A 72,089-nucleotide genomic window follows, 5' to 3' on the forward strand; every position below is an offset into this window, starting at 1 on the left:
AGAAAAGGTTTTGACGCGTATCACATGGACACTTGTAAAACCGATCTGTTCAGATCTAGCTCGTTTTGGTCTAAAACAGCTTGTTTCGTTGTATTAAGCACGAATACATGCTTTTCGCGCAGTTATAAGAGAAAAAGTTTTGACGCGTATCACATGGACACTTGTTAAACCGATGTGTTCAGATCTAGCTCGTTTTGGTCTAAAACAGCTTGTTTCGTTGTATTAAGCACGAATACATGCTTTTCGCGCAGTTATAAGAGAAAAAGTTTTGACGCGTGTCACAGGGACACTTGTAAAACCGATGTGTTCAGACTTACCTTGTTTCGTTGTATTAAGCACGAATACAAGCTTTTCGCGCAGTTATAAGAGAAAAAGTTTTGACGCCTGTCACAGAGACACTTGTAGAACCGATGTGTTCAGATTTAACTCGTTTCGGTCTAAAACAGCTTGTTTCGTTGTATTAAGCACGAATACATGCTTTTCGCGCAGTTATAGGAGAAAAAAGTTTTGACGCGTATCACATGGACACTTGTAAAACCGATGTGTTCAGATCTAGCTCGTTTTGGTCTAAAACAGCTTGTTTGTGACTTAGCTCGTTTCGGTCTAAACAGCTTGTTTCGTTGTATTAGGCAAGAATACATGCTTTTCGCGCAGTCACAAGAGAAAAAGTTTTGACCCGTGTCACAGGAACACTTGTAAAACCGATGTGTTCAGATTTACCTCGTTTCGGTCTAAAACAGCTTTTTTCGTTGGATTAAGCAAGAATACATGCTTTTCGCGCAGTTATAAGAGAAGAAATTTTGACGCGTATCACATGGGCACTTGTAAAACCGATGTGTTCAGATCTAGCTCTTTTTGGTCTAAAACAGCTTGTTTCGTTGTATTAAGTACGAATACAATCTTTTCGCGCAGTTATAAGAGAAAAAGTTTTGACGCGTATCACATGGACACTTTTAAAACCGATGTGTTCAGATTTAGCTCGTTTCGGTCTAAAACAGCTTGTTTCGTTGTATTAAGCAAGAATACATGCTTTTCGCGCAGTTATAAAAGAAATAGTTTTGACGCCTGTCACAGGGACACTTGTAAAACCGATGTGTTCAGATTTAGCTCGTTTCGGTCTAAAACAGCTTGTTTCGTTGTATTAAGCACGAATACGTGCGTTTTCGCGCAGTTATAAGAGAAAAAGTCTTGACGCGTATCAGAGGGACACTTGTAAAACCGATGTGTTGTGATTTAGCTCGTTTCGGTCTAAAACAGCTTGTTTCGTTGTATTAAGCAAGAATACATGCTTTTCGCGCAGTTATTAGAGAAAAAGTTTTGACGCGTGTCACAGAGACACTTGTAGAACCGATGTGTTCAGATTTACCTCGTTTCGGTCTAAAACAGCTTGTTTCGTTGTATTAAGCAAGAATACATGCTTTTCGCGCAGTTATAAGAGAAAAAGTTTTGACGCGTGTCACAGGGACACTTGTAAAACCGATGTGTTCAGATATAGCTCGTTTTGGTATAAAACAACTTGTTTCGTTGTTTTAAGAACGAATACATGCTTTTCGCGCATTTATAGAAGAAAACGTTTTGACGCGTATTAGAGGGACACTTGTAAAACCGATGAGTTCAGATTTAGCTCATCTGGGTCTAAACAGCTTGGTTCGTTGTATTAAGCACGAATACATGCTTTTCGCGCAGTTATAAGAGAAGAAGTTTTGACGCCTGTCACAGAGACACTTGTAGAACCGATGTGTTCAGATTTAACTCGTTTCGGTCTAAAACAGCTTGTTTCGTTGGATTAAGCACGAATACATGCTTTTCGCGCAGTTATAGGAGAAAAAAGTTTTGACGCGTATCACATGGACACTTGTAAAACCGATGTGTTCAGATCTAGCTCGTTTTGGTCTAAAACAGCTTGTTTGTGATTTAGCTCGTTTCGGTCTAAACAGCTTGTTTCGTTGTATTAAGCAAGAATACATGCTTTTCGCGCAGTCACAAGAGAAAAAGTTTTGACGCGTGTCACAGGAACACTTGTAAAACCGATGTGTTCAGATTTACCTCGTTTCGGTCTAAAACAGCTTTTTTCGTTGGATTAAGCAAGAATACATGCTTTTCGCGCAGTTATAAGAGAAGAAATTTTGACGCGCATCACATGGACACTTGTAAAACCGATGTGTTCAGATCTGGCTCTTTTTGGTCTAAAACAGCTTGTTTCGTTGTAGTAAGTACGAATACAATCTTTTCGCGCAGTTATAAGAGAAAAAGTTTTGACGCGTATCACATGGACACTTTTAAAACCGATGTGTTCAGATTTAGCTCGTTTCGGTCTAAAACAGCGATGGGCCTGGAACGAGAACGCGAAGATGGCGAAACAATAAGAAGCGAGAAACAGCCGGAGCTAGCGCCCTGTCGGCGTTGGCCTTCGTAATTAGGCCTAGCCACTAGGGCCGAAATCGGCATCGTATCCGGTGATATGCGCTATGCGGTGGCTTGCGTAAATGAGAGGCGTCTTGTCTGTCATCAAAACGCCAGTTGTTTACGGTGTTACGATAGAATAGTCAGGGTTGCGGTGCGTTTTGCCGCGGGTACGCTGACCTCGCTTTGAAATGCACCACCATCTCCTCCCGCGCTGACCGTTCCCGTGGAGCCGTACGCCTCCCACGCGCTTCGCTGCTACCTCTTTCTGTATCCATGACGAAAGACACAGATGAGTCCCGCGAACTCTTACTACTGTTCAAGTTCGTGCAGCGGAAGAGACATTCAAAAACAGTACGGATTCAAAATCATGCGGGCGCAATGTACCGACTCACTCGCGCAGAATTTCAGCATCTGAAGTTAAAAGGCTTCCTTTAAGCTTGAATTTAGTTTTGTTTGATCAAGTTTTCGATCTCACCCGCAGTTTGAATTAATGAGGTTCCACTGTACGCATTACCGTATTTACTCGCGTAATGGGCCCACTCGCATAATGACCCCCCCCCCCACACACACACACACACTTTTGTCGGTCAGAATTTACTTTTTCTTTTCAGCCTTCAGCTTTTTGTAGCTGGTTCCTCAGTTTTCGCGCCATCCACAGTGCAGACCTTTGCAGCGCGCCAAGATGCTCCCGGATGCCGATACCATCACTTGTTTATCTTCTTTTCACAGCTCCTGCCAGAGGGGTGGCGGGAGGGGAGGGCGCGGCGCGCTCGGCGAACTTCGCAGCGCGCCAAGACGTTGTATGCTGTAAGATAAGGCATAGTCATTCGCATTACGAATTCTACGCGCGCGTGACCTTCAGGGCCGGTGTTCAGCATGTTCGCCTTGTCTCGACGCAAATGGCCGGCGCCGCCGGCTGCCACAAAATTGCGGGATCGCGTCAGTGAACGATGCTGACAGCAGCGGCGCGAACACAAACCGGTCTGACCGCTTACGTTTGTTGATGACTGGAGGGAGGGAGGGTGATATGTGAAATCTTGACCCTTCCAAAAAAAAACCTGTTCGAAACTTTTTTTTCCCGTGTAATGAACCCTTCTCCAAACTGATGTCAACTTTTCTGGAAGTGGGTTCATTCCGCGAATAAATACGGTATATATGGCGGCTTGGGTATTGACGGCGAGTGCGAACAAGGTCCGAAAAATCGAGCAGCCAGTTCCCGTGCCTCCGAAATTTCAAGCGCTCTTATACATTGGCTCTATGGGCCATGCCGCGGTGCCGCGAAAAGGTCCGAATAATCAAGCATGTCCCAAAAATAAGGTGTCCAAATTTTTGTTCGTCGACTGTATATGAAAGAGGCTCAGTTTGTGAATTTTCCGTCATATCTCAACGTAAGCCATGTTGGCTTTAGATTTCATGCAGGGACAACTAGAATGGTAAAAGTAATTTGAGTGCACGACTCAGAACTGTGTGGTTTTTCACTAATTCAAGTGTTTTAGTCACATAAGAAATATCAGGTTCCCATGCAGCACATTCATATTACAGCTTCGAACGAACAAGCTAACTAGTTTGCTAGAAGATAAAGCTGATGGTAAATTATATTGCAAGACAGGGCATGATTAGCTTCGTTAGTAATCGCTGTAGTGTGGGCAGACCAAGAAAGAGCATATGGTATTTTTTTAAATTTTGGGTGGAACAGCACAAATGGACGAAAGACAAAAAGGAACTGATAGACGAGCGCTGTTTCACAACTACATTTTATATTCAAAACAGCCACATAGCTACAATTCACGAGATCCAACAGTTTTCGCATGCCTGCTCAGAGCACAGCTAAAAAAAGCACGTCATAAGTGAGTTGGGCAAGTTGGTTCATCTCTGGTAAGGCATGTAGAGGACAAAAATGAAGAAACACGTATGATGTGTTCAGCGCGCAACTTCTAACTGGTTTAATTTCAAGAAGCCAGCTATATATATACCAGTGAGGGCAATCACGAAGATGAAAAGATTCAAACACGTGCACACTTTGTGTCAGTAATGCATCACCAAGAAGGCTTCCAGAATCATCACATCTAAATCTGATAGACATCGACCCCCTTAGAGCAGCAGGCAAAAGTGATGAATCATGAGGTAAACAATGAAAGTATGTGCATTATAACATATCTTATAACTGTCGTTATATATAACTGTTGTAGCAAAAGTAGTGTCGAAAACATGTCTTAGCAATGGCAGTGCTTAAACCCGTCGTACCAAAAGCAGTGTCAAGAAACCTAAAAACACAAAAAAACTCACTGAAACTTGTCACTCTCCTCATTGTACCAAAAGCAATCTCAAGAGAAGCAAATTGTTCATAAACCAAAATGGCCAGTCAAGAGGGTGAACAAGCGGAGTAAGGACACTTGAGGCGAATGCCACTCCCACCAAAAATGACAAATTTACACGTGTCCATCTAGGAGTCTTCCCTCAACAGTAGAACTGAAGCTGTGCTGTCTCCAGTGTTGGAAATATGAAAGGCGTCAATTATTTCTCTCTCAAGTTTGGTTCTTCCACTTCTAAACAAAGGCTGACTGACGGTATGCTCTTGTCTTTCTTTGTTTTCTATAGTTCTCTCGTGTTCCCCAAGTCTTTTGTTGTCAAATGTAAATGCTACCACAGGATAAATAAATGCTGTACACTATTCTGTAGGAAAAACAGCGCAATAAACACAGGACTAAGAAAGACATATATTAGTGTGGGCATATAAAAAAGAAATAAAAATAATGTTGCCCAGCCCGCACCGTCAATGCTGATAAATACAGACAGGCTTGAGCGCTGACTAACAACCAAGTGTATTTAGTGCGAGACCGAATAAAAAAAAATACGCGGAAAAAAGACTGATGCACAGGCGCAGAAAAGGAAAAAGCAACGACGTCAAGGCAAGGGTGCCAAGCTCGTCAGTCTGAGTTAAGATAGTTCAGCTTGTGGCATGATAATGAAACGGAAGGTTTGCTGGCACATGAAGATCCCTTGCGCGCAATGACAAGGACCTCATAGATTTCCCTCGTGCGTTGCTCGGTGTAGCATCTGAGAATTTTGCACTGTTGAAAAAGGGGGACGCAGTTCTCGCACAATCTGTAGTGTAAGACCAGGTCGCTTTTGGGAACAATGTCCTCCAAGGATGAGGCGGTGCTCCCTGGGGCGATCATTTGTACGGCGCCCCGTCTGACCAACGTACGAGGTTCCGCAAGAAAAGGGCACCTCATAAGCCACCAGGGTACAGCAATCAACAAAATGCTTCTCATGCCTTTTGCTGCATGCAACCCTTCGGGGGCCCGAAGAGTTCACCTTTTTGCACAGATGCGGCAGCTTGCATGGGGCACTAAGCATCACATGTACTCCCACTCTGCGTGCAACGTGCTTGAGTTTGTGTGAGAACGAATGTACGGGATGACTGCGACTTACTGTCCATTCCTTTGCTCAAATTTTTTGCGGTTCGTAGGATTTCGGCAGCCGTTCAATAATTCTTCAGCAACACTGTACAAGACAGATTTTGGAAATCCATCTAACTCCAGCCGTTCAATCCGCGCTAGGAAACTTTCCTGCAATTGGTGCTTGCACGACCTGGTGATGGCATTCTTGATGTTTCCTGAGACGACCTGCCTTTTGACGATCTTGTAGTGCGCGGAGGTGTATGGCAGAAAACTTTCGCGAGCTCGAGGCTCATAGTGCCAGCAGAGGTGCTCGCCACGAGTGATGATTGTCATGTCCAGGAAACGTAACTGCCCTTCATTCAGTAGTTCCTTGGTCAGTCGAAAAGGGGAAAGGTGGGTTTCGAAAATTGCAAAAAGATACAGGTGATCTTGGTTTCGATCCGTATGGGGGATCTGGGTTTTGAAGATGTTTTTTTTTATGAACTGCGGATAGCTCTTGTTGAGCGCCGCTCGAAGAAGTGGTGCTATAATTCCACGCTTTATCAGTTTGGAGTGAGCGCTTTCGTATGGAAGACCTTTTTTTTGTGTGCTGGTTGTACTTGTTTTCGTGTGCGGGTTGCACAGATTGCGACTGGATTGACCAAAGGTGATGATCTGAAGATCCAGGAACTGGATGCTGTTACCCTGAGGGAGTTCCCATGTAAACTTCAGGCCGTTAGACTCTGCGGTGAACATATTGACAATCTCGGGCACGAAGCCTTCAATATTGCTTTCTGAGGAAGCATCTAATATGATGAGGTAGTCGTCCACATACCTTAGAATTTTGAGTATTGCCTTTTCTGTCAGGTTTTCCTTTATGCGGCTTTCCCTCGAAGGATATCGCTGACGATTTCAGGTAGAATTCAAGCAAGGTAATAAAGTTCTCTATGCTGATCTCAGAGGAATTCTGTAAGCTTATCTTGTCTGTGCCAGCAATTTCGTCTCGGACATCTTGGAGAAGGTTTCCATGCGGGATAGAGTAATATAAATCTTGGACATTTATGAAAAACGCTCAGGTGGCGGATTTGAGATGCTGAAAAGCAGTGATTGTCCAGAAAAGGATCTTTGAGAGGCAGCCGCAAATACGTGCTGTCAGTAGCTTGCCAGGTGCCTCTGAAGCATTTGCCAAACAAGTCAGGAACTCTGGAAAAAAGCTCCAAATTCCCAGTAAAGAAGACAAGAGCACTCGGGTGGCCAGGCTGAAAGACAGCAATATCTTAAAAAGGAGTAATGATAAGATCCAGGCTTTCCTTATCAGAGAAAAGGCTAGTGCTGAAAAGGGAACAGCGCGAACACAGGACGAAGAGAGGAACGTACGACACAGGCGCTGCCTACGTTCCTCTCTTCGTCCTGTGTTCGCGCTGCTCCCTTTTCAGCTATGTTATACCAACTAGCCCGCAACCACACCCTTGTGAAAAGGCTAGTGATTGTGTAAGCACCCCTTCAATCATCATGTATAAGAATGAAAGTGTTTTCTTAGAAAGAATGAGGTGAGACATGTGTGGGCTGCTGTTTCTTCCTGAAACGCATTTCCTTGTGCGCATGGGTGGGTTCTCCTTACCCTCTTGATGTACACCTGCTTATAGGCACTCGCTCACGCTGCAAAAAATAAACAGTTGAAAGTTGCGCCTGTAAAGTCTCTCTTGCTGTCTGATTTGGCACCTGTTAGTTCTCTTGATATGCACCAACTAGCCCCCCAACATGTTCTACTTAAGTGAGCACAGTAATTTCCATTGCAGTGATCATTGGAGGAAGGCACATGCACTCCTTCTAACACTGTCATCCCCGGCAAACTTAAAGACCAGCTAGAACATGAAATTTTAGAAGCCTTTCATATTCATGATAACATAAGTGATCCATCAGTAACACTGAGATGACCTGTTTATGCACCACGGCAAGGAGGTGTGCGCTTGTCTGTTGTTTTCCTGGAAATTATAAGGATTCCTCGCATCCTTAGTTAATTGTGGTCACTGCAGACCATGGAAGCTGCTCTCAGGGCCGTGCTCTGCAGGCACCCGTGAATGGTCTTCTGTGGGGTTTGGCGCAGACATGACGGAAGGCTGTTGTGAGGGAATGTGGCATGACTGGAAGGAAAGGCTTTGCTTGTGGCGTGCTGTTGCTGGGTGGGCTTGGCAGCAGCAGCAGCTGTTTGGGCGATCTTATCCCACTAGGTGTCTTGTCTCGCTTCGTCCCCGTCTTTATTCGCGCTGTATCGCATTAAGGGATCCAGTCGTCTGGTGTGGGGCCGAAAAACATGGAATCGACTGTAGCACTGTTGTCAAGGGAATGCCTTGTCATATGTGCCAAGCATAAGTTTTTGGAAGAAATAAAAAGGTGCTGAGACTGCATCAGCCGGGCCAAGGTGCTCTTGAAGGCACAGATGTGGGCATGTCTGTGGAAGCGTGCCCCCTCACCAGACTGGGGTTTCCAGCTGCCTCTTCTCATGCTCACAAGTGTAGGCTTAGCTCAGTTGCACTGGCCAATGAAACGGACTATTTGGTGGCCATTTGTTGGGAGGTGGTGCGTTTGTGTTGCGGCGCCTTCATTGTCTCGAGGCCATGGACCAAGTGTAGAATGCGACATGGACTCCTCTGCTTTCAGACCATGGTAACAGTGGCCGCTGCAACACCGCGTCGACGCCAGAGCACCACGGCAGCAGACGGAAGCTTGTTTGCGACTCCCCACCTGCGTGCCGATCGAGCTAGCAACCACTAGGGCCCCTTTCTGTTGTTCACTTTTGGTTTGTTTTTGTGCATGTGATTTTACTCAGTGCTGAATTCAGGAAGTGTGTCATCTGAGGACTTGAACATGCATTGGCAGTGCAGGTATTTGTAACCCCATTTTCTAAACAACAAGAGGGGGGTGAAGTTGTAACAACCCAGATGATGCAAGCCCACCAGGATTTTTGAAAAATGGGCCTCAAGACAGAGACATTTATTGGCACTCGCTTCTTGTACTTGTTGACAGGAGGTGTGAACTGCTTTCTGTCAGCATCTGCTTTGTCTTCAGCACGGAGGAAACTGCACTGCGGAGGATTTGCCCTGGCTGACCCTCTTCAGTCATTGTCGCATGTGATGAGTGTTTGGCAAAATTACAAGCGTAGTTACCACATTATCCAGGAATAAGAGTATCTTTTACTCTGCTGCCTGTGTAGGCAACAGTGGTTAGACAACAAGCATTAGCAAACAAAAATCACTTGCAGCCAGTATCACTTGCAGCTGTGCAGAATGAATGAAGAAGCAAGAAATGCTGGTCTCCTGTGAGGAACAGAAATAATCCTTAAAAGGAGAACGTTGTAGTTGTGGTGGCTTGTGAGCCAGCTAGGTAAGCCAAATGCATCTCTCATCCCGTTTTGGTGCACGAGGAGGTTTGTAGCAAATGCAGGCCAAGTCACCGTTGCAAAGTGGTTGATCCCCCTGAGGCTGGCACAGCTCACTGCTCATTCACAAAGGCTAACTTTCAAAAGGGGCTATTTCAAGCATGGCAGAGCATTGCTGTTTTTCTTGCCCCAACCCTTCCTTCCATCTTAAACAAATAATTTCCCCCTATGTTAATTAATTTGTTACTTTTCCAGCCCAAAGTACCAGTGGTTAATTTTTTACAGGGGTGTGTAAAATTTCGTACAAAGTGTCACATTTGATGAAAATAGCGAGATCAAAATGCCAGGACTTGTGAAGCAAACCTGCGAAAGATTATGGAGTCAATTTCTATTGGGAAGAGGCATATTACGCTTGAACTTGTGGCGGAAAAACAATGTTTGCACCATTCAGAAAATCTGTTTGCTGAGAAATGGTGGACACATGCTATTAGACTCACTGTCTCGTGAAATATTATTTACTGCGATTACTATGTGGCATACCAAAGTGTTTACGACATGAGTGATGCTAAATTCGCCTGAGACAAAGGAATCTCTGCTAGGTGCAATGCGCTCAGTTTGCTTTTGCACGGTTGAATGGTGTCAAAGGACTGGACTCCCAGGGAGGCCTATCGTAGCAGGGGGCTGATGATGATGATGATGATGGTGTGTCCTTTACTTCCAGTAAAAATCCAGTCTGCTAGCATTCAGTAAATTTTTTTCTTTTCCCATTTCATTTGCCTTCTTTCTGTTTAATTTTACACTGACAGTATGTGCCCTTAGTTCAGGCACGTCCCGGTTTATTGGGCTGCATGCGTTGTCAGGCTGCCGATTTTGGCAGTATGATTTTGAGGTTGTCTCAGTGATGTCTCATCACCCAGTGTGATTATAATATTAAATATTTTAGGTAGTGGCTATGCTGCCAGATGCCAGCTAACCCAATAGAAAACAGTGACAGTAAGAGCTGGGTGATTCGACCCCGTCAATTCCGATAATTCCAACTGCTGGCTCAAGCCAAGCCAGTGCCGATGCAAGCCCGCTGATTCGGTCGCTGCGGGTCTCACACCGGTTTATTCAGGAGGCTGCATCCAGGTATGACTGATGTGCCTAGAGATGGTCGAAATGGTTGCAGCGATGGCGGCTACCCAGCTAATGTTCTCTTCCCATTCCTTTGATCTCTTGTGCCAAAACTTGTCACATGTGGCGCTGTTGATTGGTTTGACGCAGTGGTGCTCCACCATATCTATCGCTTCGTGACTCTTGCGAGGCAGTCCTGACAGTATAAAGCAGTCAATGCTGCTCTCGTTATCAGCCATTGCCCAATCTGTGACCAAATAAATTCACTGTCAGGCTAGCAGTTCTTGACTGGGCCATTGCAGCCTTCGGGTAATTCCAAGGTGGATTTATTGGGACAGGATCATCGTCCACTGCAGCAGGACATAACTTGTGAAAAATAATGCTGCTTGTCTCTTGGCTGCGCATGTGCTGAGGAGGCAGTGGAAAAGAGAAAGCGCAGTCAACAAACAAGGTTAACTAGGCTTCCCCTGCATGTGTGCCCAATATCATTGCTGTGCAATCCAGTCTGTTTACCTGCTTGTATTTCAAATGTTCTCACTTGCATATGCCAATTTCTATCATTCTTTTTCACTTTGGTCTCTGAATTGCATTCATTTGGATCACCATAATCGGCAGGGGGAAAAAAAATGTCAGAGTGCCCCTTTATGGTGCAGAGCTTGGTAACATGCCACATACTGGCATGCTACTGCTTTCCTAATTGGCAAAGACCTTGTAGCGCTTGTTGTGCATCTTTTTTTTTGTGAGCACTGCGATAACATTAATTGGTAAACTAGCCAGTGCAGCAAATATTTGTAGTTTGCACATGAGGTATTAACACGTAGTAATAATATTAAAAGGCATCTTGAGCTGGTCAGATGGTACCAACAAGGTGGTGCTCATTTGCTGCAGCCTTGCATGCCCATCCTAGCCCAGTATCGTCATTCTACTGTGTCACAACAACTGTTGGTCACACTAGCCTGTCTTGGGGGGCAGCTCACAAATGGATTTCCTATAAAGAAAAGGCTGCTTTCTGATTAGCATCTGTTTGCAAAGTACCCATGCCACAAGTTTGTAACTGATGCTACATGTCCAGATTTAATGTTATCATGCATACATTGTAGTGCAGATGGTGCCTGAAAAGCAATAAACAATTTTCACCCGATTATGACCAGTTGAGCACAAAATCTCGCCAGAATTGCTCAGAGGTAATCTCAGAAATGTCTTGCAGAATATCCCACTTTTTTGGTTGGAAAAATAGATATAAACCCACATGGCAGCACACGAGCCAAGAATGTCATTCTCAGGTATTGGTTTGCAGCTTCATGGGAGGTTCTTGACGGGCAAATGGTCCTCCTTGATTCATGAGTGTTTATGAATGACACAGCAAAAAATGCTGTATGTGCTATGTTTGTAGCCATTGTATATGGACAGTGCTTGCATGCTTCTGTTTCTGTTTCTGCCACCCCTCTAGACACTGTTCTGTTTGAAGCAAAAACGAAGTCGCTAGCGAAATCCGTAAGCAACACCTGCTATGCCTTCCCTCTGTCTTAGTACTTTTGTTCGTTTTGCTGTTTTCCCACCAAAGATTGCTGCTGCTGCATTGGCACCTTCTCTCTTGTACCACTACTCAGGTGCTGATTAAAAGTGGTCTTTTTTTTTCCGTTGTACCTTTGTTTACTTGAGGTGTCTGCACTGAAGGTGCTGAACGGCTAGCTGGCATTGAGTTGAGGTTCTCTTCTCGGGTGGACTTGACATAAATCACCAGTGGCACCATCTGTAGTGTGTCTAAGTTTTTTCAGCAGTGCAGAGCAACTGACTCTCAACACCATGGTACATGCAGCAACCTATTGTGATGAGGGTCTTAAGTGCCATGCTGCAGTTAAACTGTTTACTGTCTAGCCAGTTTGCTGCCCCTTTCAGGTTTACTCAAGCGCTCTTCCACAGTACCAAGATGTGATGCACTGCAAAGCCCTCTGGTGGACTGTAAACAACAGGGGGGTTCATGCTTTTAATTACCTTTTTGTACAGTGCAAAGAAAAGCAACTTCTGAGCCGATGTGTGCCAGACAGGACTGAGACATCATTTCTGGCAGCTGTAGCCTAGGGGCATGTTCCTGGCATTGCACCAGCCAGATGGAAGAGTTCAGAGCCAGAGACCAGGGACCAAGAATGAGTAGACACTGTGTTGTCTACTCCTTCTTGGTCCCTTGTCCTGTTTGTCCTATTGCTCCGTAGTATGAACCAACAAGCCCGAATTTCAACAAATGGAGGAGGTTAGCCTTGTGCAGTACCCCATTGTTCTCAGTAAGTTGCTGCCAGTGTGTGTGTGTGGGGGGGGCGGCGGATTCGTTTTGTGTGTGGCTTTTAATGGCACCTCGTGCTGTGGTGTAAATATCCACTTTCCATGGTGCCCAGGCAAAAAGCTTCCACAGCCGGTGTTGTCATTTCTGGCCACACTTAAAGGGGCCACTTGGTATGTGCTGCGGCTGTAGCTCTTATTACTTAAGTGTTGTATGCCTGTCTCAGCACACACACTGACTGCAGCGTGGCTTCCAAAAGTGCATCTCATAGTTTGATGCAACTTGATCAAATGGTGTCAGCCGACTATCATGGCTGATTGGTAGGCACCATTGGCTTTGTTGGAGACTCTGGCATGTGAGTGTGTGCATGCCCATCGTGTCACCCTGTGGAAACCAACAGTGGCCTGGGTGCTCTCTTCCCCCCACATGGGTGTCTGTCTCCTCCCCTCCACCCTCCCCCCACCCCCACCCCGCCTTCCCTCCTGGCAGACCCTGGAGTCCAAGCTGGCATCGTGCCGCAACTTTGTCAAGAGCCCCCAGAGGGAGGAAGCCGAAGACGCTGCAGTGGGTGTCACCGCACTCGGGTGAGTCATCAAGCTGGCCTGCACATGCAGTGGTTAACCTGTGCATGTGATCCTGAGTCATTTGTTTGATGCCTGTCATGTGCACCCTACTATTAAACAGTGTGCGCTAATAGGACGTACACAGGAAACTTGGAGACAGAGGAAAGAACCGCTTCTTTCCTCTGTCTCCAAGTTTCCTGTGTACATCCTATTAGCGCATGCTGTTTAATAGAGATGTACCAACTAGCCCGTCAGAAAGTTCTACTGCACCCCACTGTGCTGCACTCAAAGGAGTGGCCCCTTTTGTAATTGAGATGGTTTGTGCCAGAAAGTAAGGCTGCCACATTTTCTACAAGTCCACAAGTAAACATTGAAGCCATACGCACAAAAAAAAATCAAGTTTCAAAATGTACCCTGGGGGAACATTGCTTTCATAGAGCAGAAAAAAAAAACAGAAAATTGGATTTTTTAATATCACCATATCCACCAGTGCATCTCGTTTTTTTTTATGCAGCCCCAAAGTTTCATTGCTCAAATCAACGGGGAAGCACTCTGAAAAAATTGTTTCATGACGAGCAGTGGCACTGTGCATCGAGGAACTGCTTGGAAAACCAGCGTTTTTCTCCTTTCCAATTTTCTAATAGATTTGCTCACCTTGCGGAGTAGGTCTCCATTCCACGTAGCACGCATTCAGAAATGCAGTGAATGCTGAACCAGTCTTCTACCATTTTGTCGAGCCTGCAGGCTTTCCACAAGGTCTAGGAGAGAAAAAATTTGTAGAAAAAAACTTGCTGATATAATGCTGTATATTTGTGCACTTAAGTTTGCGAGCGTTACTAAAGCTCAAATTTTCATCAGAATCCATCATGAAATAAGAATGGTGGTGTTGAAGCTTGGTGTTGGTGTTTTATTAGAGTAAGCAGGTGCAGCTATAAAAGTATGATCCTTTTTTAAAAAATTATAATGATGATTACGATTCTCCCTAATGCGAAATTTGAGTGCAGCTCTGTTGGTGTCTCAGGCTGTGTAGGCTCATTGTTTTGCTTTGCTGGGTCATCCGCACGTCAGGTGGCGATATTAGTTGGATAGTAGTATCAGTTGATGGAGACGACGATGTGCAATGCGCAGCACGTGAGAATGTGTATATTAGTTGCGCTAAGTCAGGTTCATCACAACTTCTATTAAACTTGGTCACGGCTCCAGCTGCGCCAGAGGTAAAGGTCGCACTGAGCAAGGCAGCCCAAAATGGGTCTACTTGCTCATTGTTGCCAGTCTTGCACACCACTTGATTGGGAACACAACGTCCCTTGGACTCTGCTGTCGGCCAGAGTCCCTCAGGTGGGCCCTCTGAGCTTGCTGTGAGCGATCAGCAGGCCCATTGGCACAATTTGTGGTGTGGCTGTATCATCTGCTCCCTTTTGTCTAGTGGTGTCCCTTGCATGGGATAAACTTCCGGTGACTGTCTGGCTGTGGTTCTGTGGGCACTGGTCCCCCACATGGGCCGGCGATGGAGCTGGACAACGCGCAACACTCGACTATCTAGAAGAGTAGAGTAACTTCATAGGAGATTGGGCCTGTGGCTTGCGCTATCCCAGGGGCGAGCCATGGAGGACCCTGACCATAGTTGTGTGCAAAAACAGGGTCTTAAGGCTGGAATGAACTTTGCATCGGCAGCTGTCCTGTATGCTGGGAGGACTTGTGTGGGGCCCTGTCTGGATGCGGTCGGTCCAGTATGGCCCCTCAAAAGTTTGGCTGGTGAATGTCCTGTGCCTCTGTTTGGGGTTGCATGTTGCATTATGAAATCTGCTAGTCCAACCTCCCTGCCTCCTTGGTGGTTTGCACCTTCCTTTCAGCTTGGCCATTTGTAGAAAGATGAAAAGGTCACGTGGCGCATTAGGTTGGCATTGAGGAAACCCCAGAACCAGGCAGACATAAGCTGAGGCCCATTGTCAGACTGTGTGTTGCTCTGGGCATCTCTGGCCGTGTCTCCTGACACGGAGAGCATTGTCGCACCCATTCCTCAATAGCTGCACTGATTCCCGGCCACCATACATAACTGCGGGCCAGTGCCTTCATCCGAACAATGCCCGGCATGCAAGGCTTCAAGGAGTAGCTTCTGGGGAATCACCACGTGGTCACCCCACAGCAAACAGCTTTTGTGGGCCGACAGTTGATGTTGCCTGGCCGGAAATGGTGTGAACTCAGAACTCATGTTGGGCCTTGGTGGCCACCCCTTCCATGCCCAGTTGATTACATAGGATATGAAATGGTCCTTGCCAGAGTATGTCAGCCGCATGGACTGGAGGTTCTGGAAGAGTGTCCAAGAGCATCATCAGGGTGCTGGTTTGTTCTGCGGCATGGTTTTCCAGGCTGGTGGAGGAGAGAGTACCCTTTCAGAAAAATGGGCCAGTTCGAGTTGATAACGCCTGTGGCGTCTGGCATGAACAACCCAAGAAGTGGCTTGTGGTCTGTGTGGATCTGGAATGGGCGGAAAATACGTAGACATGGAACTTTTTTACACCTGCAACTACTGCAAGTGCCTCTTTATCAATCTGAGCATAATTCCACCCAGTAGTAGACAGCATCCTTGAATAGAACGTGTTTGGTGCTTCCCTGCCATCAGGCATTTTGTGGCTCAGCATAGCCCATATGAAGAGGCGTCACAAGCCAGGATAAGTGTTTTCTTTTCATCAAGTGCGTTAAGACCTGGTTGGATGACAGTAGTCGCTTCACATTATCAAATGCTCTCTGCTGTGTATGATCCGAGACCCCAGGTTGCTTTCTTGTTCAAGATTCGGGGCAGTGGTTCTGCAACAGCTGCCTTGTGGGGAAGAAACGCATGGTACAAGTTGAGGAGCCCCAGGAAGGCGTGTAGCCCAGTCTTACCTACTGGGCATGGTGCACTCATGATCACTTGAGCCTTTTCAGGCGTCTGATGAATTCCCTCGGCATCGACTCAAAACCCTAAAGAATCTACTTGAGCGACCTCGAGTTGGCATTTTTCTTTCTTGACCTTGAGCCCCACAGCTTGGAATCGTCCGAGACCTTCTTGAAGGCGACCGAGCAGCTCTTCTTGTGAAGCCCCATCATCGGAGTACGCATTGACCCTACGTACTCCCCGCAGAAGGTTTTCTATGAGACACTGAGGAATGCCGGGTGCAATTGCTGACCCCAAATTGAAGTCTATGGAAATGGAAAGCTCCCCGATGAGTCACTGTAGCAAAAACGGTTCCACCAGGGAGGGATGCCAGCAGATGGCTGACCACCGGTACTGGATATGCATGTTGCTGCTATGCTTTGTTTATTGTGCACTTGTAGTCTGAAGAGATACGGACGTCCCCATTAGCCTTCAAGGGGTTGATGATGTTAGGGGCTCCAGGATCCCTTGCTGTATGAGCTTGTCCATCTCTGCATCAGTTTTTGGACAAAATGCGAAAGCTATTCTTGATGCCTAAATTGGGGCAACCTCAGGATTGAGTGCAAACTGCTCAGGTGGCCCTTTGTAACACCCCATCAAACACTGAACCTAACTATGTCAGCAATCGAGTGGAATGGCTGTTTGATGTTGATACCAAGCTCGGGGAACCAGTCCTGTCCAAGCAGGCTTGGACAATGATAAGACGTAATAGGCCGTAAAAGTCTGAATGTGCCATATCCGTACACAGCTATGCGATTGGCTACATCATATCAAGCAGTTTCAGCGTTGGTAAACGGGCATTTGGGAACATCCGCTTGGCATCAGAGATGAGTGAAAAGGTTGACCACCTGCATTCGACATGGCTTGCCTTCAATTTTCACCGTCACATGTATCTTCCTTCGGGCAGGTGCAGGCACATCGTGGATAGCGGTCGACGTTTGGTCGTTGCAGTACGAAATGCTCATGCAAGGCGTCCTGCCGTAAGTTTCGCAGTCCTGACAGTAGCCCTGTGGCCTTTGAGGACGGCAGACTCTCAACATGTGACCAGTGTCTCCACATTCCCTACGCTTGGCATCACAGAAATGGCATAGACGTCATTCATGGGGACCCCCTGTTCCTGCAGAGTCTGTTCGCTGGACAGGAATGTTCGGCAACTGTAGGACACCTTCGGTGGTGTCTTGCTCGTTGTTGACATCCGTGCTGATTCCCTGATGCAGCACTAGCGGAGGTCACTTCTTTCTTGGCCAAAAGTTGTCGCATCACCCTGTCATTCCACAACCCGAACACAAAGTGGTCTCGAAGCGCGATGTCGTGGGCGGTGATATGGCAATGCTGCGCCGTGGTTCGAAGGGCAGCAAGGTGTGTGGCTGCGGGCTCTCCGCATGCCTGGTCGTGGCGGCGGAACTCGTATTGCCTCGTGGCTTCAGGGCTAGGTGCTCCCATTGTTACAAACAGCGTATCCTTGAGTTGGGCAGACACAACAAGCCCTGTCACCAGCTGGAGCATGACTAAGGAATGTGTACCACTTCTTACCATCGTCTGTACTAATACCCAGAAGATCGGAGACGAGTTGGTTGAAATGCATAGCTGAAAAAAGCACGAAGGTAATATATGGATGAAGAAAAGATACACAAGGTGAGGCGCTAACTTGCAACTCAAGTTTATTCAAGATAAGTACACGTATGTATAGGAACACAGATAGCACAAAAAAACACAAACCCACCAACCTTCGTAGTTGACACCACACATAGAAATCAAACCACTGAGACCATCATTTGCAACCCAGGTGGTGAGGCCAAAAATGCAAATTCCCTATCAGTCAGTCCTGCAGAAGTTTGACTGATACAATTAGCACTATTCAAGCACATGTGAAGGGCTTCCGTGAGTTCACGAACCAATTGGTCATTGTGCCTGCCAAAGACCAGTGTGCATTTGTTTCATGATACCCTGAGCATGTGATCATGCAAGCGTACGGCAGGTTATTAAAGTTGATCAAGGCTGCACCAGGACCAAAACCCTTGGTCACAGAGCGTAAAAGAGTTGCAGCGCTACCATACGTGCACCGAATTGCGCATGTGCTTAAAAATGTAGCAGGGTGCTACAACGCCTCGGTGGTCTTTTCTGCACCTGGGAAGCTGGGTGCAGTCTATTCTCAGGTGCGCTGGAGGGAGAGTGGTGGAAAAAGAAAAAAGAAATGAGTGCATCATTAAGCACACAGCCCCGTTCGTTCCAAGGGGCGTCGGGATTCTCTACAAGTTGCCACTCTCCTGTGCTGCTTTATACATACGCAAGACCGGGCGTTGTATTCATGAAAGATTAGGAGAGCACACGAGGTTACTTTGGGGAGATTCCCTGAATAACCTGCTGCAGCATTGCCTCACATGCGGTACTAATGACAAAAAGGAAAAGAAACAGTGCACACCGCTCTTTGGCAGCGCAACCATCCTTTTTAGGCACAATGACCAGTTGGTTCGTGAACTCACAGAAGCCCTTCACATGCGCTTGAATAGCGCTATGGTATCTGTCAAACTTCTGTAGGACTGACTGATAGGAAATTTGCTTTTTTGGCCTCAGCACCTGGGTTGCAATGATGATCTTAGTGATTTGATTTCAATGCATAGTGTGAAATATGAAGATTGGTGTGTTTTTTTGTGCTGTTTGTGTTCCTATTTATACGTGTACTTATCTTGAATAAACTTGAGTTGCGAGTTAGCTCCTCTCCTTGTGTATCTTTTCTTCATCCATATGTTACCTTCGCACTTTGTTCAGTTATGTTTGTAAACCATGCGCCTCCAGGAAAAGCTCGAACCGCTGTGTGTAATCTTCCCAGTCCTCGGGGTGGGGGAAGTCAAAAGCTTCAATGTACGCCTCGGTGGGGGTGGCGGCCATGCTGTGCAGGTGGGCACCAGTGATGTCTCAGCTTCCCTTGGCGGCTGCAGTGTTGACATCGAATGAGGGTCCCACCCTTATCGCCAGTGTTAAGACAGGTTTATTTATTTATTTATTTCACAGTACTGCAGGCCAAAATTATCCCAGGCAGGAGGGGCATCAAAAACACAAATCAGAACACCGTGTGGAAAAAAAACATACATTGCATGTGACACTTAACGAAATAAAATCTAAAAGATACCCACCCTAGCAAAGACGAATACAGTCAAGTCCACTTATAACAATGTTCAAATGCCACGAAAATTTCATTGTTATAACCGATAATTGTTATAAACGGGTTGCACGAAAAAAAGCGTAACAACTGCAAAGAGGGGTCATGGACGGCAAGTGACATGCGAGCTCCGCCGAGGCATCGTTTTGGTGGCACCGAAAGGGGCATTGTAAAAAATACGAGAAGGTTGCTGCGGCTGCCTCTCAGCTTGAAAAATCCCTTAGTGCCCGAAAAAAAAAGAAAACATGAAAACTTGAAAGCATTTAAATAGGGCAAAATAGCTTGCACTTCTCACTTCTTTGCTGAAACAAACCCGCAATCGCTGAGTTTCCACTGCTTCGCGGCAATCTTGCTGACATCGTTCTGGAGGGCATCCAAATGTTGGACATGTCCGAGTGAAAGGTTTTTTTTTTGCAAAAATGAAGTCCCGCAGGGACTCTATCATTCTTGAGGCCTCCTGATGAGAGACAACTTGTACAGGCTCCGGTTCATCTTCGTCTTCGCTGCTGTCATCGTCTTCCGTGCCGGTGACTGCTGCAACGATCGCCTTGTCAGTCAATTCTTCGTTTGTGGTGACTGCAACGTCGGCGTGCAAGAATTCAAGCCATTCCGTGTCGCCGTCATCACCGTGCACCCTAGACCAAAGTTCTGTAATCGCTCCATCGGCAGGAGCTTCGCGACCCTCCGCGTCACTGATATCCCCGGCGAAGCCCGCTTTTCGGAAGCAATTCATGGCGGTGGAGGAGCTGACTTCTGCCCATGCCCCAAAAATGAATTGAACAGCCATCAGGAGTGAAATCTTAAAGTCGGGAGTGGGTCGGCATTTACGCACAGCAATGTTCAGGTTAAGAGCAAGCCTGCTCAACACACGCCGGCGATACAATGCCTTGAAGCATGCAATCACGCCTGCGTCCATGAGCTGCAAGCCTGCAGTCGTGTTCGGCGGCAGGAAGAAAATTTTCACATGCGACAGCTTCTGGGCAGTCTGGTGTGCAGTACAGTTATCAAGGACCAACGCCATTTTCCTGCCTTCATGCTGCATCTGCTGACCGAACTCGCACAGCCACTCGCGAAAAAGTTCACGCGTCATCCACGCTTTCTTATTATCACGGTAACGAACTGGAATCCTTTGCAGTGCCACGGAAAGAGCGGGGATTCCTAGATTTTCCAATTACGAAGGCGGGGCACTTGTCGCTGCCGTCCATATTCGCACAGAGGAAAACGGTGGCCGCAATTTGCTCTGCTTGCCGCCCTTACAGGGATCGCCTTTGAGTGCATGCGTCTTCGACGGAAGCATTTCGAAGAATAGCCCGGTCTCGTCACCATTGTGAAAGTCCCGGTCTGCATATGCTTCGCGGATGTACGGCAGTGTCTCTTCCCAACCACTTCCGTCTAGCGTTGACATCGAGCGACCCTGCCTTGCCCACGACTGCCTTGTAGACGATTCCGTGCCTCTCCTTGAAGCGCTGAATCCAGCCACCACCAGGCTGGAAATCGGTGTTTTGAAAGATATACGCAAAGTGCTTCGCCTTCTCCGCTAAAATCGGGCCACTAATTGGCAAGTTCATAGCACGTGCGCCAAGGAACCACTGATACAGTGCCTCCTCCACGTCTTTGTAGGCACAATGCCGAATCCTCTTCCGGCCGTCCTCCATAGCATGGCCAGCACTAGCATGGCATTCGTTTTCAGTCATCTTGAGCGCGTTGCGGATAATGGTTGAAACCGACGGCTGTGACAGGCCGTACTTGCGTACTAAGTTGCACACTTTTTCACCACCTCATTGCTCCCTCAAAATGTTCCTCTTCGTTTCCAAAGATATTGCCGCTTGCTTTCTCTTCTGCGGCAGTTGATCCAGTAGAGCTACGCTGGCTGCGCTTCTTGATGAAGGAGAATCATCCATTGTTGAACTCTGGGGAGGAATCCGATGGGCGTGCAGAACCAGCAGGACCGAGGCCGGTGATGGCAGATGATAAAAACCACGCTGGCAACGCACGTGCTTTGACACTGTACGCTGCCCTCAGTACATGTGCAGCTCGTGAAGCAGGAGCCAAAGAAAGTGGGAAAGATGGGGCAGCCCACGCTGAAATGCCGTGGCGCGTTTTCAACGGGCGGCGCACCCTCAGAATGGACTGCTCCCCGCGCGGATACAAATGCAACAAAAGGAAGCGCCTCCCTACCCTCTCTACCTCTGCCCAGAGGAAAGTGCCCGTCTTTTCTCCTCCTCCGAGTCATACAAGCTTCTCCGGCTCACCCCATGCCCCTCGCCTCATATGCCTCATATGCATCGTCACGTGATCTTTTCGCAGCCGCTGTGGCCGCTGTGCGGGCGGCTCCGCATACGCGCGCGCGTTTTTTGCGCCGTAAGCGTAGTTTGGCTGGTGTGGTAGCTGCGTTTGTGAGTTTTTTTTTTTGAGGGTTGGCTCCAAATGACTACATTTAATTGTTATAACCGACAATCTAGTATGATAGCATTGTTATAAGCGGTTTATTTTACCATAGAACACATTGCAAAGGTGACGGTGCCGCGGCTGTTCATTGCTATACCCGATATATTGTTAAAAGCTGTATTGTTATGAGTGGGTTTGGCTGTATATCAATACATACTAAAAATAAGTACAGGAAGGTCGCTTCCTTTCTAGTGTGATGAACCAGTTTCTTAAAATGGCCCTGGGTCCACACTGGGCATGAGGAGATTGATGCACAGACTCCAGAATGATTTTGAAGTGATTTAATTAAAGCATCTGGCTCGATGCTGCTTACGGGACAGAAGCTGGGCTCGTCGTCGCCGGGGCTGAGTCAGCATGGTGTGGCACGGGCTCGATGAATGGCTGGTTGTCTGCAGCGGCCGGGCTGGGAGTTCCTCGTGGCTGTGCTGCCCTCGTTCTCGGCTGGTCGTTGGATGAGCTGCCAGGCGTGGAGGCGCGTTGGCGAAGGTCGAACGTTAGCGACGGCTAGACCCCGGGCTCAGGTCAATGCGCAGCCCCAGTCTTCTGCCTCGCTCCGTCTCCGGCCCTCTCGTCCGCTCGCCCCCGATCGCTCCCCCCTTCCTCCCGTCGGCTTCCGCTTTTAAAGCCTTTGCTTCTTTCTTCAGCCGTGGCCGCGCCTTTGTCCACTCCCCCGTGGCTCTCGAGGGGTGCATAATGACGGGGACACTCAAGCGTCGTTCGGCAGGGCCATCGACGGCTACCATATATGGTCATGTTTCTCCGCCACAACCAAATATGGTCATGTCTCTCCGCTGCGACCCGATGCCAGGACGGCGCGGCCAACCGTCTCCAGGAAAAGTCACTGACCGGCTCGCCGTGGCACCGGTGCATGTGCACGAATCGTCACACTAGTGAAGCAACAACGTTTGTAGCGCCTGTTCCATGTTAAGAGAGTGAAAATTCGATTCAGGAAGCACGTTCCAATCAGCTATTGTTTAAGGGAAGAAACTGGGCTTAAAGGCATTAATTTTGGCAAAAAGAGACTGTAAAGAGTGCTTCCTACTATGGTGGGTCCTTCGAGCAGTGGACGAATGAAGGGAGAGAAATGCCAAGTTTACCTGCCAAAATTTTGTGAAGGAAAGAAATACGGTTTAGTTTTATGAGGTAATCAGATGCTATTGTCTTTCATGAGCTGTGTTGGGGAGTCGGGCATTTTGTATTTATGAAAAATGCAACGTACTGCCTTTCTTTGAATAAGCTGTAGTTGATAGATAACTTTCTTAGTGTGCAGGTCTCAAATTTCGGACGAATATTGAAGTTTAGACCTGACGAAAGTTTCATAAGCCGAGAGTTTAATATTTCCAGGAGTATATTTTAATTTTCAAAAATTATATAAAGCGCACTTAGGACAACAGACAAGGGAGACCAAACAACACAAGCGCTTGTGTTGTTTGGTCTCCCTTGTCTGTTGTCCTAAGTGCGCTTTATATAATTTTTGAAAATGAAAAACCAACTAGCTCAGATGTCAATTCTGCTTCAGTATGTTTTAATTTGCGTCTCAAAAAACAAACCTTCGAGAAAGCAGCTGAACAGATCTCAGAGGTATGAGTGCCCCAGGTTAATCAGTTGTTAAGAGTGGTTCCTAGATAATTATGTCTGTCTAATATTACTGTTGTGAAGACGATATTGGTAACTAGTAGAATTTTTTTTCCTCGTAACTCGGAGTAGCATACTGACTGTTTAAATCCATAATTCCATTCTTCACGCCAGTGACATATTTTGAGCAAAGATTCTTGGAGCAGTTGATGGTCTCCAGTTGACACTTTCTTTATATACAACGCAGTCATCAGTGAACAATTTTATTGATGCAGACCGTGGAATGGTATCTATTAAATCATTTATATATATTAAAAACATCAGTGGTCCTAACACACTACCCTAAGGCACTTTGGAAGTAACAGCAAGCGATTCAGAAAAGGTTCCATTCACATCAACAGACTGTGTTTTACCAATTAAATATGCTCTGGCCCATTCAACATGATACAAGGGAAGACCATTTAACTGCAATTTATGAAGGAGCTTTGAATGTGGCACCTTATCGAGTCGCCTTGGGACGTTATACCCCCTAATCCAAACCCAATATTATCGAAAGCTTTTTCCATGTCCAAAAAAAAGAACATCGATCTGTCCCTAGTTTTCCAGCACTCTAAAGAAATCATATGCCGTAACTAGTTGAGTAATGGTTGACATACTCTTCCTGAATCCATGCTGTAAAGGTGATAGGATATTCTTTTCATTTAAAAAAGTCGTTTTTAAAGCAGGCCGCGATGTGCTCTAAAAGCTTACAGGATGTAGAAATCATTGATTTGGAAAAACTTTTTAAAATAACTTTTTGTTGGGCTAGATGGTGCATGTTGTAACAAAAGAACTGTAGTGCAACCAAGACGAACACAAGAAAGGACCGCACAGGACTAGCGCTAAACTTCGTGTAACTTTATTTACTGACAGCGCAGCAAATATAAGGAAAAAATTTGGCTGTGGTTAAGCTCTTGTTAAACCTGGAGTGACGCGATAGTTACGGCTGGCCGAGTGGAACTCGCTCAGTCGAATTTGCAAAGTCAGTCTTTCGCCGCTCCGTTTCGCTGGGCGTTCCTTCTTCACCTTTGTCCCTGGGCGTGGTTTCACTCTCTCCCCCTCTCCACTCCACCCCCACTTGGTTTCGCCGGCAGCTGCTCCGCACCACGTGACCAACCTCAGGACCAACCTCGTGACCAGCCATGGTGCCGCCCCGGTGGCCACACTGAAGGCTCGAAATGCTAGCGTAATGTAGCTATCACTACAAAACCAAGTCATGTGCAGATACCAGTTCACACAAAATTATCAACAAAACTGTTCAAGATATTGCCACGGACCTGGCTCGAGCTACCTGCGCGCTAAGCCGTGACGAGGACGAAGTGGTCGCGTTCGCGTGAGGCGCGCTCGAGCTGGCTCTGTTCTGGGCGATTAAAAACCTCGGCCGTTCTGCGGTTCCCCTCTACGTCTACGACTGTTCTCCGTCTGGCCTGTGACATCTGGTGGAGGTCGCTTGGGTATTCCAGGCTGATGCTCCATCCTTCCTCGGAGAGCCGAAGCACAAGCCCGGTGCCTCTTGTGCGAACCCCCGTCCATCGTGTCAGCTGCAGGCTCCGCGGCTTGTCTCCAGAATTCGGACTCCAGCCTCAAGAGAGCGCACCCATGGCTACGACCACGGCAGCAAGGTCAGACAGCGCCCGTTCATACCTTCTTCTTTTGTGAGCCTGCAAAATCCCCGTATCCCGAAGCCATTTCACGGCGGATACTCGGAGGACGCCCAAGACTGGCTTGATCAGTTCGAGCGCGTTGCGCGTTTCAACGGCTGGGACGACAGTGCTAAGATCCGGAACGTTTACTTCAGCTTAGAAGACGCCGCTCGGATCTGGTACGAAAACCGCGAGACGAGTCTAACGACGTGGCAGGACTTTCGTCGCCAGCTGTTGGAGACTTACACCAGCAGCGATCGCCGTGAACAGGCCGAGCGTGAATTGACCGCTCGCATTCAGCTACCAAACGAGAACGTAGCGATGTACGTGGAGGAAGCGACGCGCCTCTGCAACCGAGCGGACCCGACCATGACGGAAGAGAAAAAGCTCAGACACCTGATGAGAGGTGTGAAAGAGCAATTGTTCTGCGGTCTTGTGCGAAGCCCGCCCAGAACAGTCGCTGAGTTCCTCTCCGAGGCCGTGCTCATGGAGAGGGCGCTCCAGCAACGGTACAATTTCTACGACCGGCAGCTAAACCCTATCTCGGCTCTACACCCCCTGGATGCTGCTTCGGGGGCCAATACAAGCTCCCTTCGGGACATCGTGCGTTCTGTGGTCCGTGAGGAGCTGCAGAAACTTCAGGGGATTTTTCCTGTGGACTCTCTGACTAGCGCCATTCGGGAGGAAGTTCAGCAGGCGCTCAGATCGCCCGTCGCTCCAGTAGAGCCGCCACCACAGCCAGCTGCTTGGCCGCCAGCGACGTATGCGGACGTGCTGCGCCGTCCTGCGCCGGTTCCCTGCGCGCCACCGTATGCCCCTTCGGTAGTCGCAGTACACGCCGAGCAGCCGGTTCCCTACTGGCAAGCTCGAGGACAGGCGCCGAGGAAGACCGATATTTGGCGTGCGCCAGACCGACGTCCCCTGTGTTACCATTGTGGCGAGGCCGGTCACATCTTCCGGCGGTGTCCATATCGGCCTCTGGGATTGCGAGGCTTGTCTGCAGGTAGTCCCCGTCCGCGGCATGCCGAACAGCCTCCAGGAGTTTGACGAATACGTCACCCGCCGGCGTGGTTCACCACCTCCTCCGCGCCGAACGTCCCGATCGCCCTCACCTCGCCATCCGTCGCCTCATCAGTCCGGTTATGGACCTGGTGCACAGCGTGGGTCCTCGAGCCCGCACCGGGGAAACTAGAACAGGCGACCTTTGGAGGCGAGGCCGCCGAACGCCGTATTGCCGAAAAGCTTCCACCGACGCGCCGACTGACCCTTCCCGAATCGACGACCACGATACCGATGACGACGACGAAGACGGCGCCGACGACTGGGTCTGGTAAGACCAAGGTCTCCCTTGACATACCCGTGCTGATTGACTCTAAGGAGGTTAGCGCACTAGTGGATACGGGTGCGAATTACTCGATAATGAGCGGTAGGATGGCTAAGGTGCTGAAGAAAGTTATGATGCCTTGGGCAGGGTCACAGATACGTACGGCTGGTGGCCACGTGGTTACGCCGCTCGGAATGTGTACGGCAAGAATTACGGTGCGCGGATGCACGTTCGTGGCAACGTTCCTCATTTTGCCTGAATGCTCACGAGACGTCATTCTCGGTCTCGACTTTCTTCGAGAAAATGGTGCGACTATAGACCTTCGAAATCGATTGGTTACATTTTCAACTGAACTCGCTGCCACCAAACCCGCCCCCGAGAATTGCAGAGCCGCACTGCGTATATCCGACGATGCCGTAACGGTGCCTCCACGGGCGAGTATTCTGGCTAGGGTCACTTGCGACGCGCCACATTGCGGACAACGTGTTGTTGAGCCAAATGTCTCTCTTTTGCTCATCATGGGTGTTTGCGTAGCAAGAGGGCTCGCCTTTCTATCTGACGGTCGCACTGAAGTCCTCGTGACCAATTTCAGTAATGAACACCGCCATTTATTTGGTGGCACAGCCATCGCCCACGTCGACCCCGTCCAAGAGGTGGCTGAGTGTTTCGCATGCCTAGAAGACACGCCTGGTGAAGTTGACGAAGAGGCAGTACGCGCCGTTCACATAAACGAGGGCCTCCCGCCCGCAGAAAGGCAGCAATTGCAAGAATTGTTGCTGCAGTTTAAGGACTGCTTTACCTCGTCGTCTAAGGTACGTCAGACGCCCATCACTAAGCATCGGATAGTCACGCACGATGGCGCGCGCCCAATACGTCAACAGCCTTATCGCGTATCTCCCCGAGAGCGGGAGGCCATCCAAACGCAAGTGAAGGAGATGCTCAATGACGGCATAATCCAGCCATCGAATAGTCCCTGGTCGTCTCCTGTCGTTCTCGTAAAAAAGAAGGATGGCACGCTGCGCTTCTGTGTGGATTACAGAAAACTTAACAGCGTAACAAAAAAAGATGTCTATCCGCTACCTCGTATAGATGATTCCCTCGACAGACTGCGCCAAGCAAAATACTTTTCTTCGGTAGATCTGCGCAGCGGATATTGGCAAATAGAAGTTGATGAGAGGGACCGGGAGAAAACCGCCTTTGTCACCCCGGACGGCCTCTATGAATTTCGTGTGCTCCCCTTCGGACTCTGCTGTGCTCCAGCAACGTTCCAGCGAATGATGGATACCGTGCTCACCGGCCTTAAATGGCAAACATGTCTAGTATACCTGGATGATGTAATCATTTTTTCAACAACGTTTTCGGAACATTTGCAGCGGCTCAGAGTGGTGTTAGAAGCCGTCCGATCAGCTCATCTTACTCTAAAGCCGCAAAAATGCCATTTTGGATTTACTGAATTGAAGTTTCTCGGGCATGTCGTCAGCTCCGAGGGCATCCGGCCAGACCCTGACAAAATTTCTGCCGTCGCGGACTTCCCGGTTCCCACTGATAAAAAAGCCGTCCGACGATTTCTAGGCCTTTGTTCGTACTACCGACGTTTCATAAAAAACTTTCCTAAGCTGGCCAGTCCTCTGACGCGCTTGACACGAGATGAGGAGCCATTTCTGTTGGGTGCCGAGCAGCAAACTGCTTTTGACGATCTACGACGTCGGCTACAATCACCACCAGTACTAGCCCATTTTGACGATGATGCCGCCACTGAAATTCACACGGACGCCAGCAACGTCGGTCTTGGAGCGGTTCTCGTCCAGCGTCCGAACGGTGTCGAAAAAGTAATCCCTTATGCTAGCCGTGCACTTTCCCGTGCAGAGTGTAACTACTCTACAACTGAGAAGGAATGTTTGGCCGTAGTATGGGCCATCACAAAGTTCCGCCCCTATCTGTATGGCAGGCAGTTCAAGATTATTACTGACCACCACTCATTGTGCTGGTTGACAAACTTGAAGGACCCATGTGGCCGCCTAGCACGTTGGGCATTACGCTTACAGGAATTTGACTTCACGATCATCTACAAGTCTGGTCGCAAGCACACCGACGCTGACAGCTTGTCGCGTTCACCCTTGCAACCTTACGAAGGTAACGCAGAAGACGAAGCATTCCTTGGTGCAGTCACGTCGTCCGACATCATCGCACAACAACGTGCGGACGACGAGTTGAAGCTGATCATGGAGCATCTAGAAGGTCACCATCCCTCGATACCCTCCCACCTGGCTCGTAGGCTGCCATCCCTATGTCTTCGAGGCGGAGTGTTGTATAAGAAAAACTCCGCCTCCAGTGGTAAGAGCTACCTTCTGGTTATACCAGCCGCCCTCCGCCACGAGATCCTCCTCGCCTGCCACGACGAGCCGACCTCTGGGCACCTTGGATTCACGCGCACACTTGCCAGAGTGCGGCAGAACTACTATTGGCCCAACCTTGCCTCATGTGTGAAGCGATATATTCGGACCTGCCGTGAGTGCCAGCGTAGGAAGACGCCGCCTCTGAAACCGCCTGGCATGTTGCAACCTATCATGCCTCCTAACATACCCTTTGAACAAGTCGGCATGGACCTCCTCGGACCATTTCCCTTGTCGTCGGGAGGAAACAGATGGATAGCTGTTGCAACCGATTACCTGACGCGTTACGCCGAAACGCAGGCTCTCCCTCAAGGCACAGCGTTCGAAGTTGCGCACTTCTTTATGCGTGCAATAGTGCTTCGACACGGCGCTCCGTCCGTCGTCATCACAGATCGAGGGAAGGCATTTACAGCTCAGCTTGTCCACGACATCTTTGAGCTGAGTCACACCAGCCATCGAACAACGACAGCATACCATCCCCAAACAAATGGGCTCACAGAACGCCTGAATAAAACACTGGCCGACATGATTTCCATGTGCGTGGATGTGGAGCACAGAACCTGGGACCAAATACTCCCCTACATCACATTCGCGTACAACACTGCGACTCAACAACCCGCTTTACACCATTCCGTCTAGTCTACGGCAGAGAAGTGCGGATGATGCTGGACGCCATGCTCCCGTGCGTGGATGATGACTTGACACCAGATGCGGGCTCCTTTGTCGAACAAGCCGAGCAAGCTCGTCAGCTTGCTCGTTTGCACATCACAGCTCAACAAGACACGGACTCCAGACGTTACAACCGGCGCCACAGGGAGGTTACCTACAACATCGGTGACCGTGTGTGGGTGTGGACCCCTGTCCGCCAAAAGGGATTGTCCGAAAAACTGCTGCACCGATATTTCGGACCTTATGAGGTGCTCCGTCGTGTTGGAAACGTGGATTATGAGGTTGTTCCACTTGGAACAGTGGCTACCGGTCGTCGGCAACCACGGACTGACATTGTGCATGTAATGCGACTTAAGCCATACTTCTCGCGTGAGAGCGATGACGCTACACTTTAAACTGTGTTCGGGTTCTGCGTTTTAATTTGTTTCTTTTTGTTCCTTTCTTTTTTAAACATTGTCTTCCTGCTTTTCCTGTTCGTTTTCTGCTTTGTACATACCCTCGCATCGGGACGATGCTCTTCTTTTTCGGGGGACTAATGCCACGGACCTGGCTCGAGCTACCTGCGCGCTAAGCCGTGACGAGGACGAAGTGGTCGCGTTCGCGTGAGGCGCGCTCGAGCTGGCTCTGTTCTGGGCGATTAAAAACCTCGGCCGTTCTGTGGTCCCCCTCTACGTCTACGACTGTTCTCCGTCTGGCCTGTGACAATATTAATAAAGTAGAACTTTGGGCTTGTTGGTATGCTAGCATTTCGAGCGTGTCCTGTCGTCATGCACTGTCTTTTTCAAAAATGTTCAAGATATGCCATTTCCGATTTGAAGAGGATCACATATGCATTGCTAACGTCGCAGACGTATTGCTCTTACATACTATGAAAGGCACCACGTTGCAGCAGCCATGTGGCAGCAGAAAAGAGGCTGTCAAACCTTAGGTAGTGCCTTATGAGCACAAGGTAGCCCACCGCTTGAAAAAAGTGGCCAACAGACATGGTGTGCCGGTTGTTTTCTCGGCCCCACGCAAGCTGGCACAGCGCGCATTGCGAGCAAGGACAAGAGTGGTTGCCGCATCAAACATGGCAAGTAGTTCACTAATTGCTGCGTCGGGGTGGTGTATTAAATACCGCTGTCATGCGGGAAGGCCTATGTGGGCCAAACAGGGGCAGTATTCAGTACCGCTCTCTAAATCGCTCTCAAGTTTGAGAGCATGACGTCAAAATGATGGCACCGAAAGGCGCCGACCGCGGGATCAACCGATTAGAAGCAAGGTTGTGGTGGCTAGTAGCAGTGCTCCACCCCGCAAGCATTTATTTGCACGGCAAGGGACCGTAGGCTAAAGTTTTGCTGTAAAGGCGCACCAAATAAAATTAGTATTGTTTTATTTTGTTAAGAAAATGTATCTCAGATGCAGCAACACCAAGCAAAACAAGCAGTGTTCTCAGTTTTTCAGTTAAGTTTTCTGGTCAGTCACTTTTGTTGCCACGAAGGTGTGCTGTCAGCGGTTAAGAGGGAACATGTCTATAAATTCACAGAAACGCAATGAAGAAAACAAATGTTTTATTTTGGTAATAAACTGTGTCGAAAAGTCAACAACACGAATGAAAATTAGAAGTGTTCTCAGTTCTGCAATTAAATTTGCTGTAGGGTAACTTCTTATGTCATCAGGGCGCGCTTTCAGTGGTATAGCGTGATTCACAGGGTTCGTAGAGGAGCTTGAAACCCTTAAAAACCCGTGATTTTTAAAACTATATTCTATATTCAAGGCCTTGGAAACCCTCGAATTTTTTTAGGTGCTGGGAAGTCCTTGAATTTTACCCTTGGCTAGGCTTAGCGGAATTGACTGGGCTACATTCAACAAGTCCTAATCCATGTCAATCCAGTGTACTTGTTTCTAGACCATTTCCTGGTGGTTAGCGTGGTTCACAGGCTGTGAAGAAAACTTCCCGAGTTTTTTCGCTATGCCAGAAAGGTGCAAGTTTCAGTGGTCCTGGCTGGACTATAATGTTTATAAGCAGTGGATTGCTCCGGATCCCTCGGACTGTCATCGCGCGAAGTGTAGGGTGTGTTGTAAAGCATTTGGCGTTTCCTCCATGGGCAGGTCGGCACTTAAAAGTCACATGAGAAGCGCAAAGCACATTGCTAATGTAAAAAATGGAGCGCAAGGAAACTCGATTCGGAACTACGTGGCGGCTACCGTCAGTGAGCGACCAGAAAGCGTCATGCCTTCAGTGTCATCAGACTTGCGTCATGCGTGCAGTATGAACGAACTTGTGACCGATGCCGAGGTACTGTGGACATTTAAAGTGGCATCTTCCCATTACTCGTACAATTTGTCTTCGCACACAGGGGAACTACTTCAAAAGATTTTTCCCGACAGCGAAATCGCGAAAGCCTTCTCCTGCGGTGAAAAGAAATGCGCGTACGTCCTTTGTCACTGCCTGTCGCCGTATTTTCTCTCGTGTTCGCAGCGCGAAATAGAGCAGTGCAGCTCTTACGCTGTCCTGTTCGATGAGTCACTGAACGACTACCTTCAGTGGAAGCAGATGGATATCCACGTGCGGTACTGGGATGCCGTTTCTGAACGTGTAACTACCAGGTACCGTACATCAGTCTTCATGGGACACAGTGCTGCAGAAGACATTCAGGAAAAGCTTTTGAGTGCCTTGGATTGTTTGCTACTTTCAAAAATGGTTCACTTGTCTATGGATGGGTCCAATGTGAATTTGAAACGTTTCAAAAATTTCAAAGTCACCTTCAGAACAACTATCAAGTTCAGTGCCTGGAGTTGGGGACTTGTGGTCTTCACACTCTGCACAATGCGTACAGAGCAGGTGTTGTTGCCAGCAAGTGGTGCCTGGATACCCTCCTTTCAAGCCTAAGCGGCCTGTTTCACGATGCACCTGCACGGAGAGATGACTTTGCCTCTGTTAATGGCCAGACAACATGCCCTCTCAACTTTGTCTCGTATCGCTGGGTTGAAAATGCACCTCTTATTGAGCGCGCCATTCTTTTGTGGCCCGATGTGAACAAGTAAGTTTGCCTAAGTGTATTGCATTCCAACGTGTGTGTGATGTCTGCGCTGATCCGCTGACGCCAGCAAAGCTTCAATTTACTCTGGGAATTGCAGTGGTATTCAGGCCATTTTTGACTGAATACCATGCTGAAAAACCTCTGGTGTTCTTTTTAGCAAACGACGTTGAAAGTGTTGTGAGAAAACTGACAAGGTTTGTGAAGTGCTCTGTGGTAGCAGCGTCTGCTGCAATCTTCAGCCTCGTGAAGATTGTGGGGTTGATTTGGGGAGATATAAATACGTTCTCCCCACTCAATCGCGGCTGACACGGTTCAAAGCCGCCCGGACCCCACCCCGTGATCGCGTACGCTACCGAGCGCACGCCAACCACGGCGGGCCTTGCTCTGAGGGAACAAACGAACGACACGTTGGCTGACACAAACAGGCATTTATTGCTACAGAAACAATAACGCCAGCTAGCAACAAGGTACGCTAATGAATCGAGGTTGTCCGACTCACCAGCAAGGTTCCGAGCGAATGTTCGCCCACGCTAGGGCAAGGAATACTCCGAAGGCCGGACGGGACGAGTACGGGAGCCTGTCTCCCCGTCGCTTCATCGCCCCGTCGGCGAAAAGCGGAGCCGCGAGCGAAACGTCTGCTCGCGCCGACGATCCCAGCCGAAGCCCTCCTGCCCCCTCTCCCGCGCGCTGGCTTCGGCAGTCTCCCGTGCAGCGATGCTGGCGCCCTCTCTTGCCAGTTAATGTAACTGACAAGGGAATGCGTTCATCCTCGAGGTGAGACTGCCGCTGCACGGTGCCTCGCGGGAAAGCAAACTCAGGGGGCTGAAGGGCTGGTCCCCACATCCCCCCAACCTTAAGTAGACCCACGCGCCTGAAAGTACATGCTATGGAGGAGTCTCCTGGTCTTCATGTCCTTGAGGCACGTCTTGCAGCAGAGGTCACGCCCACAGCGTCCACGCAGACTTCCGCGGTATTCCGAAAGCGGCGTGAAGGCCTCCGCTGAGACGACTCGCATGGCCCGCGGACTACCGTGTCCGCAGGCCCGCGAATCGAAGGCCGGTGGGAAAACTGCAGGCCAGGATTCTGCAGTGGTCGCCAGGGCAGCAGCAGCCGGAGGTGACTGCTGACTGTTCTCGCCACAGCTGCCCCGGATGGATGCGGCGAACGGGATACAGGCCGCTCCGTCGCAGCAGATGGCAGCGAGACGATGTGCACCGGACAGCAAGCCTGGGTGGCTCCACCGGATCTGCAAAATTGCCGAAACGCTCTCGGCGTGCCTTTAACGTAGGTCACGGGAGGGGAAACGGCATCCACAAGGGCCTCGTGGCACAATGCCTAACTCGCTAGCAAAACGTGTCGGCGCCTGTGTAAATGCACACTTCGAGTGAACAAAGCCCTTTCTTGAGTTGAACGTGACTGCTCAGTTCGTGCGAGGGTACAAAAAAAACGGGTGTGCAGCAAAGTGCGCCCCCTCTCAGCACCACGGTCCGGTGGTCGTGCCTCTTCTGACGTGGTGCAGGCAGCTCCGAAAAGCATTAGGCCTAACTACCACTCCGACAACGACCGTGAACACAACAAAGACCCGAAACGGGGTACGTGCGCGCAGCCGCGAGGAGACATCAGCTTTGTGGGGTACTCCTACCCCGCTCACTGCTCGAAGCAGCTCCTGAGCGGTCGGCGCCCACCGTATCGGATGGTGTCGGAGCGTCCGGTGCCGAGCTGCAATACCAGCGAGCTCGTAGCGGCACCTGTGGCCCCAGGCCACCCGGTTCCCGGAGCCGCGACTCCCAGAGTCGAAAAAGAGACAGTAGAGAAAATATATACAGAAACTCGGACCACCCACGCGGCTTCCGTACTCACTCGCTTCTGGTTCGGCAACTCCGCGGGCGCTAGGCCTCGCGCTCCCTTGATGCGGACCAAGTGGTTCTCATGAAGAAACTCCAGGGAAAAAATGTGCTGAGCATGTGAAAAAGTTCAAACATGCTGCAGTGCAATACACCTCGCACTCAAGAAAGCATGCCGCAGGTCCTAGCGATCAAAATTCACTCTAGGCCTAGCACTTGTCAAGTCCGGACAAAGAGCGTTCCTCGAACCGAACTGACAGTCGTCCAATGTTCCAAGAGCGGGCCCCACGTTGGGCGCCAGATGTGGGGCTGATTTGGGGAGATATAAATACGTTGTCCCTACTCAATCGCGGCTGACATGGTTCAAAGCCGCCCGGACCCCACCCCGTGATCGCGTACGCTACCGAGCGCACGCCAACCACGGCGGGCCTTGCTCTGAGGGAACAAAGGAACGACACATTGGCTGACACAAACAGGCATTTATTGCTACAGAAACAATAACGCCAGCTATCAACAAGGTACGCTAATGAATCGAGGTCGTCCGACTCACCAGCAAGGCTCCGAGCGAATGTTCGCCCACGCTAGGGTAAGGAATACTCCGAAGGCCGGACGGGACGAGTACGGGAGCCTGTCTCCCTGTCTCTTCCTCGTACCGCCGGTGAAGAGCGGAGCCGCGAGCGACACGTCCGCTCGCGCCGACGATCCCAGCCGAAGAGCCCCATGCCCCCTCTCCCGCGCGCAAGCTTTGGAAGTCTCCCGCGTAGCGATGCTGGGGCCCTCTCTTGCCAGTTAATGTAACTGACAAGGGAATGTGTTCATCCTCGAGGTGAGACTGCCGCTGCATGGTGCCTCGTGGGAAAGCAAACACAGGGGGCTGCAGGGCAGGTCCCCACAAGATTGACATCGATGATCCAAAGAATCATGCTCCCCTTGAAAAAGTAGACATTGCAGCAGAACAAGTTGTGAAAGCTGTCAAGATAAGTGTAAAGGATGTGTTTGCATTTAAGATGGAGTGCTAACAGTTTCTGATTAATGCAACGAAGAAGATTTTGGATAAAAGCACACTAAGATACCCTCTTGTTAGGGCCCTCTCTTTAGATCCTATACAGATGTGTTCAAGGCCTGATGAGTGCCTTACAGGCTTCAGGAAAGTTTTGGGTGCCCTCATTGAAGCGAACTGGTTGAGCGAGCACCAGCGAGATGCAGTTCTTGCCGAGTACACAGAGTTGCTCCAGGAAGAAAAGCACACCCTTGGATCATTTGAGAAGCATTCCAAAAGTTTGGATGAGTTTTTTTGCAATCTTTTGAAGTTCCATACTTCATGCTCAAACCTCTGGGGTGTGGTCAAAGTTCTGCTTATTTTAAGTCATGGTCAAGCTACTGTAGAAAGAGGATTTAGCATTAATCGCCACATCTTCATTGAAAACATGAAGGAAACGGCGCGAAGAATTGTGTGTGATGCCATAAATAAGGCGGGAAGCATCCTTGTTCCCGGTTCCAAGCAGCCGCTTGGAACCGGTACCAAGCGTATTTGGAGGAACAGAAGGAGCAAGAAGCTCAGCAGTTGAGACAGTCAAAGAGAAGCCTTATTGGAAATTGAAGCCAACTGACACAAGAAAAAGAAACTAGAAAAAACTATTGCGGTCCTGATGGCAGCTGCAGACAGTTACTCCGAAAAAGCTGAAGCAGCAAATGGCAACACATATATTATGAAATCAAACAGTCTTAGAAAAACTGCGAAAGATGCAGGACCTTCAAGCAATTGATCGTGCAATTGCGGAAAAACTTCAAGCGCTTTCTTGATATACTTAACGAGTGTGTGCTTCAAGGAAATGTGTGTCTGTTTACTGATATGTGTTTTAAGGTGGTATATGCCTCTTTCCTTTTTTGTTTTTCAATACAATGAATGATTTTGCTGTTGAATTTCTTTTTTGGTTTGAGCTGCTAAACACAACATTTTTTGAGGTCCTTGAAATTGGTATGCCAGGGCCTTGAAAGTCCTTGAAAACCCTTGAATTTTTTCAACTAAAACTGCTACGAACCCTGGAACATGGCGGCCTGCAAGAAAACAGCTTATTCCATGGCTAGTTGCTGTTTTTTGCGTGTCATCTAAAGTCAAGGTTGTTTGCAGATGTCTTAAGTGCGCGGAAAAATCTGTTTGAAGGCAGTGAATGCTACGGGCCTGCGGAGATCAACTTGCAAGGAACGCTCGGCCCGAAAATCGACGAAGACAAATTTAGTCTTTGTTCTCGGTCGGCGCCTACTATCGTTGACCATGTGACGACTGGTTCTGTTTATTTTTCTTTACAAAATACCAGACGACCATGAATCATCACACAGAAGCAACTGCTGGCTGACAGGAGCAGACAGCTGCTGATAGCTAGCGATTTTGGTGTGGGTAATGAGAGCCGACACGACCTGCCCCTGTGGCAACAATCACTCTTCTGCCTCGTAACCAAGTGATGCCGCCCACATTGGGCTAAGCACTTGATGTTCCGTTGGTGGTGGTGTTCTGTTCGGTTGATGTTCAGTTGTTGCAATAGTTTCTTTCTTTTTTTTTGCTGTGCAAGATGCAGAAATTGTGATGTTTATGCTTCACTTAGTTTGTTTAGACAGAAAGGAAGCACTTGATTTGATAACTTTTCTATTAGCACCAAGGAGCGAACGAGCTTGTTTCATTAACATCATTTGCTGATCTAATAGATCCGGGGTCAACCAGGCAAGTAGTAGTTTGCTTGTATGGCTTGTGTAGATGCTATTTACAACCGGGCAGAAAGTTGAGCAAGTTTGTTCACGTTCGCTGGTACACAGCTCATGAATTCTCCAAAATAAATTTGTAGAGGCAATGTTCAAGTTTGTGTATGATCCAGGGCAGTGAGGTAGGTAGGAAAGGGCGCTGATGTGTAATATAAAGTGATGTTGGTATCGCTGGGTATGGGGAGGGCAGTGTTTGAAGGGCTTTAAATACTTTACATAGCTTCTAACAACGTACACTTTCTTTCAGCTTGGAAGAACACCTAGGTTTTCTTGTTTTTAAATTATGGTCCATCTTACCTGAGGCACCTTGTATACAGGCCGCTCTAGTAGGAAAGGGAACAACCAGTTGAACATGACTAGGATATTAAATACCTAGAGGAAAAGTAGCTTGAAAACAGTTACACTTGTCACACATATGTGATAGCATAAGGAGCTTGTCCGGCCATTTGGCATTGTCATCATCTCGTGTCATCACGGGCAAGACTTCATAGCCTTGTGTTATCGCAAAGCAAGCTAGGTGTCACTTATGGGAGAATGAGCAAGTGCTCAAGATTTCCCATAGTGGAGCTGCCCTTATATTCTTAGAACTGTAGAGCATTCCCAGTCATGGTGTTGCATGTTTTGTTATTGTAAAATAACCTCTACTCTCACGCCATCTCCTTGATGATGTGTCTGTGATGTTTACACATCTTTGTCTATCAGTGAAGATGTTCTGTCACTCAGCAGTCATTGTAGCCACTGCACCTTACAATATTTCTTATGCATTGTTGTACAGCGGTCTCCTTGCAGTAGGTACAGCTTTTAGCACCGAGTGATACACCTAGCCACATACCATCAAGCTAAAAGCTCAGCTTTGGTATTCACACGTCTTATATGGGAAAAAATGTTTTCTAGTCCTGAAAATGCATTATGGGCACTGTACCGTGCAGTATTTATTGTACAGGTAGCCTCTATGAAAACAGGCATTTTGAACTGGAAATTTTTTCTTAATTGCACTTGAAAAAAGGCCATATGGTAATTGTACATCAAGGTAAAGTATGCTTGTATGTGCAGTGCCTCTTCTGGAGTAGAAACACTCGTGAAATTCTGTGCCTAAAAAAATAAAAATTGGCAGTGATTTAGCTCTCATTAAACCTGGAGTGACGCGATAGCTACAGCTGGCCGGGTGGAACTTGCTGAGTTGAATTGCAAAGTCAGTCTTTCGCCGCTCCGTTTCGCTGGGCGTTCCTTCTTAATCTTCGTGCCACTTGACACAGCGCATACCCACAGCTGTGGCAGCTCGGTTTCGCCGGTGTGCTGCGCCGCCGGCAGCAGCAGCTGCTCTGCACCACGTGGCTGGTCACATGACCAACCTGGTGACGAACCACGTGATCAGCCACGGCGCCGCGCCGCTGGCAGCTGCTCCGCACCAAGCAACAGCATGACGGCACAGCCACGGCGCCATGCTGAAGGCTCAAAATGCTACAATAATGTAGCTATCGCTACAAAAACAACGAATGGTGATCTGAAATACCAGGCTCACTTCACCATTAAAAAACAATTCAGTCACAAAAAAAAACAAATCTAGGAGGTCATCTCTGCAGGTACAGTCACACACAATTTGGTTAAGGCTTAAAACTAATAATCTCCATAATTACATCACCAAAAACACAGCTCCTCTAAGCTGGACTCTCCCAGTCCAAGCCTGGTAAATTGAAATCCCCTGTCATAATTGCACCATTTTCACGTTTGGCTAGCAAATGATCGCATAAGCTTTCAATGAAACACGATTTCAGATTGTGGAGCATGGTAAACCGCACATAACAAACAGGTCAAGCCCCAGCACGAGGCTTTCGTGATCAGGAATTTGGCCAAGGACAGAAGACTTGAAAATAACATTGGATAGATGACTTAACAATAACTGCGATACCCCTGCCCCTTGAACCATGATCCCTTCAAAACATCTGACAGTCGGGGGGGGGGGAATAATCTTGTCATTTATTTTATCATCCAGCCATGTTTCTGAACGAACAAGAATATGTGCATCATAAGAAAGGAGCAGTAGCTCAAGGGCATCGGTTTTATTCTTAGTACTTCTGGAGTTTACAGGCAACACATGTAGTTCCTGTGCTTGGGCCTGCAACCGCTATCTTTCAGAACTCTTGCCTCCCCTCATAGGCGCTGTTATAGGTAGTTGTTATCAATTAGCAGTTTATCATTAGTAAAGGAAACCTTGCCATTGTGATTGCCATTTTTGCACTCTGCCAAAGTAATTTATGCCTTTTAACTGTTTCAGCAGAATAGTCATTCTGGATAGACATGCTGGTCCTTTTTAGCTTTCCAGCATTGCTCCACACTTGTTGTTTTTCAAAGTAATGCTGGAAATACAGTAGAACCCCGCTGTTACGTTCCTCACTGCTGCGTTTTCCCGGCTGTTACATCGTTTTCGTCCGATCCCGGCCATAGCTCCCATGGGATCCAATGTATTGGGTACCCCGCTGTTACGTTGTAGCTGTGCAAACGTTCCCGCGTGATACGCGCAACCTGGCACCCCGAACCCGGCCGGGCAACGCGCGCCAACCGCCATTTTGACGAGTCTTGGCCAGGCTTGGCTACGAAATTGGCTACAAGACCATGGCCTCCGAGATCACCCCCTTGCACGCGTGTGGGTAATCTCGGAGGCCATAAAAAGCCGAACGTGAGTTGGAGAGATTGCCACTAGATGGCCACTGCCTCGTCAGCCGAAGCGAGTAAAACCCACGGGCCCGCAGCAATCGAGTCTTGTTTGTGCGGTTCAACCCATCCGAGTCGTCCGTGTCCTTCCGTCAACAGCTACGCTGCCTACGCCTCGTCAGGCCTCGCTAATCTAGTCTTTCTTGTTTGTGCGGTTCAACCCATCCGAGTCGTCCGTGTCCTCCCGTCAACACCTACGCTGCCTATGCCTCATCGGGCCTCGCTAACACCGCGAGCGATTTGTCGTCCTTTCATGGCGTCGCGCAAGCGCAAGGCGCTTTCCCTCGAGGAAAAGCTGGATGTTCTCAACGCAGTCGACAGGCAGCCAGCGCGGAAAAGAGTTGACATCGCCAAGGATCTTGGTCTGCCACCCTCGACGCTTAACAGCATCGTCTCGAAGCGTGCCGAGATACAAGGAAATGCCGCTTCAGCGTGGACTGCAGTGAGCGCTTCAACTGCACAGCACTGCTTACGTGTGACAACTACGTCGTGGTGGATGCTGCTGTCGTGACATCCAAATGTCAGAGTATCGCCGAGATCGTTGCAGACTCGGTCGCGAGTGAAGCCTCAGACTGTGATGACGACGAGGAGCACGAGCCGCATGATTCCGGGGAGTTGGCGGACCCGAAATTTGGAGAAGCGGTCGTGGTTCTGGACCTCCTCCGCAGGTATGTCGCACCTCAAAGCGACGCTGAGAGTAATGCGGCTTTCCAGGCCATCGAGAAACGCGTTTTCCAGCGAGCGGAAAAAACGGCAATCGACCATTCTCGATTTTTTTAAGACCTAAGCTCACGTGATGTCGTAATAAATTTCTTCAATGTAAAGCTGCACTGTTTTCATTAATTTTCGGACCTTTCCTCACTGTTGCATTTTCCCGGCTGTTACGTTTTTTTTCGCGGTCCGGTGAAAAACGTATGAACGGGTTTCCACTTATAAGATAACTGGTGAATTTGCACCTACCTCTGAATGCGCTCCACTGAATGACAGGCAAGTCCAAGCTTATCACCTTACTGCACAATATTTTTTCAGTCTCGTTTTCTTATTTTTTAATGTCAAAGACAATCAAATTGCTCCTGCCAGTTTTATCCTCTCGATCAACTAAGCTAGCCTTCTGTGATTTCAATGATTCTTGGACTTATGCTAAGCTTTTTCATGTAGGTTATCCATTTCCTTCGTTTTGGCGCATATTTCTTTTATGTTTTCTCAAGTTCATTCACGTGCATGACAGAGTTTGCGAGAGCTTTTTCTGTCTGCTCTAGTCTACTGATCACATTGGCCAAATCACTGCGTATAGCTTGCTGACCTTCAACAAGTTGCTGAAGCAATTCCGTGACAATCGGAACCAAGGTTTTGCTCAATAGAGATGTTTAGTATAGCGTACGCTATAAAATAGCGTGCTTCGTACTGCGCATGCGCTAAACGCTATTGCAAACCGAGGTTTAGCGTACGTGCGCGTTACGTACGCTATTTCTAGAATTTAGCGTGCCTACTCTTGCGTACGCTAGGAAAAATAGCGTTGTCAAGATGGCGGCGCCCACGTCCCCCTCTTCAGAGAGTATTCGTCAATGTTATTGGGTTTTTACGCATATTCATTGCTTTGAATGGCACACGTGATATTCACTTTGCCTCGCCTCGCCAACAGCATAAAGAAAGAGCAATAAACTTGCCCAATTTTCGATTCTGTGTAACGATTCCGCAGCTCTTAACCCCAACAAGACAGAACCGACTGTGGATTTCCTTGATTTGGATTCTTAAGGAAATGTAGTCGCAGCCTTGCCAAAAGTAGCCGTTTCGGCGGTTAGCTGGTCCGTCTAGGCTAGCCACCAAGCCCGTCGCAGCATTGCTGCGTCGCAGTGCTCGTAGTACGTGTGTGCGTTGACATCGTGGTCGTACTTCTCAGATGGCAGCCACCGTGTTTACAGCGCAAAAAAATTCCGCTCGCCTGCGATTTACATTCGCAGACGATTTAGCGTTACTTAGGGAGGTAAACGCACAAAATCCCTTCAAGGACGCTGCACAGTGGAAAAACATTTTGAGAAATGTGAATTTCGCCTGCGGAAAGCCGTTCACTGCCCGGGCACTTCTAAAGCGTTCACAAGCATTCGAAAGTCTGCGTTCTCGAACCTAAAGTGACTTCGGAACGTGCTGTCGGCATGGTGTCCAGATTCAGCAGGCCGCGCCTGGATGCATAGAGTCTGCGTTGCTGTTCACGCTCGCGCATCATCACGGCTTCGATGTCGTCCCAGCTTAAAAACGCTAGGCAGTAGGGGTCCGAAAAGATGCTAGTACGCACCATGACGTTATTAAGAACCTCGCTCGGTTTGGTTACCTAAAAAAAGTCGGGCCCTACCTCCACTGTGCAGAGCACGAACCATTTGGCCACGCAACCGGCTATCTGCGTGATGCGACTTGGACAACCTTGGCCACGCCTTGGCTAAATAGAAAACATTTTGTCGCAACATATGTTCACAATTTAACACCAGATGGCGCCACTGCAACCTACGCTATCGTTGCGTTCAGGTTACCATACGATAAACTAAAAGTGGTCGTGCGACCTCTTTTACCTCCCGCTAAATGCTTGCGTATAGCGTACGCAAGCGCTCATACGCTATACTAAATGTCTCTAATGTCTCCGCAGAGCAATAGCATCAACGCACAGAAGCACTCATAAGCAATGGTCAAAACTGTATGTGTGCTCGGCGTAATGACAAGACATGTTTTGTCCCTTCTGTACGAACAAAATCTACCAACCTGGACAGTAAGCAGGAATCATTGCATTAACAATATGATCTCCGTCGGCTCGCCGAGCCCGCTGGTGAAGTATCGCTGAGGACGGTCTTTTATAGCCCATGCTCGTGACATTTTCGATGAGGAAAATTCCTTATGTGGAACACTGCACATGTCCGGCAGAAAGTCTGTGTCCGTTAATGGGCAGCTTTCACCGACGGAGCCACCTTTGCTGTCATCCGGTCCTAAGTATTCACACATACTTGAGAACTTTGACGCACTGGCTGTGGCTAACAGGGCAACCTGGACCGTAAGCAGGAATCTGCATTAGCGCGCGATCCCTGTTGCCTCACTGAGCCCAGTCGCTTAGGGTTCATCACTTATATTAAAGCTTGGTCATGGCTGCAGCTGCGCCAAAGATAAGTCGCACTGAGCAAGGCAGAGCAAAAATGGGTCTACTTGCTTATTGTTGCCAGTCTTGAGCACCCCACCATGCAGGCTTAATGCGCAACTTCCATACCTCTTAATTCCGAACACAACAAGTTCGATAGCAGCTTTTGTAGAAGACGACGGCAATGTGCAACGCACAGTGTGAGAGTGTGTTGCAGTTTAGCACTAGGCGTGATTGAATGCAGCGATAGCCGAGTGCTCTGTCTCTGTAGGCTCACTGTTTTGCTCTGCTGGGTCATCGGCACGTCTGGTGACGATATTAGTTTGATAGTGGTATTAGTTGATGAAGAAGACGATGTGCAGTACACAGTGCGCGAGAATGTGTATATTAGTTCGGTAGCAGTCTTTTGTAGAAGACAAGGATGTGCATTGTACAGTGCGAGAGTGTGTTGCAGTCTAACACAAGGTGTGGCCGCCTGCGGCGATAGCATAGTGCTCTCGTGCAGTGGCCAGCGAAGCTGGTTTGTTTGCAGTGCCGCGGGTTCGAATCTCATTTGCGGCAATTTTTAATTTTTTTTAACATGGTTTACCTGTATGCAGTGCAGCTCAACCCGCAAACGAGTGCTTAAGAGCTGTGCTATGCAAAGTTGTAACATTCAGGAACAGTGTGTCAGGGACCTAACTCAAGTTAAGGACATCAATCAAGAAGGAGAAATGGTGTGCAGGGTGGGCAATGCTCCCTCAGGGTGGTGGACCGAGAGAAGGCAGCGGGTGGTGGACAATGATATCATCAAATGAAATTCGCAAGTTTGCTGGGATAAGAGGGCAGGGCAGCTGGCACAGGACAGGGCGAGATAAGGGAGAGGTTTTTTCCTTCTGATGATGATGACGGCTCAGCCCTCATTTTCACAGTTTGGTACATACAGAGGGGTATATTAACTGTGAATCTGGTGTCTGCTTCAAAGTCATCTTGAAAAGTCAATGTAGAGTCACCTTGAAGGTGAGTACTCTACATATCCCAGTGGCATTGTGGTGGGGAAACCAGGTCTCGGCTATATCTTCAATTCTGATTCTTACATGCAACAGCGTTGCTCGCTAGGTGTATGTACATCCCGAAGGGACAGACCTGACACTGCACTCGCAGCTGGAGTTTTTTCAAGCTTACAAACAAAACATTGTATTCATTGTGCTATACCGGTGTTGTTGCTGGCTATACCTGACAGAGGGGTGCTGCTTATAAAGTCACACCGTCAGACATGCATTGCACCACTGGTGACTGTGCCATGGAACGTGCAAAAAATGGCCCAAGAAACATGGAAAAACATGTTTTGAGATGTTTCTTCCTTGAGCTCTGTCTTTTCAGTTTCTCAGCTTGAGTGCAGATGGATTTCTATCTTATTTGCAAGGCCAGTTAACGGGATACTGATGCTTGCACCATGCTCCCTGGATCTCATGCTTGGACACTTGTAATGCTCTTGTGTCAGCCTGCACAGACAAGAATGAGGGTTTCTTGAAACTTGCATCATTTACAGTGATCAGTCAAATTTCTCAGTCCTGCTAGCATCGCCAAGCAGGAAGTGGACAGGCAGAGCTCCAGGATGAGGCATGCTATGTGGCGTTTTTGTGTTTTCTTTCTTGGTGTGTTCATTGCACCATTGCTGGCAGTTTCTCTTGGCTGTGCCGGCATTTATGTTATTTTGAGAGCAGTGCAAAAATTCCTACCAGACAGTGTTACACCAGCTTTGCTGGACAGGTTGTGCAGCTGTAGCATAACTTTGCTTTTTTTTCCTCTCCCAAATTAGGAGGACTCACCTGAAACAGCGTGCGCTGTCAAGCCCGCAAGAGTTCGTGCCTCTGGCATTTTAAAACACCACCAGGAGGAACTTGTTTGCTTTTTGGGGCTTTCTTTTTTTCCCTCTTTTTCCACCGTCGAATGAGAAATAGAAGAGGTGGGCTGCACTTCCGTGTTGTCACTCGGCATCTGCCGAAGGGATGGAGACATTCATTGCAATCATGTGCACCAAGGGTTCTGCAGTCATAGTCCGCAGTATCTGTGTGCCTGCAAAACCAGTCCTGTGCAGAAAGTGTGTTTCGGGCACAACACCTGGGTATTGAGGGCTTATTCTCATTGCAAATCTGCCCTGATCAGCTAAGCAATCTGTTAGCATCATATACATGGCGGCCAGCGGTTTTGGCATCACTAGTGTGGTTATTTGTGTATAACTTGATAATGGCCACTGATACATGCTGGCTTGCTGTGGAAATCTCAAACTTTGCCTCTGGGCTTGGGCCAAAAGCTCTGGCCCAGGCCCACGCAGGGCTCTTTTGAATTGTACATTGTGGATTCAGGGCAGGGGGCTGAGGAAGGCCTCTTGGCACATATTGGCGCCTTTTAATTTTGTTTCCTTTTTTCGGGGTATTTATAGAGTGATATGTATACAAATAGTATACAGATGCTTTGCTGTAAATTTGAGTGTTTGTAGTGTAGCATGCTGTATGTCTGTCCAGCTGGCGGCAATAAATTCCACTTGAATACGCTGAACTGTTCTTGGCCACCATGTGTGATGGCCCTGATGTCACCAGTGAGTGTTGTATGCCTGCCTATCCCTGTGGCAGCTGCAAGGCTCCATTGTGCCTATGCGTAGTAAACAGAATATTCATGAAAAGTGGCGTCTGTCATGCTTTTCTCTGTGGCACTAATGCCATGGAACCCAGTGTTATTTCCCCGGCTACTTAAACCCAAATAATATGCTTTTGGCCAGACAGTAGTAATAAATGTAGTGCACCATTCTGTACAAGTCCTCGAATGAAAGTGGCACGAGTGAAGCGTTCGCGCGCAGTCCGCACCTACAGAGGTCTGGGCCCTACCCAATTAGGATCTCATTCGGCAACACTCCGATGCATCACTGTTGAGGATGGAGCCAAGCAAGAGCCACCACGCTACCTTCATGTGTTGGGATAAACATTGCAGCGAAGAATGCGTCCCATGGAGAGCGTGGATTTTGGTTGGTCTAGGTGTATGCAAGGCAAGCCGACAAGTACTTTTGCTCTGGCAAATGGAGTGACAGTCCAGAGTAACGCGCTGTACAACACTGCCCGGTGACAGCCGCAACTGCGATATGAGCCACTCTGTCATTGGCTGCAGCTGTGTGGCCACACCGCCTCATTGCATCGCCAACTTTTTACGCTTCACGTTCACAGAGAGAGAGACCTTGGACAGACATTGGCAAAATCCGTCATTATCATGATTGATCATTTATTTACCCTGAAAGGCCCTTGGGTTAGGGCATTACATAAGGGGGAGCAGCCGAGACAGAATGTATTAGTCAATAATAACAAGCAGAAATGCAAGGCACTGGGTTCATGTTGCAACTATTCTAAAAACATGAAACATCAACATTGAAGACAGAGCAGTTCAAGAGCAACCTGGGGAAAAAAAATTGGCGGTGGTTTAGCTCTGGTTAAACTTGGAGTGACGCGATAGCTACAGCGTCATTAAAGAATTAAGTTGGGCTAGTTGGTGCTTTTGATCCACAGACTGCGACATGTTACTAGTGTTAAAATACGAAGGACAAAGAGCAAAAACACAGGACAGACGCTAGACTTCAACTGCTGTTTATTGCACACGTATAAGAAATCACTATGCGCATCTGCGCATGCTCGATATACGAGACAAATTTGATTAACACTATCGCTGGTTATCGCCGACATATAGAGTACAAAAGAAAAGTAAATTCACAATAGATTTTAATGCTAGTGATACAATAGAATTTTAACGCTAGTGATATGTCGCAGTCTGTGGATTAAAAGCACCAACTAGCCCAACGTAATTCTTTAATCACGCTCCTTTCTAGTACATTGGGCCCTGTTCTCCCTCACTTTCTTTTACGTGACCTCCCAACTACATATGTGAATTTGCTAGCCATCACAACGTGCGTGCCAGGATTCTCCCGCGGTGAACAATCGCTTGGTTCTGTTGGAAGTTCAAGCCTTGTTTGCCCCCTGTGCTCCTTCAGTTCAACATGCAAGACGCATCGTCAAGATTATGAGGTCAGAGCTGTGGCGGCAAGTAAGGTACTTGCATGATTGCCTGCGTGTGGTCTCGTCGCAAGTGAGTGCTCAGCTTGACTGGGAAGTTGTGCTTAGGACAAGAACTCGCGAGGCTTCACATGCTTGTGATTTTCTGTGGAAGCAGTGCCTACCAACCCTTATTGCCTGGAAGAATTGTAGTAGAAAAGTGCCTACTAAGTCTGCGCAGATAACTTGCATTGGACAGGAACCGCTACCTGCTGAAGTCGAGGAAGTGCTGAAACTCGGACCTAAATTTAGCATTTAACCGGAGGAATCGCCTGCTTCTCTTTTAGGCAAGGTCAGGCACATAGCGAGCCGCACTAGCAGCGATAAGAGTAGGTGTGTGTCAGAAACTGTGGAATGCCTCCCCTCAAAACTGCAGAAATCAGCCTTAAGATTGGCGGTAAAAGATACAGTAGAATTTTTAAAGGAAAAGGATCTCAAGTTACTCGTTTCCGATAAAGAAGGTTGATTTGTTGTTATGCCTGCATCAACGTTCAGTGAAAAAGCATGCAGAGCTGTGGAAAAAGATTTTGTGCACTCCAAGAGTGTCCCGGCAAAGGCGAAGAAAATAGCCTTGATAGCCTCGCCAGATGTATTATGGGTATGAAAAGGGACAAGCTAAGCTTGTTTTTCTCAGCCAAGACACATAAGGAAGGGATACCTCTGAGAGCTATTGTCACTGAGCAGGGCTGCTGGCAGGGTGAACTCTCGAAGTTCCTGCAAGAGAGCCTTAACCTGCTGCAATGGAATGATCCTTTTCTTGCAAGGACCTCGAATGAGGTTATTGATTTTCTTTCGACACACGAGGACAGCGCAGATATGCGTTACGGGTTTTCTATTGACGTGGAGGAATTTTCTACTCCATACCTCAGGCAGAGCTCTGTTATCGCTGTTAGGGAGAGCATCGAGTCCCATATTCCAGTCACCTTCCAGAATTCTGGTTTGTCAGTTGACAACTTGGAACTGCTGAGTTTTTATCTTTCCTCTACTCTTGTGTTGGTTTTAAAGTTGACTCCTACGTACAGAAGCAAGGTATATGCATTGGTTCGTGCATTGCTCCAGTTTTAAGTGACCTGTTTTTAGCCTGTATCAAAAAAAATCTTTTCGCGCACTGACAAGACCTTTGTTGCAAAAATTTTTAGATATGTCGACGATTATCGTGTTCTGTTGAAAGGAGTGACGCCTGAGGAAAGAGATTGAATTGTGGAGGGCGTTTTTAATGTTTTTAAAGGTTGTGCAAATTTAGGGACAGATTATCTCGTCAGGTTCCGATTGAAGGATGCTTGCAGTACCTTGATTTAAACATTAATTTTAATGATCATTCGGTCTGTTGGACATATGGTCCTTGGTCAAAAAAGCCAATCCTAAGCTATATTTCGGCCCATTCAAAAATTGTTGAGAGGGATAGCTTTGAACTGCTTGAGAGCCGCCCTTCAGAAATCATGCGAACACAAGGTGAACTTCAGTGTTCAACAACAGGCAGTACTGAGCAGTACTGGCTTCCCAGACGGCACTTTCACGTCCATCGCCGAGACCCTTGTCAAAGAGGTAAGGCATGAACGTAGGTCAGCACACCTCAGCACTGATGGTTCCCAGGGACGACCTGTGTGTGTGCCATACATTCATGGCCTGTCCCATCGCCTCAAAAAGGTGGCGGGAAAGTGCGGCGTACGCGCTGTTTTCTCGGTGCCTTTCAAAATCTCCAGGATGTGCCGCGTGGTGAACACCAAAAAGGAAGCCAGAGCTTGTGGAACCAAGCACGCGTCTGTTTGTTAACTGCATCATTAATTGGAGTGGTCTACCTGATACCACTGTCTTGTGGCAAGTGCTACATAGGCCAGACGGGCCAGTGCCTGATTGAAAGACTGCGGAAGCATAGAACAATCGCAGCGCTGATGGGAGGTGGCCATTTGGTGGCCCAATGCCGCAAGTGCAAAACGACGAAAGATGGCGAAATAGAGGAGGAAGAGTGCACCCCTCTTTTTCACAGCACTCGCGTGCTGAGGCGATTCGACAAGCAGATTGATAGGGAAATATTTGAGGCTTTCTGTATCGATGAAGCAGGAGAGAGATGCGTGAGCTCCCCTTCAATAGCCCTCACGAGTAGAAATTGCATACCTGGCAAAAAGCACGCGCTTCAATCTATTGTGAATTTACTTTTTTTTCTTTTCTACTCTATATGTCGGCGATAATCAGCGATCGTGGTAATCAAATATGTCTTGGATATCGAGCATGCGCATACCCACGAAACACAAAACGTCTCTGAGAAATCTAGAAACAGCTACAAACGGCCGCAGACGTCTTGTTCCCTGTTCGAACGTTTAATAGACATCAACAGGTTTATTAGTGAACTTCTTCTAAACGTCCCTTTTGAGAACATGCGAAGACGTGTGCCATTTGTTACGGGAGATAGAAACAGGGAGCACCGCGGCCGACGAATGCATGTAAATATGCAATATATATAACAGGAATCCGCGTCTGTTGTCATGCGGCGCGAAAAGCAACCCAATTCCGATACAATCGAACAGCGTCAGTCGCACTTCGCCTGAGCTAGGCAATAAAAATTGTTTTCAAAGATCAACGTGTCATTTTAATTCACAGATCGTGCCACGGATGCTTATGCAGGGCTTTTTGCAAGGCTGTAACGCGTATGCCGTACACATTCTGTCCGCCACCGCCGGTCACCGCGTTCAGTACATGAAGGCTTTCCGTTGTGGCGTACATGGTACAAAGACGGGCTGGTTTGCTGCAGCTTGTGCACATAATTAAAATCATACACACGACAGAGCAAGGAACACGCAGACAAAAAAATGGGCCCGCATTTACTGTATACGACCAAACACGAAACCACGTTTCAAGAAAACACACGACTGGCTGCGGTTGGCTTTGGCTATCGTTAGCTTTTCGCGCAACCATAATGAAACAAGCGCATGTCATAAGCAATCATCAGAATAAAAAATAAATTTATTATATTACATTAACAATTTTATGTTGCTTTTTGCTGGTATTTCAAGTAATGTTTTCTTTAATGGTTTTAACTTCTGATCGTCACTAGGTGGTTGGTTGCAACAGATCGGCACCACGTGACTGCATCTTGCGCGCGCCTTTTTCGGTTCCAGCGCTTGAACTAAGCTCGTTTGTTTCTGCGCGGTCAATGTCATTGTGAGCGAGCAAGTGCTGCGTTACTACCGCGTTGTGTGCGACGAGTGAAGGCAAGTGGAGGCGCTCTTCGTTACTCCTGCAACACCTTGTTTCCAGGTGTAAGTAAACATGGTCGCATAGTTTCAGTTTGGCCAATATGTTTGCGGTCTCGCATATCATACGTGCAGTATGGCCTCTGAAAGTTTAATGAGAGGAACTCTGTACGCCGTTCTTTTTTCTCAGCGCTGCCTTTGTGTACCCTGCTGAAGACGCAATTTATCTTGTTTATTTGCTGTCGGCGCTAAGGCTGTCCTGGCCGAGAAGTCTCTTTTTGAGTGAGTTGAGGTTACGCACGTATGGAAAGAAAACGAAAGGCCATTGACGCGCTTTCGCGAACTCAGAGGCATCGTAGACTTGATGCCCTCATTCAGCCATTAGTTCGTGAGATCGACTTAGAAAGAACCATACGGGAACAGAGACCTTCTTGTGAAGCAGCGCAACATAAGCCAGGTGATCGCTCTGCTTTGGTTATTGAATTCGGCGCGATCTCCTCAGGAGATCGTTCCAGCATGGACCGCGGAATGGAATGTGTAGACACACCACTAGGACAGAGTGTGGTCACTGCTCATGACGAATTGGAACCGCAACCGGGACGTTCAAGGGCTCTGGTAGAGTCAAGTGACAGCGAGTTGAGCGCGCATGAGTACTATAGCCGAGATTGTGTTCACGAAGAACCGGGTAGATCAAGTGTTGTAGCACCTTGTAGCAACTAAACATACCCCGAATCTGAGGAAACAGTCCTCCACCTCTGCTGTGATCACTTAGACTTATCCATTGACCCCAACGAAATTGAGAGGGCTCACCGTCTCTGACGCCATTCTCCTGACCGCATTCGGCCCATAATAGTCAAATTTACATTTCTTAAAACCAAGGAACTGATTCTTTTAAATGGCCGTAAGTTTAAAGGCACAGATTACAGCATATGGGAGGACTTTTCACGCCCTGTCCGAGAAGCGCGAAAGCACCATCTGTGGTATTGTATTCTGTAGTTATGTTTGTATAAACTAGGTGGCGCTAGGCATGCGCCCTATCTGGTCAGCTGACTCGCACATCTGTATATATATTCATCATTGAACTGGAATAAAAGAGAGTTGGTCGAAGTATGTACGTGGCGGGTGCTCCGGGCAGTCGGACCGGGCAGTTCCCCAACGGTACGGGATACAACAGTTGGCGACGAGTGGTGAAGTAACCGAACGCGGAAGCAATGAGCCTGCATCAACCGCCCGAGTTCCTGCCGACGCCCGGGAAGCCCGCCATTCCTTGGACGCAGTGGCACCGCCTTTTCAAGAACTATCTCCTGGCGTCCGGGAGCGACGCTCACCCACCTGCGCGCCGTAAAGCTTTGCTGCTACACTGTTTGGGTGTGGAAGGCCAACGCTTGTACTACGCGTTGCCGGAGGAGAAATCGTCGACGCCGCCTACAGAAGGAAAGGAAGGAAGCGGTACGAGCGACGAGTACGATGCAGCGGTGGCTACGTTGGACGCTTACTTCACTTCTAAAACGAACGTCGTCGTGGAGCGGCATCGGTTCGGACAACGCACCCAACTGCCCGGGGAGACTGCAACAGCGTTCGTCACGGCGTTGCGTGAGCTGGCATTAAGTTGCGACTTCGGTAAGCAGGCTGACGATTTTATTCGTGACCAACTTGTAGCGAAAACGTGCAACCCTGTTCTTCGGGAACGCTTACTGCTTGAAGGCACTTCGCTCACTCTTGAACGCGCACTGGCTATTGCAAACAGTATCGAAGAAGCCACGAAATACTCACTTGAGCTGCAGTCATCGGCTGCGAGCGTTCAAAAGGTCGAAAAACATCGGATGCCATGCCGCTCAGAAACGCAGTTACCGCGTTCGCAGCAGCCGAAGTCCTGTTTCCGTTGCGGGTCTTCAGGGCATCTTGCAGATTCCAAGACATGCAAGGCGCGGGGTAAAACTTGCAGCAAATGTGGCAAACGAGGACATTTTCAGCGTGTCTGTAGAAGCGGCATGCCTGACGAAAGGGCCCTTGCTGTCCGAGAAGTCGACACCTGCAGTGCATCCGGCGATCTCAACGTGTTGCTTCTCGACCGGCAGTGCAAAGGAGGGATACACACAGAAGTCTTCGTACAAGATGTTCCTATACGTTTCCTCGTAGACACGGGTTCTGCTGTCTCCATTCTGTCGAACGCCACGTATTCAAGGTTGAAACGCTTCCCTTTGCAGCCAACATCAGCGTCACTCTACGATTTCTCTCGCCGCAGAATAACCATCGAGGGGTGTTTCACGGCGCCAGTCATCTTCCAGGATCGGCAGGCCGACATTCTCTTCTACGTCGTCAAGGACGGTACTGACATTCTCGGCATCGACGCTGTCGAAACGCTGCGTCTGCAAATCAACGGTACGTCATTGCAATGCACCCATATTACGCAAGCGCCAGAAGGCCTTGACCGTGAACTGTTTTGCCAGTTTCCGCACTTGTTTGATGGCAAGTTAGGGCTTGCAACAAATTTTGTCCATAAGGTCAAGATAAGAGAAGGAATCACGCCTGTTGTTGCTAAGTTGCGGCGTTTGCCATTTTCAATGCGAGACCGAGTACGCGAAGAGCTGCAGCGCCTTGAGCAAGAAGATGTCATAGAAAAGATTGACACGTCTGAATGGGTGTCTCCAATCGTAGTAGTAGCAAAGAAAAACGGCAAGATAAGAATTTGTGTCGATCTGCGCGAACCAAACAAAGCGATTGTCGTTGACAAATTTCCACTGCCGCACACGGAAGAAATATTGCACAAACTTCATGGCGCAAATTACTTTTCAAAGATTGATTTAGCAGCTGCATATCACCAAGTTCTGCTAAGCCCTGAAAGCAGGGAACTGACTACCTTCATAACCGATAGTGGACTGTACAGATTCAAGCGCGTCTGTTTCGGTCTTGCATCAGCACCGTCTGCGTTTCAGAAAATGATGGCCACTATTTTGCAGAACTGCAAAAACACTTTGTGCTACATAGATGATGTCATTGTGTGCGGAAGCACACGTGAAGAGCACTTCAAGAATTTGAAACAAGTTTTGCACTTGATTGCAAAGGCTGGATTGAAGTTGAATGACAAATGCATTTTTAATGTGCAAGAAGTCGACTTCCTTGGTCACAGGATCAGTCACAAGGGAATACGCCCTTTACAAAGTAACATTGACGCCATCAAGGCTGTGCCAGCCCCAACAAATGTCGGTACTCTGCGTTTATTCTTGGGCATGGTAGGCTACTACGCCAAATTTATACCTGACTATGCGGTGGTTGTCGAGCCTCTTCGAGAGTTGCTACGTAAGAATGCCACATTCACATGGAACCCTGCAAGACAAGCTTGTTTCGAGCAACTGAAATGTTCCCTGGCCACAAGATGTTTACAGCTATTTGATCCTGCGGGTGACATTATTGTCACTACGGATGCCTCATCCATTGGCTTGGGAGCAGTGTTGCAACAGACAAGGAATGATGAACTGGTGACGATTGCTTTTGCTTCTCGCAGGCTTACTTCACAGGAACAGAAGTATTCTGTAGGGGAATTGGAAGCCCTTGCTTGCTTGTGGGCATGCGAATATTGGAGAGTGTACCTTTGGGGTCGTTCATTCATATTACGCACCGATCACCAGGCTCTGGTCACACTCCTTAGTACAAAGGGAGTAGGTCGCCGACCGTTCCGGATTGCGAGGTGGCACGCCAGGCTGTTGGCATACAACTTCACGATTGAATTTCACAAGGGTGACAAGAATACTGTTGCTGATGCTCTTTCAAGGATGCCCCTTCCAGGTCGTGTGGAGGAAGAGGAAGAAGAGACTGTTTGTGTTGTCTCAACATGCATTACTCATGAAGAGTTTGTCATTGAAACGATGCAGGACCCGTTGCTGCAGCAGGTTATAAAGTGGGTGACATCGGCATGGCCCGCAGTGAAGATGTTGCCTGCCGAAGCAGTTCCGTTCTACCGGGTGCAAACTGAGCTCTCAGTCGTTGGAGACCTCCTGCTTCGTGGTGACAAATTTGTAGTACCTTCGTCCCTCGTAGCACGGCTTCTTGACGCAGCCCACGAGTCTCATCCGGGAATAACGAGGACAAAGCAGCGACTATGTGAGCAATACTGGTGGCCTGCTATGTGCAAGCAAGTAGAACAATTCATTGCATCCTGCGCGGTATGCCAATCTGTTGACAAGTCTGCAAAACCCGTGACACCACCTCTGCAGCCAGTTGCATTCCCATCTGCACCATGGCAGAAGCTAGGCATCGATATTGTGGGCCCTTTTTCCGAAGTGCCGGCAGATTGCCGTTTTGCCATTACAGCCATCGATTACTACAGCAAGTGGCCTGAGGTTTGTTTCTCAGCAAGGGTGACAACTGCAACAGTCATCTCCTTTCTGCGAAGCATCTTCAGCAGGGAAGGATATCCAGACGAGATTGTGAGTGATCATGGTGCTCAGTTTACAGCCTTGGAGTTTGACAGTTTCCTCAAAGAACGTGGCATCGCTCATACGTATTCGGCAGTCTATCATCCGCAAGCTAACGGGCAGGTAGAGAGGTTTAATCGAGTACTCAAAGAGTACGTTCAAGTCTGCGCACAAGAACATCGGCCTTTGAAGGAAGCTATCACCGAATACCTGGGAGTCTACCGTTTCACACCGCATGCGACCACAGGAGTGAAGCCTTCCGTCCTTCTTCACGGCCGTCATCCCAGAACAAAACTTGATCTTGTAGGAGCGCCAGGTAAAGAGTTTTTTCAAGATCCGCAGGCAGCGATGAAGTCCATCCACAGCAGAGTAGCACAAAGGCAACAAGCAAGTAAGACTTACACTGACCGTCGACGAGCTGCAAAGTACTCTCCATTAACAACAGGTCAACCGGTGAGCGTCAAGTTGCCTGGTCACGTGCCTAAGGGCGCTCTGAGCTACTCGAGTCCATTCACCATTGTGGACCAATGTGGTCAAGATACCTACAAGCTCAATGATGGCCGCACATGGAATCGGAGTCGGCTGGTACCTTGCCCCCAACCAGTTCCACCACCTACAGTTCCGAAAAGTTGTTCGCCTGAATCAGCAAAAACACTTGGCGAACCACAGCAGGAGAACCACGACCCACCCCAGCAGCCATCTGTTCAGACGCCAGTTGAAAGGGACGTTCCAGGACTGAGGCATTCGACGAGACAAAGAAGACCACCAGTGTGGTTTAAAGACTATGAAAGACATTGAGTGTTTATTGTGTTTTTCCAGTGTTAGTTGCTAACTCTTTTGAGGGGGAATAATGTGGTATTGTATTCTGTAGTTATGTTTGTATAAACTAGGTGGCGCTAGGCATGCGCCCTATCTGGTCAGCTGACTCGCACATCTGTATATATATTCATCATTGAACTGGAATAAAAGAGAGTTGGTCGAAGTATGTACGTGGCGGGTGCTTGACGTGGTGGTGCTCCGGCTGCTCCGGGCAGTCGGACCGGGCAGTTCCCCAACGGTACGGGATACAACACCATCCACTCACTATCAGCGCGGGTGATACGCCTAGCCTTTATAATCAGCCGCCTCACAGGCCAGTTGGGGCATGCCACCGCTACGAGCAAGGTCACGAAGATGCCTATTCTGTTGAATGTTCTCCTGCTCTTGATGTTCTGGAGATTTAGCAACAAACTTTCGGCCGACTCCATCCAGGCTTTATCCTTCAGCGACCCGGACTACTGTTTTCCTGATCCCCAGACGACGGAGAGCCGCGACACCAACCACTCACCTGTTCCTGACATCGACAGCTTCTTCGCCTGTCAACCAAGTGCTATCAGCGCTGGTGATACGCCTAGCCTATATAATCAGCCGCCGCACAGAGGCCAGTTGGGGCTCAACATCGCTATGAGCAAGGTCACAAAAGAGAGAGAGAGAATGAAAAGGAAACGCAGGGAGGTTAACCAGATGTGAGTCTCCGGTTTGCTACCCTACACTGGGGATGGGGTATAGGGGTTAGAAAGATGACAGAGAGGAAAACGCAAAAAAAGGAACGTGCACACATGGAGACACACACACACACACACAAGGCGTTCCAGTTTAAGTCTTTCACACAGGCCGGTAGATTGTAAGAAGCGCAAAAGCGCTTGCACGGCCTTCTTCTGCGACGGTAGGTCCTTTCGATGTTGTAGAATTTTTTTTCGGATAGCGGTTGGTCTTCCAGTTGGTCAAGTTCGTGGCTAAGGCATGCCCTCTGTGGACTGTACTGCGGGCAGGAGCACAATATATGGCCATTTGATTCTTCATGACCGCAGTGGTCACAGGTTGGGGTGTCGGTCGTCCCTATGCGGAAGGCATAGGCTTTAGTAAAGGCAACACCCAACCAAAGTCGATATGAAAGCGTGGCGTCTCTACGGCGAAGCTGTGATGGCGCTCGAAGACTTAATGTTGGATCAAGTGAGTACAGTAGCGTATTTCTTAAATGTGGCTCATTCCATTGCGACTCGGTGCACTGCCGAGCAAGTAGGCGGAGCTTCCGTGCTGCGTCAGTTCTAGAAAGAGGAATTGGGACGTGGCGCTCCTGAGTGTGGGCTGAGCGGGCAGCGTGATCCGCCCGTTCATTGCCGATAATCCCACAGTGACTTGGAAGCCACTGGAACGTTATTTCATGGCCGGCATCACTTATATGGTGTAACGTCTCTGTAATATGGAAGATTAGTTGTTCGTGCGGTCCGCGTCGTAGAGCTGACAGTAGAGACTGCAGTGCCGCCTTCGAATCGCAGAATATTGTCCATTTGTGTGGCGGTTCATCACCAATGTGATGAAGGGCAGTTAAGAGCGCTGCGAGCTCTGCTGCCGTCGATGTTGTCGCGTGGGTCGTCTTAAATTTGATTGTTGTAGCTTTCGCTGCAATGACGATTGCCCCCGCGGAGCTGCTTGGAAGGACAGATCCATCAGTGTAAATATGCGTTGAGTCACGGTAGTTCTCGTACAAATGTAGTAGCGTGAGCTGTCTAAGGGCTGGTGATGACAGGTCAGCTTTTTTCGAGATACCAGGTATTGCGAGGTTGATTTTTGGCTGAGCGAGGCACCATGGAGGGATCGAAGGTCTCGCAGCCGGAGTGAAACAAGCTGGTAATGATTCATCATATGCAGTTATCGTTTGGCTGAAAGATGTGTGTGGCCTGTCCGCTGGTAGAGAGGCTAAATGGTGACGAGGATTCCTGGCTAGATGCCTTATATGGGTCCTGAGTACTTCAATTTCAATGTGGGTCTTGACAAGGTGGTCTCTAGCGATTGCTATCGTAGCCACTGTTGAAGCACTCTGAGGCAGGCCTAGGCAGATCCGGAGCACTTGACCTTGAAGACTGTATTGTGCGTAGATTCGTTTTGCCTGTGTTGTTTATTGCTGGCAAGCTGTATCGCAGAAATCCTAGAAAAAGCACCCTGTACAGATGTAACATGGCACTAGGCGACATTCCCCAGGTCTTGCCAGCGAAAAACTTGAACAGGTGGCAGATGCCTGTCAACCGTTTTTTCACGTATGATATGTGTGGGCTCCATGACAAGACCCTGTCGATTATGACGCCTAGAAACTTGTACGATCGGACCCGTCGTATTATTTGGCCATTTATCTTTACACTGTAGTTTGCCATGGGTGTGCGCGTAAATGGCAGTAGTGCGCATTTCTCGGAGGAAATTTCCAGGCCTCGATTACGGAGGTAGATAACAGTTTGTGTGGCGGCTCTCTGAATTCTCGCTCGCAACTGTAGGCGTGTTACTGCAGATGTCCATATGCAGATGTCATCCGCGTACATTGATAGCCTGAATGTGGTTGGCACGTGCTCAGGGAGAGCAATTAGTGTTAGATTAAATAGCACGGGGCTAAGTACACCGCCCTGCGGGACGCCGCGGTAGCTATAGTGAAGAGAAGTATGGCCTTCCTCGGTGCTTACAAAGAAGGATCGCATGGATAGATAGCTCCGTATGGTAATGAAAGTTCTTATAGGTGGGTACAGATACTTGTGTATACTGCAAGCATAATCATTTTCTCACTGAAAGCTGATTAAAAAGTTGAAAACAGTATGATGGGTTTGGTTTTATGGGGCTTAATGTCCCAAAGCAACTAGGAGTACGAGGAACATCGTAGTAACTGCCTCCAGATAAGTTCACAACACTAAGATAAGATCATAAACACTAAGCCACTGCGGTGGCTCTACCACGTACTGCATGGGCGATCCGAACCCGTGTTCTCCATATGTCGCATACATTGCTGTACCAACCAAGCTATGCAGGGGACTATGTAACCTATGTTTAATGTAGGAATGCATTTAAAAATTATTTTCATCTCTCTGCATGCAGATTTTGTCCATCTATCCATCAATCCACAGACTATCTGAAACGTGGTTCAAACCTGGGCCTTTCTAGTAACAGCATGGGTAGTGGGGTCACAATGCGGCACACTGAGGCCATTTGCACCAAAGCGAGCCAACGGCACTGCTCCTCTCGCCTGGCATGTAGATCACAGAAGCTTATGCAAATTACACTTGCTAATAGCTACCTTGCAATAAAATGCAGCAAGAACAACAGCGCTGCTAAAAGCTGACGTTAATTTCATACTTAGCCAAGCACAAACCGAAAAACAAAGTTATATCAGACACCGTAAGAGAAAATTTGATTGCAGAACGTTGCCATAAGATGACCAAAGAGAGATTCCCCGAAAAACGTACTTTTTCTGCACCGAGAGCCACATAAGCAACGCCCCCTGAAGAGCTGCAGGCAGTGCCTTGAAACATTGTGCCATCTCGGTAGGATGCGCAGAAACACTTCAAAATGCTTTTAGCATGGCCCAGCATTCCAGGACGACTCCATCCAGGCTTTACCCTTCAGCGACCCGGACTACTGTTTTCCTGATCCCCACGCGACGGAGAGCCACGACACCATCCACTCACCTGTTCCTGACATCGACAGCTTCTTCGCCTGTCAGCCATGCGCTACTATCAGCGGGGGTGATCCGCCTAGCCTATATAATGAGCCGCCGCACAGAGGCCAGTTGGGGCTCGCCACCGGCACGAGCAAGGTCACAAAGATGCCTATTCTGTTGCCGGTTTTCCGGCTCTTGACGTTCGTCTGGGGATTTAGCAACGTACTTTCGGCCGACTCCATCCAGGCTTTACCCTTCAGCGACCCGGACTACTGTTTTCCTGATCCCCACGCGACGGAGAGCCACGACACCATCCACTCACCTGTTCCTGACATCGACAGCTTCTTTGCCTGTCAGCCATGCGCTACTATCAGCGGGGGTGATCCGCCTAGCTTATATAATGAGCCGCCGCACAGAGGCCAGTTGGGGCTCGCCACCGGCACGAGCAAGGTCACAAAGATGCCTATTCTGTTGCCGGTTTTCCGGCTCTTGACGTTCGTCTGGGGATTTAGCAACGTACTTTCGGCCGACTCCATCCAGGCTTTACCCTTCAGCGACCCGGACTACCGTTTTCCTGATCCCCACGCGACGGAGAGCCACGACACCATCCACTCACCTGTTCCTGACATCGACAGCTTCTTCGCCTGTCAGCCATGCGCTACTATCAGCGGGGGTGATCCGCCTAGCCTATATAATGAGCCGCCACACAGAGGCCAGTTGGGGCTCGCCACCGGCACGAGCAAGGTCACAAAGATGCCTATTCTGTTGCCGGTTTTCCGGCTCTTGACGTTCGTCTGGGGATTTAGCAACGTACTTTCGGCCGACTCCATCCAGGCTTTACCCTTCAGCGACCCGGACTACCGTTTTCCTGATCCCCACGCGACGGAGAGCCACGACACCATCCACTCACCTGTTCCTGACATCGACAGCTTCTTCGCCTGTCAGCCATGCGCTACTATCAGCGGGGGTGATCCGCCTAGCCTATATAATGAGCCGCCGCACAGAGGCCAGTTGGGGCTCGCCACCGGCACGAGCAAGGTCACAAAGATGCCTATTCTGTTGCCGGTTTTCCGGCTCTTGACGTTCGTCTGGGGATTTAGCAATGTACTTTCGGCCGACTCCATCCAGGCTTTACCCTTCAGCGACCCGGACTACTGTTTTCCTGATCCCCACGCGACGGAGAGCCACGACACCATCCACTCACCTGTTCCTGACATCGACAGCTTCTTCGCCTGTCAGCCATGCGCTACTATCAGCGGGGGTGATCCGCCTAGCCTATATAATGTGCCGCCGCACAGAGGCCAGTTGGGGCTCGCCACCGGCACGAGCAAGGTCACAAAGATGCCTATTCTGTTGCCGGTTTTCCGGCTCTTGACGTTCGTCTGGGGATTTAGCAACGTACTTTCGGCCGACTCCATCCAGGCTTTACCCTTCAGCGACCCGGACTGCTTTTTTCCTTATCTCCACGCGACGGAGAGCCACGACACCATCCACTCACCTGTTCCTGACATCGACAGCTTCTTCGCCTGTCAGCCATGCGCTACTATCAGCGGGGGTGATCCGCCTAGCCTATATAATGAGCCGCCGCACAGAGGCCAGTTGGGGCTCGCCACCGGCACGAGCAAGGTCACAAAGATGCCTATTCTGTTGCCGGTTTTCCGGCTCTTGACGTTCGTCTGGGGATTTAGCAATGTACTTTCGGCCGACTCCATCCAGGCTTTACCCTTCAGCGACCCGGATTACTGTTTTCCTGATCCCCACGCGACGGAGAGCCACGACACCATCCACTCACCTGTTCCTGACATCGACAGCTTCTTCGCCTGTCAGCCATGCGCTACTATCAGCGGGGGTGATCCGCCTAGCCTATATAATGAGCCGCCGCACAGAGGCCAGTTGGGGCTCGCCACCGGCACGAGCAAGGTCACAAAGATGCCTATTCTGTTGCCGGTTTTCCGGCTCTTGACGTTCGTCTGGGGATTTAGCAACGTACTTTCGGCCGACTCCATCCAGGCTTTACCCTTCAGCGACCCGGACTACTGTTTTCCTGATCCCTACGCGACGGAGAGCAACGACACCATCCACTCACCTGTTCCTGACATCGACAGCTTCTTCGCCTGTCAGCCATGCGCTACTATCAGCGGGGGTGATCCGCCTAGCCTATATAATGAGCCGCCGCACAGAGGCCAGTTGGGGCTCGCCACCGGCACGAGCAAGGTCACAAAGATGCCTATTCTGTTGCCGGTTTTCCGGCTCTTGACGTTCGTCTGGGGATTTAGAAACGTACTTTCGGCCGACTCCATCCAGGCTTTACCCTTCAGCGACCCGGACTACTGTTTTCCTGATCCCCACGCGACGGAGAGCCACGACACCATCCACTCACCTGTTCCTGACATCGACAGCTTCTTCGCCTGTCAGCCATGCGCTACTATCAGCGGGGGTGATCCGCCTAGCCTATATAATGAGCCGCCGCACAGAGGCCAGTTGGGGCTCGCCACCGGCACGAGCAAGGTCACAAAGATGCCTATTCTGTTGCCGGTTTTCCGGCTCTTGACGTTCGTCTGGGGATTTAGCAACGTACTTTCGGCCGACTCCATCCAGGCTTTACCCTTCAGCGACCCGGACTACTGTTTTCCTGATCCCCACGCGACGGAGAGCCACGACACCATCCACTCACCTGTTCCTGACATCGACAGCTTCTTCGCCTGTCAGCCATGCGCTACTATCAGCGGGGGTGATCCGCCTAACCTATATAATGAGCCGCCGCACAGAGGCCAGTTGGGGCTCGCCACCGGCACGAGCAAGGTCACAAAGATGTCTATTCTGTTGCCGGTTTTCCGGCTCATGACGTTCGTCTGGGGATTTAGCAACGTACTTTCGGCCGACTCCATCCAGGCTTTACCCTTCAGCGACCCGGACTACTGTTTTCCTGATCCCCACGCGACGGAGAGCCACGACACCATCCACTCACCTGTTCCTGACATCGACAGCTTCTTCGCCTGTCAGCCATGCGCTACTATTAGCGGGGGTGATCCGCCTAGCCTATATAATGAGCCGCCGCACAGAGGCCAGTTGGGGCTCGCCACCGGCACGAGCAAGGTCACAAAGATGCCTATTCTGTTGCCGGTTTTCCGGCTCTTGACGTTCGTCTGGGGATTTAGCAATGTACTTTCGGCCGACTCCATCCAGGCTTTACCCTTCAGCGACCCGGACTACTGTTTTCCTGATCCCCACGCGACGGAGAGCCACGACACCATCCACTCACCTGTTCCTGACATCGACAGCTTCTTCGCCTGTCAGCCATGCGCTACTATTAGCGGGGGTGATCCGCCTAGCCTATATAATGAGCCGCCGCACAGAGGCCAGTTGGGGCTCGCCACCGGCACGAGCAAGGTCACAAAGATGCCTATTCTGTTGCCGGTTTTCCGGCTCTTGACGTTCGTCTGGGGATTTAGCAATGTACTTTCGGCCGACTCCATCCAGGCTTTACCCTTCAGCGACCCGGACTACTGTTTTCCTGATCCCCACGCGACGGAGAGCCACGACACCATCCACTCACCTGTTCCTGACATCGACAGCTTCTTCGCCTGTCAGCCATGCGCTACTATCAGCGGGGGTGATCCGCCTAGCCTATATAATGAGCCGCCGCACAGAGGCCAGTTGGGGCTCGCCACCGGCACGAGCAAGGTCACAAAGATGCCTATTCTGTTGCCGGTTTTCCGGCTCTTGACGTTCGTCTGGGGATTTAGCAACGTACTTTCGGCCGACTCCATCCAGGCTTTACCCTTCAGCGACCCGGACTACTGTTTTCCTGATCCCTACGCGACGGAGAGCCACGACACCATCCACTCACCTGTTCCTGACATCGACAGCTTCTTCGCCTGTCAGCCATGCGCTACTATCAGCGGGGGTGATCCGCCTAGCCTATATAATGAGCCGCCGCACAGAGGCCAGTTGGGGCTCGCCACCGGCACGAGCAAGGTCACAAAGATGCCTATTCTGTTGCCGGTTTTCCGGCTCTTGACGTTCGTCTGGGGATTTAGCAATCTACTTTCGGCCGACTCCATCCAGGCTTTACCCTTCAGCGACCCGGACTACTGTTTTCCTGATCCCCACGCGACGGAGAGCCACGACACCATCCACTCACCTGTTCCTGACATCGACAGCTTCTTCGCCTGTCAGCCATGCGCTACTATCAGCGGGGGTGATCCGCCTAGCCTATATAATGAGCCGCCGCACAGAGGCCAGTTGGGGCTCGCCACCGGCACGAGCAAGGTCACAAAGATGCCTATTCTGTTGCCGGTTTTCCGGCTCTTGACGTTCGTCTGGGGATTTAGCAACGTACTTTCGGCCGACTCCATCCAGGCTTTACCCTTCAGCGACCCGGACTACTGTTTTCCTGATCCCCACGCGACGGAGAGCCACGACACCATCCACTCACCTGTTCCTGACATCGACAGCTTCTTCGCCTGTCAGCCATGCGCTACTATCAGCGGGGGTGATCCGCCTAGCCTATATAATGAGCCGCCGCACAGAGGCCAGTTGGGGCTCGCCACCGGCACGTGCAAGGTTACAAAGATGCCTATTCTGTTGCCGGTTTTCCGGCTCTTGACGTTCGTCTGGGGATTTAGCAACGTACTTTCGGCCGACTCCATCCAGGCTTTACCCTTCAGCGACCCGGACTACTGTTTTCCTGATCCCCACGCGACGGAGAGCCACGACACCATCCACTCACCTGTTCCTGACATCGACAGCTTCTTCGCCTGTCAGCCATGCGCTACTATCAGCGGGGGTGATCCGCCTAGCCTATATAATGAGCCGCCGCACAGAGGCCAGTTGGGGCTCGCCACCGGCACGAGCAAGGTCACAAAGATGCCTATTCTGTTGCCGGTTTTCCGGCTCTTGACGTTCGTCTGGGGATTTAGCAACGTACTTTCGGCCGACTCCATCCAGGCTTTACCCTTCAGCGACCCGGACTACTGTTTTCCTGATCCCCACGCGACGGAGAGCCACGACACCATCCACTCACCTGTTCCTGACATCGACAGCTTCTTCGCCTGTCAGCCATGCGCTACTATCAGCGGGGGTGATCCGCCTAGCCTATATAATGAGCCGCCGCACAGAGGCCAGTTGGGGCTCACCACCGGCACGAGCAAGGTCACAAAGATGCCTATTCTGTTGCCGGTTTTCCGGCTCTTGACGTTCGTTTGGGGATTTAGCAATGTACTTTCGGCCGACTCCATCCAGGCTTTACCCTTCAGTGACCCGGACTACTGTTTTCCTGATCCCCACGCGACGGAGAGCCACGACACCATCCACTCACCTGTTCCTGACATCGACAGCTTCTTCGCCTGTCAGCCATGCACTACTATCAGCGGGGGTGATCCGCCTAGCCTATACAATGAGCCGCCGCACAGAGGCCAGTTGGGGCTCGCCACCGGCACGAGCAAGGTCACAAAGATGCCTATTCTGTTGCCGGTTTTCCGGCTCTTGACGTTCGTCTGGGGATTTAGCAACGTACTTTCGGCCGACTCCATCCAGGCTTTACCCTTCAGCGACCCGGACTACTGTTTTCCTGATCCCCACGCGACGGAGAGCCACGACACCATCCACTCACCTGTTCATGACATCGACAGCTTCTTCGCCTGTCAGCCATGCGCTACTATCAGCGGGGGTGATCCGCCTAGCCTATATAATGAGCCGCCGCACAGAGGCCAGTTGGGGCTCGCCACCGGCACTAGCAAGGTCACAAAGATGCCTATTCTGTTGCCGGTTTTCCGGCTCTTGACGTTCGTCTGGGGATTTAGCAATGTACTTTCGGCCGACTCCATCCAGGCTTTACCCTTCAGCGACCCGGACTACTGTTTTCCTGATCCCCACGCGACGGAGAGCCACGACACCATCCACTCACCTGTTCCTGACATCGACAGCTTCTTCGCCTGTCAGCCATGCGCTACTATCAGCGGGGGTGATCTGCCTAGCCTATATAATGAGCCGCCGCACAGAGGCCAGTTGGGGCTCGCCACCGGCACGAGCAAGGTCACAAAGATGCCTATTCTGTTGCCGGTTTTCCGGCTCTTGACGTTCGTCTGGGGATTTAGCAATGTACTTTCGGCCGACTCCATCCAGGCTTTACCCTTCAGCGACCCGGACTACTGTTTTCCTGATCCCCACGCGACGGAGAGCCACGACACCATCCACTCACCTGTTCCTGACATTGACAGCTTCTTCGCCTGTCAGCCATGCGCTACTATCAGCGGGGGTGATCCGCCTAGCCTATATAATGAGCCGCCGCACAGAGGCCAGTTGGGGCTCGCCACCGGCACGAGCAAGGTCACAAAGATGCCTATTCTGTTGCCGGTTTTCCGGCTCCTGACGTTCGTCTGGGGATTTAGCAACGTACTTTCGGCCGACTCCATCCAGGCTTTACCCTTCAGCGACCCGGACTACTGTTTTCCTGATCCCCACGCGACGGAGAGCCACGACACCATCCACTCACCTGTTCCTGACATCGACAGCTTCTTCGCCTGTCAGCCATGCGCTACTATCAGTGGGGGTGATCCGCCTAGCCTATATAATGAGCCGCCGCACAGAGGCCAGTTGGGGCTCGCCACCGGCACGAGCAAGGTCACAAAGATGCCTATTCTGTTGCCGGTTTTCCGGCTCTTGACGTTCGTCTGGGGATTTAGCAACGTACTTTCGGCCGACTCCATCCAGGCTTACCCTTCAGCGACCCGGACTACTGTTTTCCTGATCCCCAAGCGACGGAGAGCCACGACACCATCCACTCACCTGTTCCTGACATCGACATCTTCTTCGCCTGTCAGCCATGCGCTACTATCAGCGGGGGTGATCCGCCTAGCCTATATAATGAGCCGCCGCACAGAGGCCAGTTGGGGCTCGCCACCGGCACGAGCAAGGTCACAAAGATGCCTATTCTGTTGCCGGTTTTCCTGCTCTTGACGTTTGTCCGGGGATTTAGCAAAATGGCAGCAGTGGCGTGAACAGCACTGGATCATCCGCATGGACTGACAGCAATATCTTTTTGCTGCAGGTTCGGTTATCAGTTCATTCTGATCATCCGTTTTCTATCTACGTCCTGGGCCTACCTGCCACGTGCGGTCAAGTTTCGCCCTTCGGCCGCTACCCCGAGCAAAGCGCTGACCACAAGACGACACGTGCGGTCTGGTCCTAGCTGCTGGTTTGCTGAAACATTTTGACGTCATCAGCGGAAAGGCTACAAATACCGGGACCTTGTCGGACACCGACCAAATGGCAGCAGTGGCGTGAACAGCACTGGATCATCCGCATGGACTGACAGCAATATCTTTTTGCTGCAGGTTGGTGACATTTGTTTACTCCTTTTGCAACTTCGTCACTGCACTTGAAATTGTACCACGCCACTGCTGCCATACGATAGCATATCAGTGTTTGTTGTAACTTACTGTTGGCGATCATGGCAAAAATAAGCAAAGAATTGGCATGTGCCTTTGAGGACCTGAAGACAGAAATTAAGATCGACCTCAAGAATCTGAAAGATTCTCTGGAACGGGACCTTCGAAATGAACTCAGAGAAATAAAAGCTAATCTAAAGTTTACTGATGACAAATTTGATGAGATGGTAACTAATCTGAAAGCAGTTCTAGAAGAAAATAAACGCTTGCGCACAGAAAATGACAACCTAAATTCACGTTGTGATCAAATAGAAAGTCAAGCGCAATCGAACGAGTCTCGAATCGTGGACTGCGAACAGTACTCGCGAAACGCCAATATAGAAATAAAAGGAATACCAGTGAATGCTAATGAAAAACTGACGGAAATCATGATGAAGCTTGGTGACTATATTGGGGAACCCATATCACCATCTGATATTGACGTGTGCCACCGGGTTTCAATGCCAGGAAGCCAAACTGCAAAGAGCATTATTGTCCAGTTCGCACTCCGAAGGAAACGAAATGCTGTGTTGGAGAAAGGAAGACGAAAGCGCCTAACGGCTAATGAACTTCGGTTTTCTGAATCTGTTCCCGTTTACGTCAATGAGCACCTGAGTCCTGAACGGAAGCGCCTCCTTGAGCAGGCCATTGCCAAAAAGCGTGAAACAAATTGGAAGTTTGTTTGGGTGCGTGATGGGCACATTTATGCCCGCAAATCTGAACACAGTGCCAGACTAAGGATCACTAGCTCGAATGACTTGAATAAAATAAGCTAAAAACATGAATGCCCCCATGAGATGCCTCGAACTTCCTTCTATCGCAGATCTAGATAGCGTTTACTGTAAAAATAGCTTTGCTGTTTTTCATATGAACTGTCGTTCTGTGTGCAACAAGACTGATGAAATACATAGCATGCTTACTTCCCTTAATTTTTCGTTCCATGCAATAATGTTTACTGAAACCTGGTACCTTGATTCGACATACTTTGTGCTAGACAATTATACTCACTTTGCTAATAACAGGGAAACTCGAAGAGGTGGTGGTGTATCTCTGCAAATTGTGAATTCGCTTCCTGCAACAATACTTGAGAAATTCACGTACTGCACTCCGGACTGTGAAGTGTTAACCGTTCAGAGTGACAAAAATATATTTTGTGTTGTCTACCGCCCCCCAGACGGAAAAATTGAAAATTTGTTTTCATCGTTAGAAGCACTTTTTGATTATGTGTCTATAAATGAGCACATGCTATACCTTTCTGGTGATATATGAATATTGATATGCGTACTGCGTCACCAGAGCAGGCAGAATTTGCTTCTTTATTTGATTCTTACGCTCTTGTGAATGTAATTACTGTACCAACGCGCGTAACTTGTTCCACTTCAACTACTTTAGATTTAATTATCACTAACAACGATAAAAACACTATAACTTCCGGAGTTTTGATAACTGACATCAGTGATTATTTTCCAGTATTTGCCTTTATTGCTAATACCAACCCTAAACATGCTTCTAAATCACCGGTGTCTTATTATCACTGCATTTATTCAAAATCCCTGGACACCTTTCGTAATGAAATATGTACTGCCAACTTCTCACATATATTGTCGCTACATGACGCAGATGTTGCGTACGATGCACTAATGATTGTGTTAAACCAAATATATCAAAACCGCTTTCCTTTAAAATGCTGGCGCAAACGAAAATCGAAGAAACCATGGATTACAAATGCCTTATTGAAAAAAATAGAAAGAAGAACGAAACTATATGCGCAATTCATTAAATTCAAGGATCCCGTGAAATTGTCTCAATATAAGAAATATCGCAATAACTTGACCAAAGAACTACGTCAAGCCAAGTACGAATACTTCAGCTATTCATTCTCAGATAATTCTAGCACAAACCCTCAGCATCGATGGCATCAACTAGGTAAACTGCTTGGACGTCGCTACAACAGTGGTCCAAACTGCATTATGCGCGATGGTGCTGTGCTGACAGGCCAGGATCTCTCAAATGCTTTTAATGATTTCTTTGTGAATATCACAAATACAGCAAGCTCTCCTATTAATTCAACAAACACGTCCATTCACCAAGCACCAGGAGTCTCGATGTCGACTTTTATGTCCCCTACAACCGAAAATGAAATAATTTCTGTATTCAGAAATCTTAAAAACATTAGGGCTTTAGATATTAACGGTTTTCAAATAAAACCTCTAAAGTATGTAATTGATTTGTTAGCCCCAATATTAACATACATATTCAACCTTTGTCTCAATAGTGGAGTATTTCCTAAGCAGATGCAGATTGCAAAAGTTATCGTGATACACAAAGGAGGCGATACCTCTGAATTGTCAAATTATAGGCCAATTTCTATTCTACCGGTAATTTCTAAAGGCATAGAAAAATTATTCACACGAGAATAACCAACTTTTTAGATAAGCATTCCGTTCTATCTAATGATCAGTTCGGTTTTAGACCGAAAAGATCCACTGAGTTTGCACTGCTCAAGCAAAAGGAACTCATCATAAATGCATTTGAAGGCAAGCTCCTTGTACTCGGAATATATATTGACTTTTCCAAAGCCTTTGATTTAGTCAATCATGACTTGCTAGTAAACAAACTAAACAACTATGGTATAAGAGGGATTCCTAATTATTTGATACGGTCATACCTTCAACATCGTAAACAAATTGTAGCACACAATGATGTTTCTGTCTGATGGCCAATACATAAAATCGGGCGTGCCGCAAGGCAGCATCTTAGGCCCTTTGTTGTTTTTAGTTTACTTAAATGATATATTTTACACTAAGCTACCGGTGAACCTTACTGCCTACGCTGATGACCTTACGGTGCTCATTACGGGTAGTAGAGAAGATGATTTATCCTCTAGAGGCAATGAGTTTTTGCAATACATGTGTCAGTGGTCGCAGGAAAATTACCTAAAGGTGAACACAAGCAAAACTAAAGGCATAGTATTTCGAGCGAAAAACAAAGTTGTAAAAGATATTATGCTTAGGTTTGGGAACAACTATACTGAAATCGTGCGTACTATCAAATGTCTGGGAGTAACTTTCTCGGAATCGCTTAATTGGGATGTCCAAATTAATAACATACGATCAATAATAATAATAATAATAATAATAATAATATTAATAATAATAATAATAATAATAATATATTTTATTCACTTCCATTCACAAGTACATGCTCCAGCCCGCGTAAGCGTTATCGCTTGTGTGCGTGGCTGGGCAGCCGGGGTGTGAAGTACATGATTCAGTGAAATAAAAATAGAAACACAAAAATAGAGCTCGAACAAGACATAGACTCACAAATTGCTACCGCGATGCAATAAAATATAAACACAAAAACACACAAAAGAGCTCGAACCAGACAGACACAGAAATTGCAAGGCGAACACATGTACAAGAGACGTGGAGTGAAAGAAAGCATTCCACAATTATCACTTTCATGCATGAAATGACAACGCTGAGAACATGGAAAAAAATAGATCAGAAATTTGTCACTCGATATTACTATTCAACCACGACCGAAGAAACTTGTTAATTTGTTTTAATTCATTAATGCTTGGGGTGGTTTGTATCTTATAGAAGTAATAAGGAACATAATGACTGCGGGTTTTTTTTTCCATAATTAGTGTAAATCCGTGGTAAGACGTATTTTTCCGACTGACGGAGAGGCCGTACTTTGATGTTGTCGATTTTAAAGACGCTGTGGAAGAAATTTTTTCGCAATATGTCAAAAATAAATTGCTTGTGTACAGGTAGCATCTCAAAATGTTCCATACTAGCTATAACTGCTTTATCATGACAGATAGTTCCGTAGGCGAGATTAGATGCAATTCTGTACAGTTTGCGGCTTAGTATGTTTAGTTTATATAATGATGCGGTTCCGTAAATTGTTATTCCATATCGCAATATGGATTCTCCTAACCCTTTATAAACCATTTTTCGAACCGACAGATCGCAGATAGATCGTAGGGCATAGATATAAACACACACCAGACGCAAACGTTTGGCTAGCTCTTGAATATGAAAATTCCATGACAGAGTTTCATCAAATGTCATGCCAAGATACTTGAAGCTCGATTTAAGTTCCAAAGGTGGGCATGAACAGTATGAACAATTCTTATCATGAAGATATATATTAGAGCATATTTTAAGTTGTTTGTATGGACTATGAAAGCAAAGAAGGCAGGTATTTGAGATATTAGTATAAATCTGATTAGCGTTGAGCCATTCTATCAAAAAATGAACATCCCGTTGCATCCTGCTACATGCTTCTTCATAAGTTTCACTTGGTATCACAAGAGCAGTGTCATCTGCATATAAAAAAATCTGAGAGCTTAAAGGAAGATAGGTCACGTCATTGACGTAAATATTGAATAATAACGGTCATAAAACTGAGCCCTGAGGAACACCGGTAGAAACGCGTAACATTGTACTATATGATTCGCCTATTAGAATGCATTGTTCTCGATCAGTAAAGTAGCTCTTGAAAAACGACATATAAGGACCTCTGAAACCAAAATTATCGAGTTTGGCTAATAGTAAATTGTGGTTAATAGTATCAAACGCTTTTTGCAAATCAATAAAAAGTGTAAGGACAGTGTTATTGTTATCTATTTCTTTACAGATTAAATCATGAAAATCTTCTAGTAGGCTTATGGTACTTTTACCTTTGCGGAAACCATACTGGGCGGGATTTAGTAGATGGTACTTATAACAAAAGGACGTCATGCCGACGTGTACAATTTTCTCCATGATACAAGCGATGGCGGACAAGATCGCAATTGGCCTGTAATTATTAAAATCTCTTTTATAGCCTTTTTTGTGCAAAGGTCTTATTAAAAAACAGGTTGTTTCGTTGTATTAAGCACGAATACATGCTTTTCGTGCAGTTATGAGAGAAAACGTTTTGACGCGTATCACACGGACACTTGTAAAACCGATGTGTTCAGATCTAGCTCGTTTTGGTCTAAAACAGCTTGTTTCGTTGTATTAAGCACCAATACATGCTTTTCGCGCAGTTATAAGAGCAAAAGTTTTGACGTGTATCACATGGACACTTGTAAAACCGATGTGTTCAGATTTAGCTCGTTTCGGTCTAAAACAGCTTGTTTCTTTGTTTTAAGCAAGAATGGATGCTTTCCGCGCAGTTATGAGAGAAAACGTTTTGACGCGTATCACACGGACACTTGTAAAACCGTGTGTTCAGATCTAGCTCGTTTTGGTCTAAAACAGCTTGTTTCGTTGTATTAAGCACGAATACATACTTTTCGCTCAGTTATGAGAGAAAACGTTTTGACGCGTATCACACGGACACTTGTAAAACCGATGTGTTCAGATTTAGCTCGTTTCGGTCTAAAACAGCTTGTTTCGTTGCATTAAGCACGAATACATGCTTTTCGCTCAGTTATGAGAGAAAGTTTTGACGCGTATCACACGGCCACTTGTAAATCCGATGTGTTCAGATCTAGCTCGTTTCGGTCTAAAATAGCTTGTTTCGTTGTATTAAGCACGAATAAATGCTTTTCGCGCAGTTATAAGAGAAAAAGGTTTGACGCCTATCACATGGACACGTAAAACCGATGTGTTCAGATTTACCTCGTTTCGATCTAAAACAGCTGGTTTCTTTGTTTTAAGCAAGAATAGATGCTTTCCCCGCCGTTATGAGAGAAAACGTTTTGACGCGTATCACATGGACACTTGTAAAACCGATGGGTTCAGATATAGCTCGTTCTGGTCTAAAACAGCTTG

The 72,089-nt window shown here is 48.4% G+C and overlaps 1 protein-coding gene across 1 annotated transcript; it reads left to right on the forward strand.

The window, feature by feature from the left end:
• The first annotated feature begins 7,219 nt into the window (after positions 1 to 7,219).
• Positions 7,220 to 45,285, forward strand: LOC144111990 (uncharacterized). The gene is made up of 3 exons (XM_077645077.1): positions 7,220 to 11,775; positions 13,049 to 13,143; positions 44,546 to 45,285. Exons 1-3 carry the CDS (start codon positions 11,632 to 11,634, stop codon positions 44,607 to 44,609), a joined length of 303 nt encoding a protein of 100 aa, XP_077501203.1. The 5' UTR covers positions 7,220 to 11,631; the 3' UTR covers positions 44,610 to 45,285.
• Positions 45,286 to 72,089: the final 26,804 nt, after the last annotated feature.

This window comes from Amblyomma americanum, unplaced genomic scaffold (genome assembly GCF_052857255.1).
Source record: "Amblyomma americanum isolate KBUSLIRL-KWMA unplaced genomic scaffold, ASM5285725v1 scaffold_24, whole genome shotgun sequence".
Lineage (NCBI taxonomy): Eukaryota > Metazoa > Arthropoda > Arachnida > Ixodida > Ixodidae > Amblyomma > Amblyomma americanum.

Coding starts and splice junctions, on each gene's coding strand:
- LOC144111990 (XM_077645077.1), top strand. CDS start 11,632: ATGAATGACACAGCAAAAAATGCTGTATGTGCTATGTTTGTAGCCATT. Junction 11,776..13,048: donor CGAAGTCGCTAGCGAAATCC/GTAAGCAACACC, acceptor CCCTCCTGGCAG/ACCCTGGAGTCCAAGCTGGC. Junction 13,144..44,545: donor GTGGGTGTCACCGCACTCGG/GTGAGTCATCAA, acceptor CTCCCAAATTAG/GAGGACTCACCTGAAACAGC.